The sequence below is a fragment of the Mixophyes fleayi genome, chromosome 2 (assembly GCF_038048845.1).
Source record: "Mixophyes fleayi isolate aMixFle1 chromosome 2, aMixFle1.hap1, whole genome shotgun sequence".
In the NCBI taxonomy this organism is placed as follows: Eukaryota; Metazoa; Chordata; class Amphibia; order Anura; family Limnodynastidae; genus Mixophyes; species Mixophyes fleayi.
The window spans coordinates 149,965,863-150,029,266 of NC_134403.1; the positions used below are offsets into that span (position 1 = coordinate 149,965,863).

Genomic DNA, 63,404 nt, shown 5'->3' on the forward strand with positions numbered 1-63,404 from the left:
AACATTTTTTCCCCAGCACACTGCTATAGCCAGCAACAGATCTGCCATTTCTACTGTAGATAAAAATGCAAAAGTCTTTGTTGCACACATTTGCAAATGTATGTTTAAGCCATCCGCCACGCCAAGGCGCTTTTGCTAATAGGATGGTCCTACTCTAAACAATGAGAGTCCCATATATTTGGGCCATACATATGTGTTTTTAAATTGAGAGCCAACTTACCAAAGAGGTACCCCAGAAGCCTCCAAACAGCAATTCAGTGCCAGTACCCCCTCTCAGCTACTGACACCAACATGCCTCTCAGACAAATACAAAAGTGGAAACTGCTCAAATCAATTTATAGGCCATAACAGGTGCTTGAAAGGGTGGGGTTATCCTGCAAGGAACATACACACAACATTTTTTCCCCCAGCACACTGCTATAGCCAGCAACAGATCTGCCATTTCTACTGTAGATAAAAATGCAAAAGTCTTTGTTGCACACATTTGCAAATGTATGTTTAAGCCATCCGCCACGCCAAGGCGCTTTTGCTAATAGGATGGTCCTACTCTAAACAATGAGAGTCCCATATATTTGGGCCATACATATGTGTTTTTAAATTGAGAGCCAACTTACCAAAGAGGTACCCCAGAAGCCTCCAAACAGCAATTCAGTGCCAGTACCCCCTCTCAGCTACTGAAACCAACATGCCTCTCAGACAAATACAAAAGTGGAAGCTGCTCAAATCAATTTATAGGCCATAACAGGTGCTTGAAAGGGTGGGGTTATCCTGCAAGGAACATACACATAACATTTTTTCCCCCAGCACACTGCTATAGCCAGCAACAGATCTGCCATTTCTACTGTAGATAAAAATGCAAAAGTCTTTGTTGCACACATTTGCAAATGTATGTTTAAGCCATCCGCCACGCCAAGGCGCTTTTGCTAATAGGATGGTCCTACTCTAAACAATGAGAGTCCCATATATTTGTGCCATACATATGTGTTTTTAAATTGAGAGCCAACTTACCAAAGAGGTACCCCAGAAGCCTCCAAACAGCAATTCAGTGCCAGTACCCCCTCTCAGCTACTGACACCAACATGCCTCTCAGACAAATACAAAAGTGGAAGCTGCTCAAATCAATTTATAGGCCATAACAGGTGCTTGAAAAGGGGGTGGGGTTATCCTGCAAGGAACATACACACAACATTTTTCCCCCAGCACACTGCTATAGCCAGCAATAGATCTGCCATTTCTACTGTAGATAAAAATGCAAAAGTCTTTGTTGCACACATTTGCAAATGTATGTTTAAGCCATCCGCCACGCCAAGGTGCTTTTGCTAATAGGATGGTCCTACTCTAAACAATGAGAGTCCCATATATTTGGGCCATACATATGTGTTTTTAAATTGAGAGCCAACTTACCAAAGAGGTACCCCAGAAGCCTCCAAACAGCAATTCAGTGCCAGTACCCCCTCTCAGCTACTGAAACCAACATGCCTCTCAGACAAATACAAAAGTGGAAGCTGCTCAAATCAATTTATAGGCCATAACAGGTGCTTGAAAGGGTGGGGTTATCCTGCAAGGAACATACACACAACATTTTTTCCCCCAGCACACTGCTATAGCCAGCAACAGATCTGCCATTTCTACTGTAGATAAAAATGCAAAAGTCTTCGTTGCACACATTTGCAAATGTATGTTTAAGCCATCCGCCACGCCAAGGCGCTTTTGCTAATAGGATGGTCCTACTCTAAAATGTTGTGTGTATGTTCCTTGCAGGATAACCCCACCCTTTCAAGCACCTGTTATGGCCTATAAATTGATTTGAGCAGCTTCCACTTGTGTATTTGTCTGAGAGGCATGTTGGTGTCAGTAGCTGAGAGGGGGTACTGGCACTGAATTGCTGTTTGGAGGCTTCTGGGGTACTCTCTTTGGTAAGTTGGCTCTCAATTTAAAAACACATATGTATGGCCCAAATATATGGGACTCTCATTGTTTAGAGTAGGACCATCCTATTAGCAAAAGCGCCTTGGCGTGGCGGATGGCTTAAACATACATTTGCAAATGTGTGCAACAAAGACTTTTGCATTTTTATCTACAGTAGAAATGGCAGATCTGTTTCTGGCTATAGCAGTGTGCTGGGGGAAAAAATGTTGTGTGTATGTTCCTTGCAGGATAACCCCACCCTTTTAAGCACCTGTTATGGCCTATAAATTGATTTGAGCAGCTTCCACTTTTGTATTTGTCTGAGAGGCATGTTGGTGTCAGTAGCTGAGAGGGGGTACTGGCACTGAATTGCTGTTTGGAGGCTTCTGGGGTACCTCTTTGGTAAGTTGGCTCTCAATTTAAAAACACATATGTATGGCCCAAATATATGGGACTCTCATTGTTTAGAGTAGGACCATCCTATTAGCAAAAGCGCCTTGGCGTGGCGGATGGCTTAAACATACATTTGCAAATGTGTGCAACAAAGACTTTTGCATTTTTATCTACAGTAGAAATGGCAGATCTGTTGCTGGCTATAGCAGTGTGCTGGGGGAAAAAATGTTGTGTGTATGTTCCTTGCAGGATAACCCCACCCTTTCAAGCACCTGTTATGGCCTATAAATTGATTTGAGCAGCTTCCACTTTTGTATTTGTCTGAGAGGCATGTTGGTGTCAGTAGCTGAGAGGGGGTACTGGCACTGAATTGCTGTTTGGAGGCTTCTGGGGTACCTCTTTGTTAAGTTGGCTCTTAATTTAAAAACACATATGTATGGCCCAAATATATGGGACTCTCATTGTTTAGAGTAGGACCATCCTATTAGCAAAAGCGCCTTGGCGTGGCGGATGGCTTAAACATACATTTGCAAATGTGTGCAACAAAGACTTTTGCATTTTTATCTACAGTAGAAATGGCAGATCTGTTGCTGGCTATAGCAGTGTGCTGGGGAAAAAATGTTGTGTGTATGTTCCTTGCAGGATAACCCCACCCTTTCAAGCAACTGTTATGGCCTATAAATTGATTTGAGCAGCTTCCACTTTTGTATTTGTCTGAGAGGCATGTTGGTGTCAGTAGCTGAGAGGGGGTACTGGCACTGAATTGCTGTTTGGAGGCTTCTGGGGTACCTCTTTGGTAAGTTGGCTCTCAATTTAAAAACACATATGTATGGCCCAAATATATGGGACTCTCATTGTTTAGAGTAGGACCATCCTATTAGCAAAAGCGCCTTGGCGTGGCGGATGGCTTAAACATACATTTGCAAATGTGTGCAACAAAGACTTTAGCATTTTTATCTACAGTAGAAATGGCAGATCTGTTGCTGGCTATAGCAGTGTGCTGGGGAAAAAATGTTGTGTGTATGTTCCTTGCAGGATAACCCCACCCTTTCAAGCACCTGTTATGGCCTATAAATTGATTTGAGCAGCTTCCACTTTTGTACTAGAAACATTATCGTATCATATTAAACAGCAAAAAACAGAAGTTTCTTTTTGGGTGCACTCAATCCTCTAAATTAGAGGATTGAGTGCACCCAAAAAGAAACTTCTGTTTTTGCTGTTTAATATTCTACATTCAGCAAGAACATGAGCAGGAAGATCATCCAGGCTGCTAGTTTCTGTTTCAGTCCTGCTCCAGCTAGTCCCAAGGGTCCCGAATCGGATCAAGAAATTCAGACGACCGTGACACACAAATGGATAATCACAGACGGCAATGTCTTGCAGATATTCACAAGGGTGCATATAACTTCAAACATTTTAAGTGCAGTCACAGCATGAACTGCTGTATACAGGACTGGATTAAAGTTATTTGTACCCTGTCCACCTCTCAGCACACAAAGCTCCTGACAGCAACACCCTTCACCGCTACATCTACCACTTTTCATCTCTATTCACAAAATTAATATTGTACAGTTATTATAAATGATCATGACTTTTGTAAGCTATTGCACATATGAGTCCTATGCGCAACTACCTTCTCAACTAGAAAAGTATATGCATAAGTAAGAAATAATATAAAAAAAGACATTGAGGGCCCGATCATCTTGGAACGCAATGTGAATGCAATTTGCGTTTTTTTAAATTGGACACACATACACCATTATTTAAGTACATGTGGATCTAAGGAAATGTTTCCATTTGAAAATGTGAGTATGCTCTGGCTACACACAGTACTTGTCGTATGCAGACAGACAGAACACTGTAGGATACGCACAATACGTGTGTGCAATATAAAGTCCAATCAGAACGTATGGAAAATGTTTTTTAACAATTGTTAGTACTATAATCATTAACAAAATTACATTTAGAAAAAATATTTAAATATTTATTTTTCTATCATTTTGTTTACATGAAATATAAATATCCTGATGTTATTAATGCCACTGTACATAAAATGCATTTTTCTAGATTCTCTTGCAAACACATGTTCCACCATCACTATCAATTGCCAATTACACCTGCCCTGTAGTTGGTGCAAGTGATATGGCTAAAACTCACGTACCTGAGTGAAGCCCAGAGCTTAAATCGGACAAATGTATGTGCACTCGACCTAGGCACGCCCTTATTGTACATTGCTTACGTCCAACCGCCCATCATATCATAGGTTGTTGGAAGTGTCATTTCGTATTCAACTTGAATTGCATGCACTTGCATTCATTCATTTCTAAGTATGCGCAGAGCAATTTCATGCAAGATATGGCACGCAATTGGACCGAAGTCTGAGCCTAAGAGGCCTTTCCATACATCTATATCTGCTTCTGTATATTTTTGTGTATATTATTTAATTTTTTTTACTTTTTTTTGCTAGATTTATAAACTGTGAAATGCGTAGGTCTTTGAGAGTGCAAGAACTAGAAGACAATAGATAGGCAATCAAATATATTTTAGTAAACTCTAAAAGGGAGATCACGAGCATGGGGTTCACCTGCCACAGTGAAAATGGACTAATGAACCACAGGTTAATTCCTGGAGTGGAATCTTTGTTACACGATCTCAATCTTAGGGGCACATTCAATTGTTGGTGTTATAGCCAAAAATCTTGCAGCACGCGCACTATTACCATAATTACGGTAATAGTGCGCGTAAATACCGTTATTACGGTAGTTTTCTCGCTGGATTTCAGCTCGCTGCGAGCTGAAATCCAGCTTACTATTACCGTAATAACGGTAATAGTTTTAACGCCGCGGGGATTCTAAACAATTGAATATGCCCCTAAATGTCTGACACTATTTGCTGTGCACATGGCACTTACTAAAAGTGTGCTCCTGGCCTAAAAAGCTAAAATATCAGCTATATATGAAGGACTTAACAAACTCAATCGAAGTAAACAAAATAAATAAATAAAACACATAGGCAAAAATATTTTAACTGGATGTCTTTTCTAAATAGTTGTGTTGTACATTAGCAGGAAAACCACCTAAATTTCCATTTGTCCAGTAGATGGCGCTCACAGCCTTCCAGTGACATCTCCCAAGCTTAGCAAGACGAATGTAGATTCCAGCATCATTTGCCAGGCTCAAAATGTCTGTGTGTTGCTTCAGTTGCAAAACAACTGCTCATGCATCCTGCTTATTATGGCTGTTTGGGTGCACTTTGCTGTCATATGCTCAAGGTTATGTGATTTTAAACTCGGTGTCATGGTCAGTTACCAATGAAGTAGAAGAAGAATTGGACAGCTCCTCCACTGAGGATGCTTTGCCAGCACTGCTGGAAGATACAATTAGCATGTGGAAGCAAAGCTATCCAGCTTCAGCTTACAAGGAGGACAGAGAAACAAAATCCAGGACCGGGCCTGACATGTCCAAGCAGATTTCTTCACCATCTAGGATGTTCTCCTACAAAAGAGAAATCAGCACAGTGACTGAGAGCCCCCCTTCTCCTGCAGCTGCCCTTCAGCATAAGCTGGCCACATATGCCCGAATACTGGCCCATAAAAGCAAATGGGGCATTTTGGCAACTATTTCTACCCAGGAAACAGTAAGTGCTCGTTATATTTTATTATGTGTGCACTGTGCATTTGTCACATTGAATATGTATCTGTCAGGCAATGTGTAAACCCTATTATTTGGGTGCTCTAGTTCATATGATATATCTTACTATGGCTGCAGCTGCTATACAGTTGTAGCTTTTGTGTTATTTGCCTAATAGGGGTTTTCTGCTTCAAAGATGCTCCTTTTCTGATATACTGTAAAGTGTAAGGGCTGCATGGACAGCACATGTTTTTTTGTTCATTCTCCCTGTACACAGAGATCCTCAGTTAATATCACACTGCTAATATTGCTATTGTAGAATTGTGTGGGTTTTGTTGGGGGGTTGTAATGTTTTGTCTTATTTATTCATATGTCATCATCAGTAATCTAATACTCCTTTCTGCTTTATAGCTAATGGTAAATATTGGAATGCAAATTTAAAACTGAGAGTTGCTATTCTGATATACCTAAGAGAGGAATAATCAGCACCTTTTATGCTGAAATAAGTCACTGACGCCTATAATATGATCAATGGACATGATGATAATTTAAACTCTGCTGTTCTTTAAGTACTTCACTTCATACATATTATAAATAGCTCATAAATTGTACAAGGAAATAACAGAAGTACTACAGGACTAGAGAATAGTAAAAACTTCTAAGTAACCAATCTGTCCAGAGAAACTAAGCTTGGTTACCATAAGAGAACCACTCTTACTATATGCAAATGTAACGCACCGTGACAATGTCCAATTTAGCAAACTGAGGGTATGTTTTCAAATTCAGATTTTAATTGGATTGTGGGAGGAAACCCACGCAAACACAGGGAGCACAAACAAACTCCACACAGATAAGGCCATGTTCAGGAATCGGACTCATTACATTAGTGCTGTGAGGCAGAAGTGCTAACCACTGAGCCACAGTGCTGCCCACATGACATGCCAACATTACACAAAAGAAATGTAGATAGGGTGCAGATTTAGTGATGTCACAGATAAGGGGCGGGGAGTGTGCGCGATCATAAGTGATGTCATTGGATGTCACCAAAATGTGCCATTTTCAAGTTAATGATGCCTTACCATTTACCAACAAATGTTATGTAATCGAGGGTGAAAGTAAAGTTTTCTAGCTTTAGACAGAAATTTGTGAATGTTACACTTTGGTAGAAATTGATAAATTGGGCAGTTTATTTAATCTAGAGATTACCATTATTTTACCAGCATTATTCATAGATTATACATTATGCAAACTGTGAATTGAAAATAAAGTGAGGAATGGCCTTCTAGGTAATGGTGAACCTGAAGATTGTATGAACAGAACTTCACCCCTCTGTAAAACAGCCTGTTCCTCTAGGAATCATGACTCATGTAAAATGCTGACACAACTTCTCTCATCTTAATGTAATCCAGAAATCATGTATTGTGGTTAGGCTTCACTTTGCCAGAAGATACAAAGCTACATGACTATAATGAGATATAGTTCTCATTGTAAATCAACATAGCACAAAGGAAGCAACAGACCTGCTAACATTTAGAAATATATTGTGAGATATGTATAGCATATCAATTAAAGTACATACTTGGCATGTGTGTTATGGTGCAAATGGATACTTTTGCTGGAAACATGAATAATTAACGTGCATTCTAAGGATTTGTTATGTCTGTAGTATGGCACAGTTGTAAACTATGTACTTATCAGGCGCACTACAGTATAGTGTATATATCACATCAAAAAGTCCACCCACCTACAATTTTAGTACCACCCTTTTTCTAAATAAACTTTTCTGATTTTTTTGTAAAATACTATTTGATTTAACTTTATTTATGGCTTAAATGAATCATGATTAAAGTGACATCCAGATGATCTTTAGTACAAGTGGCACTTTGTTGTGTTTGAAGCCTTTACTTACATTGGGCTAAGAGAATAAAAAAGGCATCACATTAAACACAAATACAGCTGGACTTCTAGTTTGCAGCGGAGGCCGGAGTGTAGTTCATACATGCCAACTCTCCCGGAAAGTCCGGGAGACTCCCGAAATTCGGGTCAGTCTCCCGGGCTCTCGGGCAAGCTGGCATTTCTCCTGCATCCCAATCTCACCAAGAATCGCGTCATTTGACGCGATTCTCGGTGAATCACGCCATTTTGGGGGGCGGGACGAGGCCAATCGCGTCATTTTGGCCCCGCCCTTCAGCGGCGCAAATTTTGTTTTCGGGGGGGAGGGGGATAAAATGACGCGATTGGCCTCGTCCCGCCCCCTCCCGCCCTCCAGTCACGCCCCCTCTCCCGGAAACTTGGTAAGTATGGTGTAGCTGTGCATCTTGCTATGCGCTGGGGGAATCATCTAGACGCAGTGGTGGAAGGAATACATTACATGTATTACATATGGTCCAAAGTCTTCATGATAGTATTGTCTTTACATGTTTCTTTCAACAACAAAAACATTTCTATCAAATAATGTATAAACTTCAATGCATTGAAATGATTACACTATAAATGATTGTTACATTCCTGTGTCTTTTTGTTTAGCAGATCCAAGAAGTACCATTTGGACAGGTTCTGTTAACCAGTGATGGCCCTATGGGTAACAGTACTGGCATTCCGTTCTTTTATGTTACTCCGAAGTCCAGCTTCATCACAGATTTGATAAAGAATCCAGTTGCATCTTTCACATTTGCAGATTCAGATGGTGACATCTGCAGGTAATACAGAGATACTGACATTCTGTAAAGGAAGGGTGCTTATTGAAACATAAAATTGGGATACAATTGTGGTTTGAGTTCTCAGGTTAAATAAGCCATTCCATACTTTTTTTTTAAGTCCCCAATAAAGGAAGATACACCAACACAATATTGAGAAGAAATTGGCGCTAGTGATTTCAAACAAAATAGGTTTCACTAATTAATACAAAACATATAAAAACAACTAATTATTAAATTCAATATAGAGTCTCTTTTTTCCCTCTCACAGATGTGAAAAGACTTGTATAAATGTATTTCAAGTGTTGATTCCTTATTTTGCTGTCTTTTTCTTGATGATGTAAAATCTTCCTCACAATATCTCCCATCATCATCATCATCACCACCAGTTATTTATATAGCGCCACCAATTCCGCAGTGTTGTACAGAGGATATTTGTCATTCACATCAGTCATAGAACGTGTACATAAAAAAACAACAAAAAAACATTTCATAGTGCAATTTGATTTATTTTTTTTGTCATTAAAGTGAGATAGTCATAAGAATCCAGGCAGCCTTATTCAGAAAATGTAGTGTATCAGAAGTCCACTTTACAATTGATTTCCACCAGAAACTGCCCTGGGAAAACAGTGCAGATGAGAATACTGTGCTTATTGGGCCTGATTCATCAAGAGAAATAAAAAGAATGCAATGTGCGTTCCAGCGTTTGCAGGTAATACGTTCCTTGATGAATACGGGGGCAACTCACTTACGTGATGTAAATTTGATCGTAATGTAGTGGTGCGTTTTTTATTTGCTTGTCCATTTGATTCACTGGCAGACGTATCTTTGTGCAAGACCTGCATATGTGTTACCAATTGACAGAGGAGAGCACAGGCGTGCAATTCCTTCCTTATCCTCATTCACCATATTATACACACGGATTTCATGACATATTTGTCATACTAAGCCTGCATATTAACCCTTTGTATCATGCAATATCATCACATCAAACTGTGCACATTAAGATGTAATTTCATGATATTAAAAACCCACATAGAACATAACTCTTTCTCCATCACATTAAAAAAACATTTGCTTAGAAGAAAAATAAAATGACCTTTAGTAAAAAACAACAACAAAACATTATAATCATTTTTTTTAATTCTTCGATATACTTGAAGATTATTTTTTTTTTTCTATTTCTTTTAGAATATTTGGGCAGGGGAATGTAGACCACCTGCAAGAAAATTAAATAAAAAAAAGCCGAAGGCACAAGTAAAGAGAAGATATCTTAAGCCTACATGTTTATGTTGCAAAACAAAAAAAAATGAAAAAACAATACTTACATTCTTATGCAGGGGCCTGGGATGTCCCTGCCTCCTCCGTCTCCTCCACTTGGCCCTCCTCCAGGGAAACCTTTGTTGTGATCAGTGGGCCCTCCCATGATGGTGCCACTGAATCCTTCCAATCCCTTTCCCCACCGTGGGGTGGGGAAAGGGATTGGACAGTGAGTGGGGAAAGGGATTGGTGGGAGGTTGGGGAAAGGGCTTCTCCCTGGCCCTCATAATGGCTCTCATCATGGCCTCAGATCTTGGGCCTCCTGTTGGCGTCAAAGGCTGAGGAGACATTCTGTTAAAAGAAATATGACACATTAAATAATTACCATTTTTTAATCTCACTCTCTCCTACATACGTACATACCCTGATATAATGTTAGTTTTAAACATTAATTATCAAATGGCACACATGAACCCACCCCATCATTGGCCAAATAAATACATCTCTACACCACTTGCATATGGACTTGACCTTTGAGGTATTTGTAAACTTCAGTATCCTAAAGTGAATGTTATTTTTTATTAACACATTAACATACTGAAACATCGCTATTACATATCAGGCCTTATCCACTGAAGCTCATTTCAAGGCACATTACTTTCTCTTCTACACTGGGATAGATAAAACTGTAATCAATTTATTAAAATTGTTTTTTTAATTGTGAATTTATTCCTTCCAATTTCTCCCCTTAATTCTGAGAGGAGCTAGAGTTGCCTCCTCCCTACCCTGGTGGAACTAGCGAGTTGTGGGCCCAGTTGCAGGGAGGATGGAACCGGAGTCCCTGATTCTCTCCATCTATTATGCAGTGGGCCCTATTATCTCCATGGGCCCTGGAGCACGGCACCTGCCGAACCAATGGCAGTTCCGCAACTGCCTCCTAAGGTCACTCCAGTGGCACTGGAGCTGCACTGTGCTACGTCGCTGCAGACACAGCTTTACAGCCCTATATGCAGCATTCTTCTCCTCTTAGCTCATATACCGAGTTGTGAGACCCTGTCATTTTGTGATTCCACATATTGGGATTGTTGGATTGTTGGATTTTTGGATTTCCATTATGCCTTCTGAAGAGGGGACACCTGATACAAGCCAATTCTCCACAACACAGCGTAGGCAGCCTAAATTCAGTCAAAGTCAGGTGGAAGTGCTAGTTGAGCTGCTGGTGGATAGACTGAATACCAGCCGGCAGCTATCCGCCCCAGCAAGTCCAGGCATTTGGGATGACATCACGGTGCAGATCAATGCCATGGCTCCAACTAGGAGGTCTGTGACTGACATCAAGAAACAGTAAGTGATGCATTTATTATCTTTTTTCTTGGAAATTATTGAGTTGTGGTCTGCTTAACTAGTACAATTCTTCTTATATTTGCAAACAAACAAAACATTGTCATAGGCATGGGAAGACCAAGACCAACACCTTTCATAAATAAAGAAATATTAACATTTTCAAGCTTACATTTCAACCTTTTTTAACTCTTAAAAAATTATTATGGCTGTGTAGCATTCTGTGAATATTATGTGACCTTTAAGCCAAATGCGTTTATATTTATATGTATGTCTGCACAAGCATTTTAGACTTGTTTTTGATAGTATACATTGACTGTTTCACACAGGTGGCCTAAAGGATAAGACCTGTAAACACTACAGACATGCTAGGGTCATTGGCGATGGGCATATGGCTTCCACTATGTTAGTTGAAGATACAGAGAGTGAGCAGGAAGAGGAGGCCACTCGTGAGGGGACAGATGCAGAACAGTAGCCCCAGGATGAGGAAGCAGGAGGCAGTGCGCAGAGTTCAAGTCTGAATATTTTTTACAACAAAATGTACGAAAGCAATAAAATATTGGAGCACAATACGGTGCAAATGAATACAACGCAGTCACTTATCCATTCTGCATTTAAACATATCCATTCTACCTTGAAGCGCTTAACCAACCTCTTTGCCCTGTACATCAATCATCCACCTGCTGCCTCGATGCCACATTTTTCCCCTCCGCCCTCTAAACTACATTTCTCCCTTCCAGCTCCTATGTCACCGGGTTTCCCTTATTTTCCTCCCTAAGGTTTTCCTCATTATCTTCTCCAAGGTCCAAGGTTTCGCTTAGTATCCTCCCCAAGGTTTCCCTCATTTTAACCCCCAGTTTACCCTTATATTCAGCACCAAGGTTTCCATCCTACCCCACTGCCTTCTACTGCACCACTGCCATCTGCAGGCCCTCTTGCCCCTCAGCCAGTATCTGCTCCTCCACAACCTCTGGAATCAAGAGGATGGATGACCAGCGGCAAGTCAAGATCGACCAGCACAACAAATGTTGGGTCAAAGGAGGGCGCAAATAGAAATAGTTACTTTTCTTTTCAGTCTGATTTGGTGTGTCACTTTTTGTTGATGTATGTTTCTTATACTACACAAACTTTAAAAAAAGTTTCCTTGGTTATTCGTCCATTTACTGTAAGCGTTACATTTTAAGCCACGACTAAAAGATGTAAAGATACGTCTGTTATTGAATCTGGGTCTAGGTGCACTCTGCTCTAACAGACAATGCACTGCGATAGGCAATAGATATGTGAAATATAAAGTCCCAAAAGAAAACAAAAAATATATATATAGTATATATATATATATATATATATATATATATATATATATATATGTATATATACAAATATATATACATATACATATATATACATATACATGCATATATATATATATATATATATACATACATATATATATATATATAGATATAGATATATATATATATATCACCTAGTAATAATATGGTCATTGATGACAAAATATATTTTTTTTACATTTTCTCCATAAAATACATTAATTAGGATGTTATGAATATCTACGGAACCGTCGTCATTAGTAATCGACACTTACACCGTAGTTGGTGCAAGTGATGCGACAGAAAAATGAGATGCCCAAAGCTTGAATTGGATGCTGCTGCTGTACATTGTCTACGTGCATATGCACATTCCCCTCCCTGTTCCGCCCATGAAATCGCATGCTGTCATAAGTCTCTTTTGTGCTTGAAAACTAATTGGACATTACTGAGTTCACTGACATATAGTCAGTTTCCAGGCATACGCGATTTTACAAAGAAAATAAGGCCTATTATGTCTTTCATGGGGCACCTGAAGAAGCCAGATAGCAGGATAGGACACTGTGTTTTCCTGGATTTGGCACTGGAAATGTTTAAAATGGAACTCTATTTTTTTATTTAAAACTCATTGAGCTGGAGTAGTTAAAATAGATTTAGGTCATTTTGTTGCCACATTCGGTACCCAAAGGAGGTGAACCTGCACTGGAGAAATTCTGAGTAAATGTGACATAGAGTCAGGGCCATATTAACAGCATTAGAGGCCCCCAGACAAAGCAGTGCACTGGGGCCCTACCTACACAACCACTTACAGGAATAAAAATGTAAACTATCGACATTTTTGTGTCAAAGGGTGCAGAACAGAGTGAAAGAAAACCGAAACAAAGCCACTGTCGCGTCATAGCCTTCAAACCTCATTGTGCTCCATTCCATTTCTTTCATTATTTACGTTTAGTAGGTAGCATGGGCGGCAACAATTAATACGTGTACGTTGTTTTCGTCAAGGTCAAGATATGTATTCCCAACAGCAAGATCGCATGTATAGATAACAGCTGATACTGAGGTGATTAGTAAATCTGAACATTTTAAAAAAGACGGTTTGAAGGTTTTGAATAAATCTCCCAAAATAATGTACTTAAAGTTGGCATGCTATGGGGCCCCTGTGCTTGTGGGCAACTGCCCAGCGTACCCATGCGTTAAGATGGCACGGCACAGAGTGCACTTTGGACACTTGTTTAAAAGATTTTTACAGACATAGCAAAGGATGCAGCTAATTAACAAGGTAAAACTAAAGCTGGGTACACACCTATACAATTTTACTTCAGATGTGAGTTCTGTAACAATTTTACCAACAACTGAAAGTCCAGATGAGCATGCGATTCATATGTACACACTTCTGATTTACCATCAGATCTGAGATCTGCATTTCTCATAACCATGTGCTGAAAAGATTGTGACTCTGTACACACTATACACATATCTGTTGTCCCTGCAACAATATGTAAACCTATTTTAAATAATGGGCTGAACCTTACCGCATACATACATACATACAAACACACACACAAACATCTAGGAAGAGGAAATGGCATCATTACCAGTAATTGTTCGGTTCACTCCCTGCAGAACTGTACACTAGGTAGGTTTTATTGTTATAATGAGTCTGCCCTATAAAAGAAAATTGTGTGCTTGTTTGCTATTCGACATGGTGACAACGCTGCATACAATAAACAGCAGAAAAAGGAGAAGCAAACATCGCAATTGTTTGACCAAGGACTGGTTCCTGAGGAGAGAGTCCTTTTCATATATGCCACTGCTGCAGGAGATATGATCCTGATAACTTCAGGAATTTCCTGCGGATGAATGATCCTACTTTCCAGGAGCTGCTGCAAGTGGTCACCTCACTCATACAAAGGAGGACAGATATTTAAGGAGACCAATATCTGCAGAGCAGAGACTGGTTGCTCCCATGAGATTTTTAGCTACTGGAAGAACACTGGCTGATCTCAAGTACAGCACAGCTGTTTCAACTCAAGTTCTGGGTATTATCAAACCTAAGATCTGTGAGGCCAGGAGGGGTACTGGAGTGTCTTTCCATGTATTGATGTTGCCTGTGGGGAGGTAGTGGAAAATGAAGGAATGGGGCATGCCTATAGAACTCTTGGGCATGGCTCAGGGGGACTTCTGTCAGCTCTGTGTACTGGGTGAGTTCCCCTCTGTTGGCCCTATAAAGGACCTCCATAATTAAGTGTTTGGGCTCGGCCCTGTTTTCTGCACACATCAGGTCACAATCATTGTCTTCTTTTTCCATCAGCCTTTTAGTGCAGTATCGAGTCATGACCTCTGTGTCCGCCTCTGATGGCCTTTTCATGCACCTTCTGCCAGGTTGTTGACAGTATTGAAGAGTGGGTTGCTGAGCGGCTTCTGAACTTAGCTTGGTTGGAGCAGATGTCTCAACAATATCCTATACCGCATTAAAATCACTAAAGTAAAATAGTATGATAATATTAGATGCTTGTATTTATATAACATTAAAGCAATCTTTCTTTTTTAGTTCATAAAAGGTTGAAGAATGGTAAGTTATCGCAGAAGAATTTGAAGAAATGCGGAATTTCCAAAACTGTGGTGAAGCCACAGATGGGAAACAAGTCAGAATTATGCCACCCTCTAAAACAGGTTCCTATTTCTACAATTACAAGTGATTCTTTAGTGCTATCCTGAATGGCCATAGTGGATAAAAATTAGGAATTTATCTTTGCCATTGGAAAAAAATGGCAAAGTGTCTGATGGAGGGGCATTGGAACAGACACCCTTCCATAAAATGCTTAAAAACAATGGACTTAATTTTCACACAAATACTCAATCAAAATTAGGACTTAATTTTTTATTTGTAGCTGATGAAGCATTTAGTATTTTAAAACCTTTTCCCCAAAAAGCACTCACACCAGAAAGGAGGAAGTTCAGTTACAGATCAAGAGTAGGGCTATTAGTAGTGGAGAATGCATTTTGTATATTAATTATGGGTGGAGAATTTTTCATACCACCATTAAACTTTACCTTGACAAAATAGGGAAGGTGGTGGTGGCATGTTGTGTCCTACACAACTATCTTCAGCACAAAACCCCACTGTGTGCATCACAAGTTCAAGTACAGATTATGTTGAGGAAATGGTAGGGTTGACACCACTGGAGTCCTCTCAAATGAAAAATGACAGCAAAAAGGCCAAGTTAATCAGGGTGGAGTATTTACAATATTTTAATGGTGAAGGATCGTGTCATGGCAGAACGTGTTATAATATATGTACACTGACATTCTGTGTTATATTAAAGTACTCATTTTGACTCATGATTGTGTGTTTAATTACTATGCCACTTACTGGTATGTCTTCAGTTTCTTGAGAGACAGATGAATAGGTTAACTCCCATGGGTCAAGTTTCCAGTAGATGATCTGACAATCTCCTGATCTGCCGTGAGCCTCAGGAGATCGAAGTGCCATAACTTCAGCTGCTGCCCCAGAGCTTTTAGAAGTCTTCATCTTATTTAATTATTTGCGGAACTTCCCTCTGACCCAATCTGCTGTTACAGCTGGATAGTGAGGAAGACTGACTCTCACCATTTTCTCATAAGCCTTCATCCTCTTCTGCCTGTTGGAGTAGTCCTTGGACTTGCTTTGCCACAAGCAGGGATGTGATCTATAAGCCTCAATAAAATCCTTCATGTGCTGTACATTCTTATCAGATGTCATGATGAAATTTCTAAAAATACATATAACATGTATTGTAATTTGCCCATCCACACAAAAGGCATATATAAACAAAGTCATATATAATAAAGTACTTACCTTTGTATAATAGCGATGAAATTAGATATCCATTCAGAAAGTACTAAAACTGGAATCACGAATTGCAATGCCCTGCTCTTTGTTAAATTATTATATTGCGATGGCAAATAACTGTATTTGGATGCTGTATAGCTTTCATTATTGATTTGTTTATTGTTCATTTTAAAGTTTATTTATGTGTATCTTGTTTTGTATCAGTCATTACATTATATATTGTGAAAAGGTAATTAATGAAAATTAAAAAATGTTCTTTGTTGGAAAATGAAAGCATTTAAAAAGAAAATTCTGGTTTATTTGGTCGCATTCCTTGATAAGCCTGCAATAAAGGCCCATACATTTGTTGCTGTTGGGGTCTATAGCTCACATGCTTCTTGCCTGGATCCTGGAATGTTGGAGTCCTGTTTGGAAAAAAGAGAGCTAATATTCACCTCCTGGAAAGCTGAAGTAGTGTGTAGTGAGAACAATCTGAGACTCCCTCCCCATAAACCAGCCAGACATTAAATCTTTATTTTTTTTTTGTTTAACAAACAGGCCTCCTTCCACCCAATCAGCCTCAGAATTAATTCTTTTAGCATTTACACTTAATAAATATGCCTATCCCCCCATACAGTCCCAACATTAAATTAAAAGTTCCCACTTTTAATAATTAGGCCTCCTCCCTACCAACCAGCCCCAACATTAAATTAATAGCATTCTCATTTATTATGTAGATCTAACACAGTAAATTAATAACATTTCCATTTAATACAAATTCCTATTTCCACCACCAGCCCAAAAACCATATTAATGTGTTCTCTGTAGACACTCTCCCCCCCCCCCCTCCGTTCTCTCAAGTCACTTCCCCTGCCCCCCTTCTCTGAAGCTCTAATTACCATTTCTTCTTTTCTCTTCCTGTCCGCTTCTCTGCTTCTGCCTCTTCTTTATCTTCTTCTGGCTCTGCTCGACTCCTATGCACTGACAGTGTTGTGATATCAGCCGGAGAGATGCCAAAATGCGATGCTCTGCTTTGATAGCATTGCATTTCTATAGACCTGGGACAAATAGCGGGCGTTCCACCCCCTCCTGCTTGCGATCTCACAATCCCCACCGCCCTCCTTATGGCCCTGATAGATAGATAGATAGAACTTTATCATGGAAAAATAACAAAACACATAGCACATCGGTAAATAATTAAGGGCCTGATTTTTCCTCATCGTAAGTTGCGATGAGTATTTTAAGAGGAAACGGGGAAGATAAGAAATTTGCAATTCAATTAGAAATGAAAAGTTGAAAAACACACCCACCATCAGTCCTTTACACAACGGAATATAAGATGCAACAGATCTTAAGCAATTAGCTCATCTTAAAGATCCATACCTTAACTTCCGCTTCTTATTTCAAGATAAGAAAGTGTGTTACGTAATGGCAAATGTGGGAGGTGCGAGGAGTTTGTTTACAAATGTTAAAACACAATCAGAGTGTATTTATGCTGGAAAGTTGTAACCTCATTATTTGTTTCAACACTTACATATTTATAGAGCCTGGGACAAATGACTTTGAATTGTTTTTAATGAGCTAAATAAACACACCCTCTTATTCATCTACACGAATGATCTTGTAATGGGTATGTTTGTGTTTGAGTTGAACTGAGCGCATGTGGATGCAAATGCATGTAATTCGCTAGCAAATAAATTAAGATGTAGTGCAAAGGGACCAATGTAAATATTAAGGTATGTTCTAAATGTCCAGCCATTATTGGCTAAAATAACCTCGACACATTTCTTGTAATTATATAACAAAAGACACACACAACTTTTTTTTTTTTTTCAAAACAATTTTATAAATAATAATTTTAAACAAAAACAACAGTAGAAATATTTTAATTAACTATAAATTTTGACTCAAAAGATAAACATTTTTTTTAACAATTTAGAATATTGTTTTATTTTTCTTCTATATTTTAAAATATCATGGATGATAGCCTTGTTTGATTTTCATCCACAGCCTGGGTGTCTTCTTGAGCTGTTGATAAAAAAGGAAAAAACATGCTTAGCTAATTGTTCAAACATATATTACTTCAAAAGGGTGTACTTTGTTTGTCTCTTTTGCCGGGATCACCAGAGGCATGAAGTGTTTAATATCTTTACATTGTTGGAAAAGGTTAATGGTATGCTAAACACAGTACTAGGCAGAGGATTACTACTTTTGGGTGGCAGATGTACTTATAGATACACATTTGTGTGGTGGCTTGGGTTTACTTGAAACCTCAAAAATTATTCTTATGGCCATCATGGATGAAAACTGTTTAATGGCTAACTAGCTATTTGGAAAAGGGCATGTGGTTATTAATGATTTTTGCTCAACTACAATGTGACTCAAAAGGAATACATTTCTGAAAAGTTGCATCACCCCTCGCCCCCTCCAACACTGTCTGTGTGGCAGGAACCTCCCCCTCCAGGTCCACCCCCGCCACCTCCAACACTCCTGACTCCGCCACCTCCTCTGCCTCCACCACTGCCGCAACCTCCTCCTCCTCTTCTGCCTCCACCACTGCCACAACCTCCTACTCCTCCTCTGCCTCCACCACTGCCGCAACCTCCTCCTCCTCTGCCTCCACCACTGCCGCAACCTCCTCCTCCTCCACCACTGGTGCACCCTCCTCCTCCTCCTCCTCTGCCTCCACCACTGCCGCAACGTCCTCTTCTGCCTCCACCACTGGCGCAAACTCCTTCTCCTCTGCCTCCATCACTGGCGCAACCTCATCCTCTGCCTCCACCCGTCTGGAACAATGTCTACGGTCTGCTAGAATAAATATAACATATAAGTGTATTGTTGAAAAATCAACCTGGTTAACAATTATATAGATGTAGTCAGATAATAATGTGATCAGACATTGTGAATCATTTATTTTGCAACACAGATAAAGATAATCTTTACAAAAAGGATATAAACATGACAGACACACACCACTTTCACATGGCCTTTAACAATGTTTGCTTTAGGCTTAAGAGATGTGGACTGTCTAAGTTTTAGTCTGTAATTGTCAAATAGTCATTTTTTTGGGGGCCCATCATAATTCAATCAACCAGATAATTACTGACTGATAAGGGACATATAATACAGGAGGTATTTGTGTTTGGCGTGCTAATATGTGAAAACCATCTAAGGGCAACTGTGAGCGTGGACATTGTTTACAAGTATGGCGTTCAAATCTTTCTGCAATATAACACATCTGCCACTGTTATATTATAAATGTCTGGAAGGTAATGTCAGAAAGGTGCATTAGTGGGTAGCACTTTGGCCTCACAACACTGGGGTCATGAGCTTGGTCCTCAATCAGTAGGGATAGTAAATTTAATTTAAAAACACAATTTCATGTGTCCCAAAACATGTGGCATTGAAGGGGGAGTGACATTTCTAATCTTGATCCAGATATATATTTTCAGTCTACATTGTCTTGTGTAAACTTTGAAATATTTTAAAAAGTAAAGCAAATATGTGTATTACAGTTTTGTAACCAAATAATAGAGAACTCACATCTTAAAATCTCATCACTCAGCTCGGCCAAAAACTGGGGCTGGCGGCGCCTCAGGTCTCTCCAGCGACGCTGGAGCTGCACAATAGATCTGCGGCTGTGAAACCGCAGGCAAATGTGCCTGTGCACCCTCTGGTACGCCTGCAGTTTCATCTCATACTCTCCATTAACTCAGCCAACACCCTTGGCTCCATGTGTGCGAATACACTCGCCCTCATCTTGGAACTAAGCTACTCTCCAATATTCTGCTCTCTGATTGGTTCTCTGAGCACATGTGGGTGAGCTCACATCACTCACGGATCTTTTCTACACCTGTGTGCAACATGTCTGCCTGTCATTCATTCACTCATCGTATCCTAACAAAGAGGTGACGGATACTCCGCTATTCGCAGTAACTGGCACTTTATAACAGGAAGCTGTAATTGTAGGCACCTGATAACAGGCACTAGATTTATAAGTGTGATAGTTTTTGTCCTAGCTGTGTTGTAAATGTAAAAAAAAAGTTTAAAATTTTGAGGTAACTACCACAAAAAGCAGACAGTAATTTACTTATGGTTTAAAATATGGGTCTAATTTAAAACTTAACTTTTGAATATGGTTTTGATAAAGTTCAAAGTAATACATTTTTGGGACCCTAATTTCTTCCAATCCTCTTCACAAACTTACTGAGGAACTAAATTTTAGACAATACAGAGGGTATAGTGGTGTTATTGACAGTGATTGAGATTGGAGGCCAATTGGTGACTCTGGCATGAGGGACAATAATAAGGTCAGTTTAGAACATGATTTGCTTTAGCTATCGTTGTGACATCCATGAGGTGATTGCAGAAAGACAATGGTTTTCAACAAATAGTGAAAGAAATAGGTCAGGGAAAGCAATGTACATTTAGGTATCTTTTGCGTAGAGATGGTATTGGAGGCCAAATTACCAAATTAGTACCCCAACACTAGAGATGTACAATATTAAAGTATAACATTTTGCCACAAAAGGAGCCTTGTGAGACCTTAATAGAGAGTGAGAGTGGAAGGGAGAATGTGCCAGAGGTGGGTACACTACAGGAACGGTTAGTGAGGTAGCAAGTGACCCAGGAGAGAACTGTGTCTAGATGGACAATGGAGTTAAGGATGTGTAGGAGAAGAGGGTGTTAAACAGTATCCAAAGCAGCAGCAGAGAGTTACAGGTGAATGAGTATTGCAAAAATAAATTTTTAATATTTATTTATAGACACAATTACAGTAAGCAAATGAAACATGAAAACAAACTGAAAATACCAACTCGTTTGTAAACTAAAAATTATAAACACATGCATGTTGGCTTCATCCCATTGGTTAGAGGAGTTGCAATGTAGGTCATGCTGGAACCCATAATGCCTGTCTTCTTTCAATGTTTAAAATAGAGAAAAATAAATCAAACTTGGGCCATTTTTAATTTAAAAATTAGTTGACTGTGTACTTTGTACACACCTGTACTTTCAAACAGTAAAATCTACAATTTGTTACCACAATAACCTAAAAGGAATAACATAACTAGATACTTACAAGCCGCAAAAGGCAACTACTCCATGTCTTGATCCTTCTGCATGAAATGAAACTTGTCAATCCTCCTTGATTACTGAATATTTTTCAGGTGAAGCAAACATGTCCCAGCTAAGGCCTGGTAGTACATAAAGGAAAGCCTTTATTTTGGTCTATTTTAAAGAAAACTCTACCAATCAAGCTCCATCATTATTTTTGAAAGTGCTATGGCTCTAAAAGTCACATCTGATAATCTCAGCAGGGGCAGAGGCAGCCCTTAAACTGTGCATGTACCAAGGATTGAAGGCTCCAATATTTCATTCTAGAATTGATAATAATAATATAAGTGATTGATTATTACATTAATGCGAGACTCATCTTCCTTTCACACCACTCCTCTTCTGCCTCCCCTCTCTGCCTTGCCCTTCACTGGCTCCCCTTCCCCTACAGAATCCTTTTCAAACTATCCTGACCTACAAGGCCCTATCCCACTCCACTGCCCCATACATCTCCAACCCTCTCTCCATTCACTCTCCATCCCGTTCCCTGCGTTCAGCCAATGACCGTCGCCTCTCCTCCACTCTGATTACCTCATCCCACTCCAGCATCCAAGATTTCTTACGTGCTGCCCCCCTCCACTGGAATGACCTCTCACGCTCCATCCGACTGTCCCCTAATTTGTGCACCTTCAAAGGGGCACTCAAAACTCACATGTTCCTCAAAGCATACCACCCTCACTCCTGATCTCCTGCCCTCTCAGCCCCTGTTCTGCTACTCGCTCCTCTTTCCTCTGACTCCCCATTGTGCCTCCCGTCTGTTTCCCTACCTTTAGGATGTAAGCTCTTATGAGCAGGGCCCTCTTCCCTCCTGTCTCTCTACCTTTATCTTCTCCTCCAACTGCACTGCTAGCTATGTTTGGAGCTTTTGAAGTACCGGTATTTTTTGTTCACTGTTCTGTATTGTACTACCCTGTATTGTCCACTGTCTGTTTTCTGTACATCGCTGCGGAAATTTTGTGGCGCCCTATAAAAAAAGTCTAATAATAATAATAGTTAAAATTATTAAAACTGTTTGTTATGAGAGACGTTGATACTCAGCTTCTCCTTCTAGTCTATTACATGCACATACTGTTTCCACCTGCACATTGGCGTAGTAGTAAAACAATCCACTTTTCATCAGTGGGTTCATGAGTTTGATTCCTGCTATATTTTGTGGAATATGGCTAAATGGCATGTTGAAAATTGTGTGCAGCTACAACACAAAGAAGCAGCTGTTCAAAATTACTTGATTGCAAAGACAAAGGAAATATCGACAGATGAAAGCTAAAAAGTGCCCCCCCTTCCCATATTTGTGTGGATGTCCAAAGTGTCCCTGATGTAAGAGTATGCTTGGTTTATGTTCGCACAAATTACCCGTAAAATTTTCATACATTAAGCTGTTATACTTTATATTATTACTAGCGTGTTCTTAGCTGTCTTTTTACAAACACTAGCAACGAACTGTTGACACATGAGCCACTTTACATTGCAATTTATTACAATTGTGGTTGTAATTAAAAAGAGGTTGCTTTGAAAAAAATATACACAATGTTTAATGTTTGAGCTAAATATAGAAAAAAAAGTGTGAAGTGTATTAAGATGTATGTTGTGCATATTTAGTTGTGAGTGTTTTAAACGAACAATGCTTTTAGAACAGTTTATTGTTGTTACTCAGCACTGCTGCTGTAGCTGCTGTGGATTCAAACATGACCCTGAACTTCCTTAAGTTTAAGAAAGAGTTAAGTTAAAACTCACAGCTTTACTTTTTAACTATCCGACGGATACGGAGGTAACGCCTACTCTTCTTAAGTCAGTACAAATAACACCTACTATTAACTTATTTCGGATCTCCGCCCATTCTCCTCCTATTCCCAACCCTTTTTTCTTAAGTGGTCAAAAAAATTTGTCAAGTGCAGTTGAGAAGGATATTCATCTTAACTTAAGAAAATCTTCACTTACGCAACGGATTATCCTTCTTATCTCTCTTTTCTTGGCATGCACAGAGAAGATTTTCGTAAGATCCGCAAAAAACGGCAGATCCGTTCGCTAATGAATCAGGCCCTAAGACTTTATTGAGAATATGTATTTGTACGTGTTTACAATTTATGTTGTATCGACTTGGGTACAGGAACAAATATATGACATATAGAGCATGCAAAGAACGTTTACTATTGGTTCTCTTTGAAAACAGCACTATATTTCCATCTGCTTATGTTGTATGTTTACACAACACAGCAGGTAGGATACGTTATAGATTTAAATATGCACGCCCAGAAAGGCTGCGCTGTTGAACAGTACGTCGTGAGGGCATACAAACTTTCAAATTTGCCCAACATGGTTCCATTGTTGACTGTGATTTTATAAAGTTTATAAAACCAAGTCAAACAATGCAATGTTTTTTTTTTTGCATGATAAAACACGATTGTGGGAGTGTGCACACTCTTGCAATATCTGACCAAACGGTCGTTTATTGTGTGATCTGCTTGATAATTGCATAAGTGTGTATCCTGTATTAGAATTAAGCATACAAAAGTGAAGAATTGTGAGGAATACCAAATGAAAGTTAAGCTGCTAAGGGAGTTAAAAAGGCCTTAAAATTCTTAAATGCATAAATCAATATCCCCGGAGATTATATAATTTATTCAGATACTATAAGTTGATTAGAAATCAATAAGAATTTAGTAACATACTAAACAAATCGGTACCAAAATATAAATTTTATTATAGTTATATATTTTTCAATTGCAGAGTCTCACACAATGATTCATATCTAAAATAATCTTGCACCTGTTGAAATATCACACAGTAGGAAATTTGGTGTTAGTTAATCCAAAATTGCTTTATTTCTTAAGAACGTTTGTCAGACATAGCCTCCTCTGCTGGTTCCCTGATCTAATAACTTATCAAATAATCAAACAGTCACACCATAATATCACCTCTATTTTGTCTGCAAACCACTCCTGACAACATTTACCTGTTAACAACTGAACTCTGCACACTCGTGACTTGGAAGTTTATCATAAGGGAATAAACAGGATTCCAGTCTCAATTTGACTCTCACCTATCCCTTAGGCTACACATCTAAATGGTCCCTTCCCAACAGAGGCACACACATCCACACCTCTCCCCAATTGACTCCATCTACGTATGCATGTAGAACACCTATGACTTAATTAACCAATTAGGTACACTCTGCGCTCTATTAACAAAAATAGTTAACATTTCCCATACTGGTATTTATAGGGTTAACACAGCCAAGCAATCAACTTATTCTAAACAGGCAGTGATTTTGTTTAGAGCAATTAGGACAGCACTTATTACATTTTCAATTTAATATACAAAATGTACAATGCTTACAGGTTATAAAAACAATTTATAAAAGATGACATAACACACACAGCAAAACATGTAAAATAGAAGTATAAATATTCAGAATATAAACTTACATATGAGTTGTATAATCTACGCCAAGGGAAATTGGCTTGGAAGATGAACAGTTTATCAATATTGACTGCTTAAAAAGCTGACCATTTCTTGTAAATTGTTTCATCTTTTAAAGACACTTTGGGCTAAATTTACTAAGCTGCGGGTTTGAAAAAGTGGGGATGTTGCCTATAGCAACCAATCAGATTCTAGGTTTCATTTATTTAGTACCTTCTACAAAATGACAGCTAGAATCTGATTGGTTGCTATAGGCAACATCCCCACTTTTTCAAACCCGCAGCTTAGTAAATCTAGCCCTTTGTCACCTTCCCCCTCCTATTGGGGTTGGTATTCATGGGAGGCCTGTGACACATTTTACCACTACAATTTACATCTTCCCTGTTTAATACCCAATGCTAAAATGTAACATATCTTTCCTGAGGAGTGTCACATAGACCCAGTTTTATTATTAATAAATCCAATACAAATTTACCAATTTATAGATACCAAACATGCATATGTCCAGTGGATTAGTTGAGCTGATACTGATTTCCTCTAAATCTCTGCATGACACACAGTTTTATTCGACGTATGGGATGCCATTCCTTATCCTATTCATGAATATGTGTTTGATCACTAATTATATTGATTATAAGTGGTATTTTTGACATCAAATTATTTTTGCCTATATAAAATATAGCAAGCCATGGTCACAAAGCCCATGTCACTTTGTGCAAGACTCCTCTGCTGGCAGACAATTTACTAAAGTCTCCTTAGCTGTCAAAAAACACTCCTATGCCAGGATGTAGATCACCCCAGGGGGCCTTTGAAGCTGCAGAGTTCCCTAAAAGTGTCAATATTATCTGCATTACACCCTAACTTACAGAGCAACACAAAATATAAATGGATTCATTTGACAACAGTATTTACAATGCAGTCCCTTATGATTATGCTTTATTCACCACAGTTATGTTAATTGTTAATCCTTACAACTGTAGTTCCTCCCTGTTCACTATAATGTTCCATCAGTGAGAGAGCACCCTGTCATATAGCAATGCACAATGCTAGTAGAGAGGTTGCCATCTCCCATTGCAATATAGAAAGAGAAGTTACAAATCCATATATGGTAGTGCACATAGATATGTAAAATGAAAAGAATAATTTGACAGCAAAGCTGTGCTTGAAGAAATCATATAGGATACAGAACTACCAGCTAAGCATTTTCTAAAACATCTTACACAAACAAAAGTAGCCCTTTATTGTTAGACATGTGCCTGTTGGTTTCCATCCATCTTTTATACCACATTTCACCCCTTTTATATTCTCTAAATGCAACAATTATCAGTTATTCTCTGTATTCATCATCTGGTACACTTCATATTCCCTTTCTTGTTGTTTCTTTTGAAATCCAACATAAAACTGTCCTACACACCCCCTTTCTCTATGTACATCACCATTCTCTAACTGGTTTTGCTTATCTTGGCATTACAGCATTTGATGAACATTACAAGCACATACAAATACACAAAAATACAATTTGTTAAACAATTTTGGCTCCAAACATGGAAAGTAAACTGCCATTGTCAGAATTTGACATCTAAATGTTCTTGGATTCCTTTTTAATATATAGAATTCAGGAATCATAACACACTGAATTATTTGTATATGTTGTGCTGGGATCTGTGGTGGTGGTTTGTCTTGAACCAGCATCAGAGAAATCCTGTAAGTAAATGTGATGTGGTGTGATCCCATGGTGTAACCATGAACCATGCAAAGAAGGAAATAGTATTTTGTGTGTACCGTTTATATGATGCTTATAATTCCTCAATATGTATTCAGTCATTACTGGGGTCATGAGTTCAATTCCCGACCATGGCCTTATCTGTGTGGAGTTTGTATATTCTCCTCGTGTTTGCGTGGGTTTCCTCCGGGTGCTCTGGTTTCCTCCCACACTCCAAAAACATACTGGTAGGTGTTACGAGCCGCGGCGGTGCCCAGCCGCCGCGACTCACTCACCTGCGTCCCGGCCATCGCTATGGCGACCGGGACGTCACTTCCGGCCCTGACCCGGCCGTTGCCGGGGCAACGAGAAGACGCTTCAGCGCTGCGTCCCGGCAATGAGAGGAAGCCGGGCGCAGCGCTCACCATATGTTCTAGCCTGTGGGCTAATTAATGCAGCCTATTAATTATGCTGGGGGCTGTGTCTAATTCAGAGCTAGGCTCTGATTGGTGGCCACTGGTATTTAAGGCAATGAGGTCTGCTGCCTCATTGCCGGTTATAGCTCCTGTGTTCCAGTCTGCTAACCTGCTAGTTCCTGTCCTGTATCCTGATATCTCTATTTGACTCCCCGTGTATGACCCTTGGCTTTGATTTGGACCTTGCTCGTGTTTCCTGTGACCCTGATCTTTGGCCTGTTTACCCGTTCTGCTATTTGCCTGTGACCCCTGACCTCAGCTTGTTCATCGATACTGTTGTCTGCTGCCGGCCCTTGACCTCTGCGTGGACCTGACTCCTCTTGCCTGGGTTCTCCCCAGCTGGTACGCACTTCACGACCCTCTGTCAGTCTGCGGCCCAGTCTGTCCCCACCATCAGGGGCTCCAGTGAACACCTGACTGGCAGAGTAGATTCCGGGTTGTGTTGTGCCGGCTGGAGGGGTTCCTAACATTATAACCGGCCCACTCACGGAGACGAGGTTGGAATGGATGCAAGTGGATCCTCACCGTCTCCGGCACAAGCACTAGCAGCCCATGTTGAGTCCTTATATCAGATGATCCAGGGATTGGCTGAGCGTCTGTCTGTTCAAGAAGAAGCCGCAAAAGTGTCACAACCCACTCCAAGTTCCGTCTGTGAACCTAAGATGAACTTGCCGGATCGCTTCTCTGGAAATAGGTCCCTGTTTCGGAATTTCAGGGAGAGCTGCAAGCTCTATTTCCGATTGAGACCCCGCTCCTCCAGGTCAGAGCATCAAAGAGTCGGGATTATCATTTCCCTTCTACAGGGTGACCCCCAGTCCTGGGCATTTTCCTTGCCGCAGACCAGTCCTGCCATGCAGTCAGTAGACGCTTTCTTCGAGGCGTTAGGTCTACTATATGACGACCCGGACCGTACTGCCTCCGCTGAAACTCATCTACGGGCCTTGAAACAAGGCCGGCGCTCGGCAGAGGAATACTGCGCTGAATTCCGTAGATGGTCACCTGATAGTGGATGGAATGATCCTGCCTTGCGGAGTCAGTTCCGTCTTGGCCTGTCGGAACAGGTCAAAGACTCTTTGGTGCAGTACCCATCTCCTACCTCTCTGGAGGATCTGATGCACCTCTCCATTAAAATCGACAGGAGATTTAAAGAGCGGAAAATCGAAAAGGAGACATCATCACCTCTATCCGGCTTCATTCCTGTTCCCACGGATGGTGAGGAACCCATGCAATTGGGGGCGTATCGTCTCTCCCCTGAGGAAAGAGACAAGAGAAGATCACAGGGCCTATGTCTCTATTGCGGCACAAAAGGCCACTTCTCCCGTTCCTGCCCGAATAAGCCGGGAAAAGAGCATGCCTAGGGAACGAGGGGAAAGTTCACCTAGGTCTGCAGATTGTCTCCCCGAAAAACGCCGTATTGATCCCTGCACAGCTCATGTTTAGTGCTCGTTCAATGGACCTGTCCACCTTCGTTGATAGTGGAGCTGCAGGCAACTTCCTGGACATCGGGTTCGCCCGCGCTGCTAAAATTCCGATGGTAAAACTCAAGTCCGCTATTACTGTCTGTGGATTAGATGGAGGTCCGTTGCCTGGTGGCAAGATTTCCTGGGAGACCTCGCCACTACAATTAAAAATCGGAGCTCTCCATTCAGAGTCAATAATCTTCCTTCTTATCGATTGTTCATCAGTTCCCTTGATCTTGGGCCACCCATGGCTTTCCCGTCATAACCCTGTCATGGACTGGGTAAAAGGAGAAATTGTCCAGTGGAGCTCTTACTGTACACAGTCCTGCTTGTCACTGCCCCTGCGGGTGATTCAGTCTATTCCGGAGCAGCTTCCCTCACAATATCATGAGTTCTGGGATGTGTTCTCCAAGAAAGCTGCTGACACCTTACCACCTCACCGTGACTTTGACTGTGCCATCGAGCTTATTCCTGGTTCCAAGTTGCCTAAGGGTCGCCTGTACTCTCTCTCTGGTCCGGAGACCAAGTCCATGCAGGAATACATTGAAGAAAATCTGGAGAAGGGCTTCATCAGGCCATCTAAATCTCCCGTAGGAGCAGGATGCTTCTTTGTATCCAAAAAGGACGGAGGACTAAGACCCTGTATTGATTACCGGGGATGGAATCTTATTACAATCAAGAATACCTATCCCCTTCCGCTCATCTTCATATTATTTGATCAGCTGAGAGGTGCTACTGTCTTCTCAAAAATCGATCTTCGTGGAGCGTATAACCTCATCCGTATCAAGGAGGGAGACGAGTGGTAGACGGCATTCAATACGCACTCTGGCCATTATGAATACTTGGTTATGCCGTTCGGTCTTAGCAATGCACCTGCAGTATTCCAGGACTTAATCAATGAGGTTCTTCGGGACTTTCTTGGTAGTTTCGTAGTCGTCTATTTAGATGATATCCTTATCTATTCCAGATCTCTGTCTGTACATCAGAATCACGTTAAACAAGTTCTACGAAGACTGCGAGAGAACCACCTTTACGCCAAACTAGAAAAGTGTGAGTTCGAGGTGCAGAAAGTATCCTTTTTAGGTTACATAATCTCTTCTGAGGGATTCTCCATGGATCCAACTAAGGTTCAGGCTATTCTAGATTGGGTGCAACCAAACAACCTTAAGGCGGTGCAGAGGTTTCTGGGCTTCTCCAATTATTATAGAAGGTTCATTCCAGGTTTTGCGGACATCGTGGCTCCCATTGTCGCCCTAACCCGTAAAGGAATGGATCCAACTAATTGGTCGCCTCAAGCAGTAGCCTCATTCGAAAGCCTGAAAAAAGCCTTTGTCTCCGCTCAGGTCCTTAGACACCCGGATCCAGCTAAATTATTTGTTCTTGAGGTCGACGCCTCTGACGTCGGTGCTGGGGCTATACTATCACAGAAGGACCCTCATACTAATCGTCTACACCCGTGTGCCTATTTCTCCCGCCAGTTCTCTTCAGCAGAAGCCAACTATGATGTCGGGAATAGGGAACTGTTGGCAATCAAATGGGCCTTCGAGGAGTGGCGACATTGGCTGGAGGGTGCTCCACATCAGATCTCTGTCATTACCGACCACAAGAACTTGCAATATATACAATTGGCCAAACGTCTAAATCCCAGACAGGCCCGTTGGTCGTTATTCTTTACCCGGTTCAATTTCCTGATCACCTATCGACCGGGTTCCAAAAATGTCCGGGCAGATGCTCTGTCCAGAAGTTTCTTGGCACACCACGTTCCAGTTTCGAACCCAGAGCCTATTATTCCTCCTTCCATAATCCATGTTGGATTAACCCAAGATCTGAGTATCACACTTCAGAGATTCCAGAAATTAGCCCCTGATACTACTCCGGAACAATGTCTTTTTGTGCCAGTCCATCTAAGGAAGGCCGTTCTTGCAGAGGCGCATAATAGTAGGTCTGCTGGACACCCTGGAGTTTATAAGACGCTGGAGATCCTTTCCCGTACGGTCTGGTGGCCATCCTTGTCCGCTGACGTCAAGAGTCATGTCCTCTCGTGTGAAATTTGTGCCAGGAACAAAGTCCCCAGGACTCGCCCGGTGGGTCAATTGCTTCCATTGCCCATTCCTGCAAAACCTTGGACACATTTGTCCATGGATTTTATTGTTGATTTGCCACCTTCTGCAGGACATAATACTATTTGGGTTGTGGTGGACCGTTTCAGTAAAATGGCACATTTCATCCCATTAACCAGGCTTCCTACAGCTCGAGATCTGGCCACTCTCTTCATACATGTTTTCCGGCTCCATGGACTTCCTTCCGATATTGTTTCTGATCGTGGTTCACAATTTATAGCACAATTCTGGAAATCCTTCTGCACCCTCCTCGGAATCCGGATCAGTCTGTCATCTGCATACCACCCTCAGTCTAACGGGCAAACTGAAAGGGTTAACCAAGCACTTGAACAGTTCCTCCGATGTTATTCCTCAGAATTCCATGACAACTGGTCATCTTTGCTGCCTTGGGCAGAGTTTGCCTACAATAACTCATCTCACTCATCTACTCAAACTTCCCCGTTCTACTGTAACTTCAGTTTCCATCCCAGGTCTAATTCTCTGTACTCTCTCAAATCTGCTGGTATTCCGGAGATTCATTCCACAGCTGCTGATCTGAAAGTAATTTAGGGGAAAGTTCAGTCCTCCTTGAAAAAATCCTCATTGTCGGCCAAAAAAATTTCGGATCGCCACCGTACCACCTGCCCATTCAAAGTGGGCCAGAAAGTATGGCTATCAACTAGAAATCTTAGGCTCAGACAGCCTTGTAAAAAACTAGGGCCTAAATTTATTGGGCCGTTCATGATTACCAAACAGATCAATCCGGTAGCTTTTAGATTGAAGATTTCTAGTTCACTAAAAATTCCGAACACATTTCATTGTTCATTGTTGAAGTCGGTATTGTATCCTAGCCAATCCTCAACTGTGCCTGGGGGAAGTTCGAGTAAGCCACTAAGATATGTGGTTCAAAGGATTTTAGATTCCAAAAAAGTGCAAGGACAGGTGCACTTCCTGGTGCAGTGGAGGAACCGCCGGTTAGAAGAGCGATCTTGGGTTCCGCGAAGACAACTCCATGCCCCTAAACAATTGAAGGAATTCTTCAGGAGGTTCCCAAGAAAACCTGGATGTCGGGGTCCCTCGACCCCTCCTCAAGGGGGGGGTACTGTTACGAGCCGCGGCAGTGCCCAGCCGCCGCGACTCACTCACCTGCGTCCCGGCCGTCGCTATGGCGACCGGGACGTCACTTCCGGCCCTGACCCGGCCGTTGCCGGGGCAACGAGAAGACGCTTCAGCGCTGCGTCCCGGCAATGAGAGGAAGCCGGGCGCAGCGCTCACCATATGTTCTAGCCTGTGGGCTAATTAATGCAGCCTATTAATTATGCTGGGGGCTGTGTCTAATTCAGAGCTAGGCTCTGATTGGTGGCCACTGGTATTTAAGGCAATGAGGTCTGCTGCCTCATTGCCGGTTATAGCTCCTGTGTTCCAGTCTGCTAACCTGCTAGTTCCTGTCCTGTATCCTGATATCTCTATTTTACTCCCCGTGTATGACCCTTGGCTTTGATTTGGACCTTGCTCGTGTTTCCTGTGACCCTGATCTTTGGCCTGTTTACCCGTTCTGCTATTTGCCTGTGACCCCTGACCTCAGCTTGTTCATCGATACTGTTGTCTGCTGCCGGCCCTTGACCTCTGCGTGGACCTGACTCCTCTTGCCTGGGTTCTCCCCAGCTGGTACGCACTTCACGACCCTCTGTCAGTCTGCGGCCCAGTCTGTCCCCACCATCAGGGGCTCCAGTGAACACCTGACTGGCAGAGTAGATTCCGGGTTGTGTTGTGCCGGCTGGAGGGGTTCCTAACAGTAGGTTAACTGGCTGCTAACAAATTGACTCTAGTCTGTGTGTGTGTGTGTGTGTGTATGTGCAATGGGGCAGGGACTGATGTGAGTGAGTTCTCTGTACAGCGCTGTGGAATTAGTGGCGCTATATAAATAAATGGTGATGATGGTGATGATGACGATTCACCTATTTCAGTTGTAATTCAGATCTTATAGATAGGTGGTGTCACCCTCTCTATAGGAGATCATGAAAAGGCAGGTGCACCATGGTGCAGTACCTATATTCAAAGTATTAACCCCTTCAACTCTTTTCTCACCCCTGTGCTGAGCCCATTTTGGCACTTTTTTTGGCTGTTCACATTCCAACATCAATATCAGTAATTTGGTTATGTAGTACTCACACAAACTATACGTTGTTTTTATTCAGTATACCTTGCATTTTCAGATAATAGCTTTAGTTTGTTTATATCTCCTTACACCTCAGAGACAATCTACTAAAGTGACCAAAAAAGTGGGGTGGTTTATTGAAATTGCAAGAAACTGAACTAAAAGCAAATTTGTGTATTGTTCTTTATACTACCACCCAGAAATACTGTTGGTTCTTACTTTTTTTACCAATCCACCTTTCCAAAATAGCAAAAAGCTGTATCCTACACAGGTTTTCATAATAAATATTGCACTTGAAAATAATAATGCATTTATTTATTTATTTATTTTGCAAGTTTGCACCATCTTTAATGTGTAGGCATAATATGGTAGCCTAACAAGGCATACCATTTTAAAAACTAGACAACCTACCACATCAACTGAAAGGACGCCTGAGTTTATTTAAGCCAAATGAGGGAGGTCTGGGCATTATAACCTTGCCTCCACCCTGCAATCTCTGGACTTCTTCGCTCTTTCTGTAGTGTAGGGTGTTATTAATATCTACTAAGGGGGCACATAATTTGAAAGAGGTATAGTTTCTTGGAGTCAGGATGGGGGATATCTGGGCATTACTCATCCATCCTGTACTAGGGAGTTATTGTCTCGTGATCACATGTGATCACTAAATAATAGCTATTAAGGGGCCATATCATTTGAAAGAGGCATCTCCTGAGATTATTGAAGCCAGAATAGGGGAGATCCTCCCCACCCCTGGACTTCTTAATGATCTCTGCGGTGTAGGGGTTATTCTTTGATTATCCTACATCAGATTTAATTATAGACATAGCCCAGTCACTGGTTGCAATAACCAGTCAAAAGGAACATATTAAAGAGTTTATAGTTGCCCTGGGAATTTTGAGTATTGACTCATATCCTGAGAGAGGTATATATGTCCATGTGTCATGATCTAATTAGTGGACTTTAAAGATAAACATAATTGCAATTTTTCCTTGGAGGCTTTTTGACCATTTAAAGCAAGATTTTTGAGAAAGGCACTGTATATTCCTCAGTTATAGGAAAAATGACTTATGGGCTGGTTAGATACATACACAGCTGTGTCTGTGTGGCTAGAAAGATTAAGAGACAAAAAAAAAAACACTAGTGTTTAAAACAGACTTAGAAACTCGTGTCTACAGGTTTACCTGAAAATGTGCAAGTAATCAATGGATGTGTCTGAACTCTATATATCAAATATATCTATATAGATCAAATATCTTTGCTTCCAGATGTTGTCAATATTGTGAGTGTGACAGTGGGGATAGGAAAGGGTGAAGAGACTGCTGCTGGGTTTGGTGATAAGGACATTGTGATTTTCAATGACCTATTTTATTACAGTAAAACAAGCTCCAGCTGCATGTTCCCTTGTTTGTCTGCCTGTCTGAACCTCTACCCCTTAATCTACTCTAAGCAGCTGCGTTCTGCAATATGAAAACCAAAATCTGCATTTTCATAGCCTTCTTATATTCTTGTGTATTCATGTAGTGGATAACATTTATAATTTCATTAACTTGTGTTTCATGCCATCCTGCTAATGTTTTTTTTTTAAGTTGGGTTAGTAAAGGACCATTGACAAAGGCTGTGACTACAGCCTGCTGAGCTTAGATAATGGTTTCTATGAACCTTGCATCTCTGAAACATACATCACATGTGTCTGTTGTTGTTATGTTTTATCCCCTGTTATCAGATGAAGGAGAAATTCATGTATAGAGTAGGACCTCTCAGACAGACTGACATTTGGTAGAAAAAAACCGTTTAGTTTTCAAATTTTTAGTCAATCCTGATTCAGTATATGTTCCATATGGGAAACATAAATGGCCATAGGAATACATCCTATAATCAGGACCCTCTTAAGACCATCTTGGGCCCCCGGGCACAGCAGTGCACCGGGGCCCCTATATATCCCCAAAAAAAAAAATGATTATATATATTGGCCCGTCGGAGGAAGCCAAAAAAAAAAAGAAAAGAAGAAAATACTTACCGTGCTGTCAGCTGGCGATCCGGCTCCCTCCATGGTCTCCTCCTCCGTCGCGCTCCGCAATGGATGTCGGGCGGGTGTGATGATGTCACGCCCGACATGCACTGCGAGCGCGACGGAGGAGGAGACCATGGAGGGAGCCGGATCACCAGCTGACAGCACGATAAGTATTTACTTCTTTTCTTTTTCCATGTTTTTTTTTTTTTTGGCTTCCTCCGACGGGCCCACCTGGGCTGCAGGGCCCCCGGGCACCTGCCCATTGTGCCCTAAGGGAAAGATGGCCCTGCCCATAATAAATGTTTGTGAAGACACGAGTATAAATGTGTAACTTCTGAAAGTAACAAAATAACATGTAAATGATATATACATTCTTCTTAATGAATCTATAGGGATGATGTATCTCTCCTAGAAATCAATATGATCAAATCATGTTTCCTGTCTATAAGTGCAAGAAATTATAGCATGTCAGTTAGTGTATATTTTTGTGAACCAGAAACCCTTGTTAACCATTTTATTAAATATAAGATAAAAACAGTTTCTACATTCTTGATCCATTCTAGTACACATGGGAAATAAAATATTGTCCACCCTCTAGCTACAAAGAAAGTGAAAATGATAAAAGCCAGGAGTTTCTGATGCTTCCTTTTACAGCCAACCACTAACAAGCGGCCAGTGGTTGTCGGTTGGGTTGCTTTATTGGAATTTTTCAAGTAATTTTTTACCCATCTGGATTGCACCACATCAAAACAGTAGATCAGATTATTTTATTTTAAATTAAATGGTATGGTAAGTAGTGAATGATTGCTTTTGGAAGTCTTTGTTCAATTAAAGTTTTCATGTATAGTGTATATAGAGTTTTTCTACTCTTTTGGCATAATGAGCCTGAGTCTTAGGACTCATTATACTGGGACCACTGGGGTGGCAAATGTTGACACTCAAAGGTTCCAGTCTTGTTAATTGTCTAGAGCAATTGATTTTTGCCCTCTTCCATATAGGCACCAGTCCTGTGCCGAACAACCTATAGCAGTAAAACCCCACTCTTGTGATCTCCCTATTATAGTATAAACCAACCAATGTCTAACACTGGAACCGGTTGAGGATTTGGGGAGGATACCCTGCATGTTTTTATTGATATTTTCTTTTTACATAGTGCACTGTACATGGTTAGTATCTTTATTATATATGGCAAATGCACTCGCAGATGCACTTCTCCACTGAATGGATCCCATTATAATTATAGGCCGTTAGAACAGAAATGTCTTTCTATGAGCACTCTGTGCAATGTTATGAAAAACTTTGCACACAAAGTGCCACATATAGTAAAGACCCAGGGACTGATTCAACTTCTGACAAAAGTCCCGTTGCATGTCGTGTCTTGAGTAAAACTGTTCTGCCCATGCTCAGAAACGGACTTTATGCCAGTGAACACAATTGCATCCAATTCATGTCCAAATGCAAATGACACTTCTGAATGCCTAAAACTTGAAGGAGAGAACGGTGGTGGGAATGGGTGGATGCACATAGGCGATGTACAGTAAGGGCATGCTGAGGTCATATGCACGCACATTAATTTAATTCAAGCTCTTTTTTTAGTCGTATCACTTGCACCAGCTACAGGGCACATGTAAGTGCCAACTGATGACTGACACATATGCATGCCAGAATATGTGTTTGCAAGTAAGTGAAGCTATAAAAAATTTACATATATTTTTATTAATGATTATAGTATTAATAGTTGTAAATTAATTGTATAAAAATAATATTTGTGCATACGTTCTGATGGGACATTATATTGCACAGCTTGTGCATATCTTGCAGTTTGTAATGTATATGTGCAGAGTGTATTTATACCCATATTCAAATGGAAACGTTTCTTGACATCCACTTTTAAATCCAAGCTACATTCAGTGATGAATCAGGTCCCCAATGTCCCCTCAATTTCATGATGTATTTAAGCCACAGATAATGCTAGTATTTAAGGATTAAACATTAAACTTTATTCAATGAGAGGAGTAGTACTAGAGGGGAACAAGGTTGGACTTTAATGAGATGTTTACAATGTACACTTGAAAAAATTTTGCCTGGATAAAGCAATCTACAGCGAAATGCGCGTTAGCGTTTTGCTGTATGCTTCTTTTCAATAACATATGGTTTAATCTAATATTTTGGTTCAATAATTAGAATATGTCCAGTTATTCTTAACTAGGATATAGCCCAATCCCAAGTATTAGAACACTATATGCAGTTAGCAATTCAGTCCCATCATTTAGCAAATACAGGAAACCGTGAAGACAACCCGGCTACAATCCCTGATTACAATATTATTGAATCCAAGATTAAGGGATACCAATACTACATGAGAATTAGAGAATGCACACAGCAATTTTAACTCCCTAATTCACCTCATCACATATTTTACTGGTTTTAATAAAGTTAGACAATTTTATTATACGCAAAATTAAATTTAAGTTTTATTTAACAATTGGGGTATGTATATATTATTCATTAATTCATTTTGTTAAAGACTGTTGTGCACCATTTACAAAACCAGTTTCTTTCATTTCTTCTCTTTCTGTTTGTAATGTTTACAATGCACTAAAGAATTTTCTGCTTCTCCACACAGTGGCTAGTTATGGCTAGCAGCTATTGTCATAAGCTTGTAGAACTAGGAATAGAGGTATTTGCCTATAGCAGGCGCCTTTCCTGTAGAGCTAGTCGTGCTCAAAGGTACTCAGATGCCCCCAGGTCTTAAACTATAGCATAGTGTAAGCTTATGAGCAATACCGCAGCGAGGGAAATAGGAGGCAGTAAACCGAGGGTTAGCGGGTAGTCTGAAGCAGGCAGAGGTCAAGAGTTCATAGCAGATAGCGTGGTCAGAGGAGGCAAAGGGTCAGGGCTAGCAGCGAGCAGGAATGTCCAAATAACAAGCCAGAGGTCAGGTCAATCAGCATACAATCAGAATCCAAGTCAAGCCAAGGGTCAGTAACAATAAAACAATCAGTAGTCAGAGGACTAAACAGAAGCAGGTCGGCAATTCAAGGTAATGACCGCTATAACGGCATGGAGGCCAAACCCTCTCTGCCTTAAATACACACACTGGCCAATGAGGAGCTAAGCTCCAGCATACACAAATACCTTTCAGAAGTTTATTAATTTCCTTAACCGTGCACACATCCGACTGCCCATAATTACCAAGACACGACGCAGATTAGACAGGCGTCCTGGCTCAAGCACTGCCGCAAATCCTAAGACATACATTCAGTTTGCTGAGGGTGCTCAAGAGTGGAGGAATAGTACTTTATTTACATCGGGTGGACCATAGAGGCACACTAGTGCAAAACCAATGTATTTTGTGGTGCGCATCTGGTGTGCTTTATACATGGTCCTCTCTGCTAAAACCTGCTGTTTTCCTAAAAAATGCCCCATAAAACAGTTTGGATTAACTGTCAACAAGAGTGTGAAGTAAAACAAATTTTGGACTCCCAAATTTCTCAGTGAAGACTGTTTCAAGTGCTAAGATTCAGGATAGAGATCCTAGGTAAGTGCCACTGATGTTCATGCTAAACTTGCTAAGAATTCTAGTCCTTAAGAGAATTCTAGTACTCCTGCTGTTAGCTACTGCCTAATAGGACCATTACCTGTGGGTGTTCCACCACAAATCCCATAACTTACTTGCGAGGGTCCCTGGTGAAAACAGGAAATCCACTAAATTGCATGCCTCAGGTGAGCCTGTGCTAACTGCTAGCACACTGGGCCTTATTCATTAAGGAAAGTAAGGCAAACAAATGAGTAAGTTTTCTCCTGGACAAAACCATGTTACAATGCAAGGGTGTAAATTATTCTATTATTTTGCACATAACATAATTACTGGCTGTTTTTTCATATAGCAAACAAATACGTGATAGCTTTATTTGTACACTGAAACTTAAGGTTAATCTAGAACATGCCTTACCCTAACTATAAATATGCCATCACATTTTAAATTTAAATACAACATGGTTTTGCTAAGGTGCAAAGTTACTCATTTTTTTTGCTTTACTTTCCTTGATGAATCAGGCCCACTGAGTTCACATGCTCAACCTGTGACATTTCTCACATCTTATGATACATGCTATACAAGGGATCAGGGCAATTTACTCCAATTGATATTTGCTAATAACAATACAGTACATATAGTAAATAAGGAGCTTTTCATTGACACAATCTAATGACCTTTAAATAGGTGTGTGAATTTAACTCGCTATGAACTGATATTAATTATGTAGAGTTAAACAATTGACATATAATATCTGAAAATAAAATTAATATAAAACTACAAAATGTTATAGAAGGCAACAATTACCTTCTGTCTGAAAATATACAGAGACAGAGATTTAACTGGTAAAGAAAGACCACTTAAAGGGTTTCTGTTCTGTCTATGAGAGTATTTTTCTGCAGTAAGATGTATATTTTTCTGCCAGTACAGTACTGTGAAATATGTTGGCTACACAAAAAGGTAACTGTATTGTCTGCGATGTTCCTAAGAACATCATGGACGCGCTTTTTTACCAATATAATGGTAAAAAGTAAAGCGCAAGGTGTTTTGCGGTTGTTCCGGAGGCATCTCGCGTGAATTTTTGATTAATTGAATCTGCCTTATAGAGTGAACTAATGCTGTGTAAATGATGTGAAAAGTTAATTTAATGAAAATTTTTTAGCAAAGTTAATTATGTTTACAAGTTATAGGAATTAATAACAGAAATGCAGAAAGCTTCACTTTATCAAGCAGTAACATATCATAAAAACCTCCTAGACTACTACTGAAAGATGAGTACAACAAAATGTTTCCAATTATTAAAATAAATAATGTTTAAATTGGATTTCTGTAAGAAGAAACATCACTTTGAAAGAAACATCCTTCTTGGAAAAGAAACAGTGAGAAAAGCGATATTAGTATGATCCAACCCTGGTTCTTGTGAGTAAACATGGGAAACTATTATATTCTTATATTACATATTCCTGAAGTTAAAGGGAGATATAGATTTAATACCTGCATCAGTATTAATGTTTATTTCAGAGACTATGATATTCAGAGTTTGAATTATATAACAATTTATCATATCATCTGCATCATTAGTTATATGGAATTCAAATACATATCAGGATAAAAAAAAATGTACATATAACTAAGTGAGAAGTAACTACCAATGGTATTATAAGTGCATCAAGGTCTGACCTGGAAGTGAGGGATATTGCAAGAATCAGTACTGTGAACTGTGAAGATTTATGTGGGTTATAATATTATTTAGTTAATATTTATTCTAAGTATGAGTCTAATTTAGTATTACTTTCAGGCTATTATAAAGTAATTTAGTGTGATATGATCTACATATAGGTGTTAGACATTTAGACATAGTGATATTTTATAGTGAGTTCAGATTAGTTTATAAAGGGATTTTTTTTTTGTTTATTAGAAATAGTTAGCATAATATGAAAATTACACAGATACTATAACATCCAAATTTATTAATATATCTATAGTGAGTCTAATACTGATTGTACATCTTTTTAAAATATATATTTTCAAAGTAATTATTTTTATATAAAAGAACAATCTTATTGTGTGTCAGAGTTGTGCCAAGTGTGTGTGGTTACAGGGGGTCTCCAAGTCACCCATGGTGGTCATTACATCCACTTCCATACATAGCCAGACTAAGTAGACTTGGTGGAGGCACTGCGCATGGAGAAGTAAGTGATACACAAACACACAAACAACAATTTTACATGTACTCCCCTTAAAAGGAGTAAGGGGTGTTACATTTGGAGGCACTGCAAACTAAACTTAGTGAACAATTACAGCAGTCATGACTACTCAGCCACAAGGAACATCCTTAACTTGCATCTGCGTGACCTTACTATACAGCACAGTGTACACCTCAGATCCAACTCTCAAAGTGCAAGGAACGCAAGTGTCAGATACATGCGGCTCAAAATACTGGTGTATTGTGAGACAAATTCATGATGAGCAAAACTACAATGCACAAATGGCATTGTGTACAACACTAAATCACCACCTACTGTATTAAAAGAAATGTAGCCAAAGATGATTTAAAACAATAAATCTGTATTTGCTTGCTTACAGAAAAAGTATAACAAACCCACAAGATCCACAGTGCGCAGCTTTAACCTTGGCAGGTCAGATGGTAAATGTGCCACCAGATGGAGCAGATTTTGCCAAGAAAGCCCTGTTTTCCAGGTAGTATAATTTATCTTGAAATAAAATAATATGTGATAAGCAACCAATATTCTGGATCCTTTATGTGCATCAGATAGATAAAGCTATTTGTACTAAATTACTTTAGTTCCCAGCAGCCTCTATTATTCATTAAAGTGTTGTAGTATTAAGAAATACTGTGGTTTTGCGATGCCATTTACATATCAAGTCAAGATGGCAGCAAGTTCAGGGGTGCAATATTTTGGGGGTATCCAGGTTGCAGCGCAGGAATTCACCTGCATACAAAAATAAGATGTCATGTTGTGGGATGAGATATGTAAATCAGCTACAAGGGGTGGAGATTGCACAAATATAAAGTGATTGTAGCAGGGTTTGGAAGTGACAAGTTTAGCCTTGGATATCATCCCTAACCAAAATGTTCAGCTTTTGCTTGTGTCTTTCACAGGCATCCTGGTATGAGGAAGTGGTCTCAGAATTACAACTGCCTGCTAATGAAAATGAAGATAGAGCAGATCTATGTTACAGACTGCTATGGGGGAGTATACAGCCTCTCACTGGAAGATTATTACAGAGTAAACCCAAACTAAACTGGCAAATACATGTCTTCTTCACACAGCATGGAAAACATCCAAAATCCATTTCTACTATGAAACTCTCTGTAAAGCATCTTATTGATCAGCAGAATACTGAGGGGTTTGTTGTTACAGAGAAGCAATTACTGTGTCTACAAATAAAGTAACCTCTGCTAACACCATGTTAACTTCTGCTAACTACCTAAGTGGGGTAAATACACAAGTATTTTTCTACGTGTCGCTGTACAATTTAAAATGTGTTAATGTGTTAATGCTAAATTACAGTATTCAGAGATTGAGATCAGAGTTGGATTTCTCATTAGGCAAATATGACACAAGCCTACACAAGTGCCGGTAAGACAAAGGAGACTGAGATTTGCTCGATATGCCTGCTTCATGGCCATTTACAGATGTCCTATAACTTAGGGATCATTTCATTGAAGCCCATCCCTGTTCCTCTTACTCTTTTAGTAATAGCGATATGCCACAGTCTGGGCAATGCCCAAGAGAACCAATGATAAGTGCCACTAATGCGTCATTCAGTTGGTTGCAAAAATGCAGGTCGGCAGCACAAATGCTATGTATGATAATGCACCAATTTTTGCACAGTTGTGGTGCTTTATGTGGGTAAGTGTATTGGATTTGTGTGAGAGAAAATGAACTGCAGGGGTGCAAAATGTTGATCCTTTTAATGTGTAATATTTCTAATCTCACTATTTAACAAATGCGTGATACTCCAACAAATGTGTTAAAATTAAAGGCATGGTTCAAAAGTGATAGTAAGCAGGACTTTGAAGGACAGGTATTACTCTCTCCGTTACGCACACTTTCCTTTATGACCACAAGCCCTCCATTCAAATGATTTGCACAACCATATCAGATGGTTTGGTCACCCAAAGCGTTTGCATGGAGGACATTCCCAAATGTGGAAATCCAGCCTCTAGAGTGCAACATTTTGCATTGTTGGTGAGCCAACAATAATTTTTTAATGATGGAAATAAATAAAAATGAATCTTGTAGCATCTTAAAATTTACCATGTTTTCCTGCTTTGCTTCTGTTCTACAGCATGTTCTACTTGGAGAAGAAAGTGTTGAAAATGTTTCAGTATTCACCTAATTACCTCTTTTGTACATTGGCATACAATACATGGGGCACTAATCTAATTCTTTTGTGGCCACTTAGTACATCATATCTGTCATTGAGAAACGATTATCACATTTCTGGCTGCCAATTTGGAAGTTGCAAGCTTTGTGGCTTCTTAGCACTGTTGTTACTTAACAACAAAATATCCCCGTTTTATATTGTCAAATAAAACGCAGGGACAATAGGGACTGGCAATTTCAGCATACCAATTATTTAGCAGTTTAAGGCTTTACTACAAGAAAGTTTTTTATCACCAGAAAACACATCTGAATGCTAACAGTGTATCTTCCTGTACATTACCATTGATTCTACAGCCCGTGCTGCAACTTGGACAGTCCTGTAGACCTAATTGGCTGCAAATCATAAAAAAGACCACTATTTCCAGTCTTTGGGGTCTATTTATTAATATTGGGCGATTAACTGAAGTTTTTGGCTGGCAGCAGTTAAGAGGACTGTTGCCACTTCACTTGCCAGTCCGGGGTCAATTTGCACTTCCCGTTTCATATTCATGAATAAATAATAATAATAATAATAATAATATAAAGTCTAAAAAAGTCTCAAAGATTGAAAGAAATATAATACCTTTAATATAAAAATTAATGGTACTTATAACAACACCGTCCTTTTTAAATAGTCTTCCCCATGGAGAAGCTTTGACATAGGCCCCTGGTGAAGACTTTTGATGGCTTTAGTCTTGGAGGGTATTTTTACTAAACTGCAGGTTTTAAAAGTGGAGATGTTGCCTATAGCAACCAGATTCTAGTTGTCATTTTGTAGAATGTACTAAATAAATGATAACTAGAATCTGATTGGTTGCAATAGGCAACATCTCAACTTTTTCAAACCACAGTTTAGTAAATATACCCCTTAATCTTCCCGGGGCTTTGTATAATAAGGAGAAGCCCTAAATCCTGCAAAAACTCCAATTTTCGGCAGATCTATCGCTTTTCTCCCTAGAATAAATAAACCCCTATAAGCGATGAGGAGCCCTTAGCTGTCAAACAGGACAGGTGGTAGATGTTGTCAAACGTTAATGTTAACTGCATCTCACTGTGTATGAGGTCATCGTCCAACCATGCTAATGTAGCTTCCTTAGATCCTCCATATGTATCTGTGTATGGCCTAAGCTGATAGGCATCCAAAACTGGCCTGATCAACCTGTTTATGGTCAGCTTAACTCTAGTATGATTGTTTCATGTGGTGTTTTAAATGTGAGTATAAATGATAATATACATATTAATGATATCATTTGCATCTCTGCGGATATTGCAGTAACGTTTGTGATCAGTAACTACTACACCATGTGTTCTTCTCTTTGCTCAAAAGTAGCTGTAAGTATTTCTGTATATAAAGTTTTATTGCCACCAAAGGAACATTTATGACATGTATTGTAAACATGAATGAATGTAACCTAAACATATGAATGTAATATGTTTGCAAATGTATATATTAAACAATGATCTTCCTTGTTTTGTTTGTTGATAAGTGATTTTGTAAGAAATGCAGACGTTTTGAAGACGTTTGGAAGCAACAGCTGAACTTTATTCAAATTATAACAATAATAATAATAATTAATAAAAAAAATAATCTTTCCCAGATTAGCACACTAGTCCAATCAATTTATTACATTTATTACATTATTACATTCCTACTTGCTTGGATTCAAATTCTTTCAGGCACTGTGGCCTGAAGATTGCACAATAGTTAATGCCAAGGTAGGGATTGGAGTTATGTGATTACCCTGCAGTTTTACTTGTTGGGGAACTTTATATTAAAATATTGGGACTTGAGTTCTCCTTTAAACCGTTACATTAGTATTATGATGATTATCATTATTATGCTATGTAAATACTTTTACTGTGTTTTTACTTTGATTTTTACACAAGAAAGACGACTATACCTGCTATTTTACAGAGGGTTTTTAATAAAAAAAAATAGTGAATACAATTTTTTGCTATCAAAACCAATGCTAAAAAAACTTTTCTCGTGTCTTAAAGACCTGGGTGAAAAATACCTGGCGCATATGCTACTGATGCAGAGCTGGGCGCAGTTTGAGATACCACCACCTCAGTATATGGGCGAAAACATACTATTCTTCTGTGCGTTTGTTTGAGCATGTTTTCTAAAGCATGTGCGTCCAACACAGGGGTCGGCAACCCTTTTCTATCAGTTTGCCAGCAAATATCTTTTGAAGCCCAGGTTACAATATTTTTTTCTTATGTATGCCTCTCATCAAAAAATAAATAACGAAATCACAGCTTATTTTTAACTGCTGGTAGAATATATAAACAAACTGAGCCAAGCCGAAAAGTGTCTTTGCCACCCCCACCCCAAAAGAAAGTCCTCAATTCATACAGTGACATCAAAATGTAATCAGCCGGTTATAAAATTGTAACTAGACCTAGATAAAAAAGTATGATGAAGTGCACGTGTTTTCCAATATGAACATATATAACATATAGAATAGAATATACATAAAAATTAATATATAAATTAAATAAAGGATATTTTTATTAATTCATGTTAGGCTAATGAACAGTGGAATACAACAGATGAAATATCTGCCATATGGTTATTACATTAAATTACTAACAACTCCGCCCTTTCCATGTAAAAAGGGGGTCATATATCCATTGTAGAATTTATTCCACTAAAGTTGCTTAATCTAGTAAATCCTGTTTGTGCCCTTCTTGAATGTAGTCTGAGTGTGGTCTGTCCTATTCGGATCAGAAAGTATGAGAATGAATAGTGTTAGAAACAATACAAATGTTTGGATAACATGATAATATCCACTTACATTGTTGTACAGGTGGTCTAATGTGGATAAACAAGCTGCCTGATTTAGCTCCACCCACCATGAAGGCACGGCGTGTAACGTGGTGAAGGTTTTCATCAGGGACCCCCAATCAGGTTGCGGATATATGGATGGGTACCAAGCGAGACTGACAGGTGTAATGGGTGTTCACAAGCAATAAAGATACCAGGATATGCAGAGAAGTGCCAGATACTTGATACCTGGACTAGCTGAGAAGCACAGGATGCTGGATATCAGGATTATCTGAGAAGCACAGCACGCTAGATACCAGGATTAGCTGAGAAGTACAGGACACTGGATATTAGAATTATCTGAGAAGCACAAGATGCTGGATATCAGGATTAGCTGAGAAGCACAAGAAGCTGGATATCAGGATTAGCTGAGAAGCACAGGATGCTGGATATCAGGACTATCTGAGAAGCACAAGAGGCTGGATATCAGGATTAGCTGAGAAGCACAGGATGCTGGATATCAGGATTATCTGAGAAGCACAAGAGGCTGGATATCAGGATTATCTGAGAAGCACAGGACGCTAGATATCAGGATTATCTGAGAAGCACAGGACAGTGGATACCAGGATTATCTGAGAAGCACCAGACAGTGGATATCAGGAATACCTGAGAAGCACAGGACAGTGGATACCAGGATTAGCTGAAAAGCACAGGACACTGGATATCTGGATTATCTGAAAAGCACAGGACGCTAGATATCAGGATTAGCTGAGAAGCACAGGACGCTGGATATCAGAATTAGCTGAGAAGCACAGGACGCTGAATATCAGGATTAGCTGAGAAGCACAGGATGCTGAATATCAGGATTATCTGAGAAGCACAGGACGCTGGATATCAGGATTAGCTGAGAAGCACAGGACGCTGGATATCAAGATTAGCTGAGAAGCACAAGACAGTGGATACCAGGATTAGCTGAGAAGCACAAGACAGTGGATACCAGGATTAGCTGTGGATAGCAGGATTAGCTGAGAAGCACAGGTCAGTAGATACCAGGATTAGCTGAGAAGCACAAGACACTGGATACCAGAATACACTTGGAAGCACAGGGAAACAGGAGTCAAACAATCCATCAGCCGCAGGCTAACTGGACATGAAGATCTGGCACTATATTGCCAAACGGGGTTTATATAGGTTGGAGGATAAGGAGGGAGTGGAAGGCAATCAGCCAATGCAGGGAGAGAGAAGATTATAAAAGATGGGAGTGAGTATGCGCACTCCCACAATCCAAGATGGCGCCCACCATCGGAAGACGGCAAGGCTGCAGTCACCGAGGAGAAGCCCAATGGAGGAGGCCAGCCTGGCGTACCACACCCCGATAAGCAAGGTGAAGGGTCCGGCACGTGACAGTATGCCACAACCCCGCTCATTCCTTTTTAGAATACCATCTAATTAATGTCTTGTACAAAAAAGAAAACACTAGCGTGAAAGTTTTTTTTAACAAGGAGGTGTAACTCAGTGAGAACCTTATGCTGGTTGACAAACAATCAACAAACGACACCAGTTACTTAAGTTTTGATATAGAAAATATAACCTTCAAAACACATTTTTTCTTCAAATTTCATTGTATAGGGAAATCTAGGTGCCAATTTAAGTTCAGGGATAAAAATTGCATAAGGTGTGCACATTATAAATAGCTGATGTATAGAGAAGATACAGTGATCACTTCTTCCTATCTATCACCTGTGCTACTGGTAGTTCAACCTGGACCTGGAGCAGAGTGCTGTGTCTGTTTATTTTAAATTGATCTACTGTTGTGACCTGGACCCTGTATCAGACTTTGATGCTTCCACTGGCCCATGACCTGTGCTTGTTTTTGGATTTGTTGTTAACCTCTTGCTATTTGATTGACCCCTGCCTGACCTCGACCTGATTACCGGACTTGCTGTTGATCTGTACCTGCCCTGACCTTGGCCTGTGTATTTGACCTTGGCCTTGATCCCTTTTTATTATCCTAATATTTCACATTAAGCTTCACACATTTATTTTGGACTTATAACTTACTATTTTAAATACTCCTTTTAAAAGTTATGTTTTAACATTAATAGATTAGTATCTATTTTCTGTCTCAGACTGTGGGGGTTTACAAAGCAGCAGTGTTTCATGCAGTTTTAAAACCACCATATATAGAATGCGGTTTCTGAACACAATGCTCAGTATTTATTAAGCTGAGGTGTGTATGAAATCACATGTGTGGTTGTTCCCAAACTACATGCAATTTAGAGCAAACCACTGGATTTCACACCAGGCATTATGCAAAAATGTTAGTTTTTAAAACATGCTTTTTTAATACGCAAACTTAAATTGGCTCACAAAACACGTAACATTGTGGCCTCAGATAAATACATATAAATAGCTTGCACTTCCTCATTATAGTTGACACATGTGGGAACAGGAAAGAAGAGTTACAGTAAGTGCTGGGTAATAAATAGTCTTTAATTAGCAATTTCTGAATGTTCCCTTTTTAGTTGTCTTGTTAATTATTTGTTTTCTTATTGTTGTTTCTTGTTTGGTTTGATTTTTACTTTAAGCACCGTCTGAAGAGGGAACATAGCCGAGCATAAATTGGGGCAGGGGAGATGATGCAGTCCATCCGCCCTCATCCACCGATCTGCTTTTGAGGATGTATGTGCATGCATAGTAAAGCCCGGTTTGGACTGTGCAATCTCTGTGCTGATAGTGGGTGCAGACAATGGTGGTGGTTCCTCCGCTCCCTTTCTGTGTTAAATGTGTGTGAGTGGTGCTGTGCTTAGTTCACTGTTTGGTGTTGTTTTTACAATCTGTGTTTTGTATTGAGGTTTTCTTGGAGAGAGGAAGAAGAGGGGGTGGTAGGAGTACACAGAGTGCTGCCAATGAGAGTATGGAGGAGGAAAGGGAAAGTAGGAGAGGAAGTGGTAGAGGTTGTGCCAGTGGTGCAGGAGGGTGTAGAGCAGTGACAGGAACCTGATATAAATCAGGAGCCACAGGAGCCATCTAACCTTCAAAAGGGTCGCACATTAACCTTAATCTCAGTATGAAGTTAAAATAATACATTTATTGAAAAAAAGAGACACCCATCTGTAACAAAATATCAGCAGGCATTTTTACCAACTGTTACAAGCTACAACAAACAACTCTGACAATAAAGCATGAAGGAGCTGGGTGCTGCAGGTGACAGCTCAGAGGGCCACATGCAGCTCTAGGGCCACCGGCTGCCTCTTACTGGTTAGAGCAGGCCTGTCCAACCTGCGGCCCTCCAGGTGTTGTGAAACTACAAGCTCCAGCATGCTTTGCTGGTAGACAACCAGTTGATAGCTGGAAGGGCATGCTGGGACTTGTAGTTTCACAACATCTGGAGGGCCTGGGTTGGACAGGCCTGGGTTAGAGTGTGTAGAGGATATAGAGGGTGATAATAACGAGCAGGTGTCCAAATAAAGTATTGCCACAATAATCATTTCTCCCATTTTTAGAACTGTATTCTCATTAAAAGAACAACAGATACTAGAGAATCGAGCAGCAAAGATGCCACTGAGCCACAAATGGCAGTAGTGAAATGGCATTTACAATTTTGTCAATGCTGTAGGTCCATTAAAGCTCTATTCTGATAAAATGGGCAGCGCAGTGGCTCAGTGGTTATCGGTTCTGCCTCACAGTGCTGGGGTCATAAGTATGATTGCCAAGCATGTCCTTATCTGTGTGGTGTTTGTATGTTCTCTCCATGTTTGCATGGATTTCCCCCAGGTGCTCAAGTTCCCTCCCAGACAAACTCCACACACATACTAGCAGGTTAATTGTCTGCTGATAAAATTAACCCTAGTCTGTGTGTGTTAGGGAATGTAGACTGTGAGCTCCAATGGGGCAGGGATTGATGTGAATTACAATTTTTTTCTGTACAGCGCTGTGGAAATGGTGGTAATGATAAATATATAGATGATGGTGATGATAAAGACGTGTCTAAGAAAAGGAAATCTGTTGGAGTGACACAAGGTGACACAAGGTGCCCCCCCCCCCCCAACTCCTGATTGTGGAATTCCTCTCCTATAAGGAGCGACAGGCTGGAGAATATAGCTATGAATTTAGCCATTAACATATAAGTGTTGTAATGTAATTTTTCTAATTAATAGTAATAATACATGCTAGATGTATACAAATAAATGCAAACAGGTTATCACCCTTAACTTCAGGAAATTTCCATGTCTATTTCACAGTGTATACAGTACAGTATTCCCTCACATGGAGAACCCTAGCAAACTTAAGCAGATCCAACCACAGATGACAAGGAAGTAGGTGATTCCAACTATAAGAAAAAAGGCAATGACAGCAACAGTGGCAAAAAAAACATTCCTTCAGCCAGGGCCGTAACTAGGGCTGTGCGACAGGGGCGACCGCCCAGGGCGCAACGCTGAAGGGGGGCGCAATTTAGGAATATTTTAGGTTAATTTGGTTAAAATTGAGGGCTAGGGGGGCGGCATTTGTCTTTCTCGCCCAGGGCACTAGAATTCTAAGTTACGGCTCTGCCTTCAGCACCACCTGCTGCTGATGAAAGTCACACAACAAGTTACCAGTCTCAGCATGAACCATGTTCAGCCTGTTATTCCAATCCAAGAGACTTTATGCATGCAGAAAATTACTAGATTAATGCTCATTTCAAAGTAGGTTACAATACAACAGAGTACAATCAAATTGTCAAAATCTTATTGCCAATCCATTGAGTGAATAGATACACATTTTGTGTGTTAGTTTAACAGGGTATGTGATGGAACTAATTGTTTAGCAGCTTTTTTAGAGTTACAGTGTAAAGGGGTGTGGATGGAGAATAAATACTTACTTGATGCAACACACAGATATCTGATCATCCTCAGAAGGCAGCTTCACTCTCTTCAATCTCGCCCATGCCAAGATGGGGGGGGAGGGAGGGGTCTGAGCACCCGAACACACAGCGGAGGGAGACCCGTGTCTTGTATGCTGGACACTCATTTTGCTGTTGGGAGCACGACAGAGGGAGGACAGTTCCGCAGGGTGAGCTCACCACCATGAATGGCCCTCTCCGGACTATATTTACGACATGTTGGTCTACCACGGCAAATCCTTCTGTCGCGGCTAACTTCAGGTGAGTTATCTCATCACTGGGGTCTTCCAAAGCCCATGTCTACCAACCACTGCCTGCAAATAAAGAACAATCTCCTTTCCTAAGCTGTCCCTACCCTAACTGCAACCACATTCCTATAATCGATTGTGCACCAACCCTGACAGCTATCCTACGCACACAACTCACTAATAAAAGGTACACCATACAGCATTAATGGGACAATCCTAGAATGGAGAGGTACAGCAGTAATACAATAATAGAACAATCATAGATGGGAGAGGTACAGTACATAATCACGATATAGGGCACAAACACTAAGCAATACAACATGACACAATATAGCACTAGACTAAGGGTGGCCTACTCAGGTGCTTATGGGGAAAGGGGTACAGGCCGGGGACCTAGTGACGCTGGGGCCCAACTGATCTGAGGCTGTGGGACTGGCACTCAGGGAAGGCTGGGGCACACAAACCAACAGAAACTACTTACCTAGTCCAAGTCACTGTGAGCTACGTCACTGCTGCTCCCACACATGATCAGGCCTTATACTCATCTTTGCTGCTCCAAGCTTTTTTGCCCTCTTCCTCATCTGTTCTATTTCTTGTTCCTATGTCGCATTTTTGAATTCCCCACCCAAAACGGCATTACATATAGCTGTACACGGGGGCGGGGTTATCCCCAGGAATAATGGATGCAAAATGTAGAGTTGGATTTGTTAAAATAGAGTACTGTATATTTTTGTTTTAATTTAATGCTGTGATGATGTAAACAAATTACATTAACACTTACATATGAAGTATTGTTGAAAGGTACCAATCAGGAGATGGGTATTAAAGAATTTCAAAGGCATTACATGTAACATAGAATACTGTGGAGACAATCATCAAGAAGTGGAGAAAATGCAGCTCAACAAGGATGGTGCCAAGATCAGACCCTCCCTTCAATTCTGATGACAAGTCAAGGAGAAAACTCATCAGGGAGGCTTACAGCAACTTTAAAGGAGCTGCAGGAATTTCTGGCAGGAACTGGTCACACCCTGCATACGATAATAGTCTCATGTATTCTGCACTTATCTTGACTATGGGGTTGGGTGGCAAGGAGGAAGTCATTTCTTAACACGCAGACCCGTATAAATTTAGCAAAAAAATAAATCACCCTAAATCGTGTGAGGAAATATCTTGTGGTCTGATGAGACCAATTTTGAACTTTGTGTCCTGAATTCTAAAAGATATCAATTCACAGCTCATCATCCAAGACCACCATACCACACTGTGAAGCATAGTGCTGTTGCTTCCCTTCAGTTGGAACATTGGTTCTAGTCAGCAAAGAGAGCAAAACGAATAGTTCCAAATATCAAGCTATTTTGGCAGGAAACCTGCTGGCCTCTGTCATAAAGCTGAAGATGAAGAGGAATTTCACCTTCCAACATGATAACGATTCAAAGCACACATCCATGTCAACAAAGGAAGGGCTTCAGAAAAGGAAGATCAAAGGTTTGGAATTGACCCAGCTGGAGCCCAGACCTCAATCCCATTGAAAACCTGTGGAATGACCTAAGAAGGGCTGTGAACTTTTTTGCAGAGGAGAGAATTGTTCAGGTGTGTGAAGTTGATTGAGATTTATTCAAAATTATTGCTATACTAAAAAGTAAAAGGTGCTTCCACAAAGTATTATTTTAGGAGTGTGCACAATTATGCAGCCAGGGTATTGGAAGTTTTTTATTTTCACTTTTTTCTATATATTGTCTATTTGTTTTTGAGTTTATTTTTATTCATCACATTAAAGGTGGAAAAATTCTGACATTATTCATCTTGATTTCAGACTTTACACAAACACCTGTAATTTCAATAAATGTGTATAGACTTTTATGTCTACTGTATATAGTTTTTATATAGTTTTTCCGATATATATCTAGTAATCTCATATTATGTTCAAGACTCATATGATTTAGCAAAATCCAAATATATCACAAACACCTGCATTTTTGATTAGGAAGTGCAGACTTTTTATATCCACTGTACTTTTTCCTGTATATCTAGTAATCTCATCTTATGTTCCGTTATGTGGAATAGTATCAAACGATTTAGCAAAATCTAAATATATCACAAACACCTGCATTTTTGATTAGGAAGTGTAGACTTTTTATATCCACTATACTTTTTCCTGTATATCTAGTAATCTCATTTTATGTTCCGTTATGTGGAATAGTATCAAATTATTTAGCAAAATCCAAATATATCACAATTGCACTACTAAGATCCAATTTGAAATTTACCTCCTCTTAAAAACCTAATTATCTATGAATGGTTCTTCATGAAACCATGCTGACACTGATTTATCAAATTATTTTCCACAATATATTTCAGAATGACATCAATCAGTAATAATTTACCTAGGATAGAAGTCAGATTTAAAGGTCTATAATTTCCTGGTTCCGATTTTGCTATCTTTTTAGAGATTGGTACTACATGTTCTTTCTGCCAGTCTTAAGGCATTGAACCAGTTATGGTTATTCAATTAGGGAATCCATAAATATAAGAAATAGTAGTACATCAATTAATGAATGAAGTTACTTTAAAAATGTACTCATCTGAGAACACCAATATTGGACTCTGTGGATCTCATTTAGAGGTGAGCGTACTTTTGCACTGTATGTATGAAGGAAAAGAGGCATGACTACGTGCATATCAGATGCATCTCAAGATACACCTAGCTGAAAAACGGTAGGTAGTATTTGCACCAGACTATGCAGGCGTAACAACTGTTACGTTTGTATACTTGTGTTTTTACAGGGCTTGACAGTGTTAGTAGTAAATGCAATAGACAAAGCAAATACTCCGAATGAAGCCCTCTGTCTTTTGTCCAAGACTCTCCACCAATACCACCTACTGCTCAGAGGCCCCCAGACTCCGATTAGTTAGACAAAGTGCGCTTTATGATTTAGAAAACCTGTGTACAAAAGCAGTGCTTCCCCTCCCCCATATGTGATAAGAAGGAAAGTATGGTGGAAATATGTGATTTATGCCCTCCCCACCCTCCCCTGCTATTCTCCCTTTGTCCCTAAGCCACTTGTCCACAGATTTGTACCAGTGCAGTATCTGGTGGAGGAGGTATATGGTCTTCACAGCAGCTCCCACCTTTATTACTCCATGTACGAAGGAACTCTGTAGAGAGTGATGGTGACTCTCACAAGAACTAAGATGGTCCAAAAAGAAATATTTTGAAAAAGGGGAAAAGATCGATAGTTTACTGGCACACAAGCTTCGGGCTAGGCTAGCTCAGAAAAACATTCCCATGATTAAAGATAGCAGAGGGGTAGTACTACATGATTCTGCAAACATTAAGAAAGAGTTTAAAAAGGTTTATCAAAACTGTACATTATGCAAACTCATGCCAAGCCCCACATTACTTTGGCTAAAACTGTCAACTCCTTATTCTGGGGATGGAGATCATGACCAAGGAGAGAGATCAGGCCACTATGTACCAAAAAGATGGGAAGCACAGATTTAGCCCTCAACTATACAGTCTCTTTAATAAAGTGATTAAAGATAATCCAACCTGTCTGGAAGCTAACATTGCCCTGATCCACAAACTTGATAAAGACCTAAATTCTTGTACAAGCTACTGTCTTTAATAAAAAAACATGCCCAATACCTTTATTTTTAATAAACTATTTAAACAATTACGCTATTTCTTCCCTTATCCAATCAAGCAATGATCATTGCCCTAAAATTCAAATCAAGGCCTCTATTTCAACATTAATATAAGATAACTCTTAGAAGGTTTACACAAGTTTTTATTAAGTACCAAGAAGACTCTACATTTTCATTCACTGATTTATGCTGGCATGGTTGTGGGGATTTCATACCTATGTGGTACCTATGTCCCAAGATTTCTATATTCTGCAGTCCCTAATGTTTATCCCTTTCAAGGTGTCTGTGAGGACACTGAGGTTGAAACCGTAGTTTTCTAGGTACCCGGCCCCCTAGGTTCATGGATCAGACTGATAAGGAAACAAGAAAATAATTACCTCTTTATATAAACAAAGTATACACACAAATTAAAATTAAGAGTGCTTACAAACAGAAATGTGTTCCCCCACCAACTATAATCAAATGTTTTGTAAATTTACCAGTGTCAGTAAAAACCCCAAACAAAGTCCCCAGCAGGTTACCTCGCAGCTCAGTGTCCTAACAGCCACAAACTCCAGCAACAAAGTTCACAGTTGGCTATTCAGGTGGGCCAGGGATTCTGATTCGAGAGTGAGTCTGTGTATCTTGCTGATCCCGGCTTGGCCAAATCTCCACCAGCTTGGTGGCTACCGATGTAGACTCACCAATTCCCCATAATCTGCAAGTGTTTCCCAATGGAGTGATGACAAATCAGTTCTAGATGTTCAGCACCCGATCTGGCTGAGCAGGTTCCTTGCTTAAACAATCTTCTCCATCCCATCAGTTCAAGTCCTCTCTCTCCAAAATTCCCCAACAACAAGCACCTCACCCCTACAGCTTTCCCTTTTTGTTCATCCCCAAAATCCCCCAATCCTTGCTCACTCCCTGGGCCACCCTCTCAGCCATGATACATTTTCATTGGTGGTGGATGGAATCTAGGTGATAACAGGGGTGGGGCCAGAACATGGCATCAGCATCAGCTCCCCTGCTGTTCCCCTGCCATCAAGTCTGGTTTGGGATGTGCTGGGACAATGGTCAGTAAATAGTCAGCTCCCACCTCCTGATCTTAGATATAGTCCCTACTGTTCTTAACCCTTTCCACTCCTTTGTGATGTCACAGGGTCCGCAGCTTTTCCATACTTCCTGTGTGCTGCCTTCCCCTCCCTCTTTGGTCACCAGAACAATGCTGGATTTAGCCACCAGGGGACATATAATAAATATGGTGGGCAAATATAGCACAATTGGTCCACTGATTGACAGACCAGGTTGGCACGATATTTCCCGTCGGTGCCCGGTCTCATCACAGTATCCTTCCAATAGTCCCCATGGTAAACACTTTAATGTTTACATATTCCAAACCTTAATAACAACTCTGATGAACTTATAATGTTGGTTATCTAGATAGCCATGTCTATTTGTTGCTAGTGTGCAAACAATGAAAGAGAACAAGATGGTGGTGATTGGTGCAAAGCAAATATCATGTTAAAGTACATTTACTGCAGGACAAGGCAGAATGACAGCCTCCTTGATTGTTGAGATTGTTTCTATATGTCCAGTTAGAAACTTATAACATTAGGCCCATTTGAAAATCTTTTTTATAATGAGATGGATTTTGTTTTAGGAACTGTACTAGACTATAAAGAAGACAAATCACCATCTTCTGTTTGGGTGTTGAACATTTTGATTTGTTTTATGTATTATGTATATTTATATATATGTTGTATAAATATATATGTATTTATGTACAGTATATTTATTTACTTCTCTTTTACTTGAACAATAAAAAAGAGGATTTTTGTACTTACGTTTAAATCTCTTTTTCCGAGTCCATCTGGGGGACACTGCTACCTTGGGGTTGTCAGAGGGCGTTGGAGTTGGCAATTAAACAGTTAAGAACTAAACTTGCTGCTGACTCCTCCCCTCAGCAAGCCCACAAACTTCAGTAATACTAAGGTCCCAAGAAATGGGCAAAAAAATGTAACTAAACAAACAGCTAAAGGGAGGGAACGCAGTGTCCCCCAGATGGACTTGGAGAAAGAGACTTAACGTAAGTACAACAATCCTCTTTTCTCCATCATCCATTCTGGGGGACACTGCTACCTTGGGGACCTTCTAAATTAATTGGTCTACATGCTTGTAATACAATTTTTGCCAAAATTGGCGCCCGAAGACGCAAAAATGTTGAATTTGTAAAACCGAGTAAAAGTATGGACAGAAGACCAGGTAGCTGCCCTACACAGTTGATCCACAGAAGTCCCATGATGAGCAGCCCAAGATGCCCCCACCGCACGGGTAGAGTGTGCTGTGACAACTCTAGGCACAGGCCGGTTCACACTCATATAGGCATGCCTAATGACAGACTTAATCCAGCGAGCAATTGTCTGTTTGGAAGCTGGCCATCCTCTCCTTGAGGAGTCGTTAAGCACGAAAAGAGAATCAGTTCTTCGATAAACAGAAGTCCTTTCCACGTATATTTTTAAAGCTCTGACCACATCCAGATTTATTGACAAAGTTGGAGAAGAGGACCCAGGAGAGGACTCTTCTTCCTTAAAAGCTGGAACCACTATTTCTTGATTCAGATGGAAACTTGAAACCACCTTTGGCAAAAAAGACTGAATTGTCCTGAGGACCGCTCTGTCCTCATGGAAAATTAAGTAAGGAACTCTACAAGATAAGGCTCCTAATTTAGATACTCTTCTAGCTGAAGCGATGGCTAAGACAAAAACAAATCTGATGTCAGCCGATTCCAGAGGCTCGAAAGGAGGATGTTGTAGAACATTCAGAACTAAATTTAAATCCCATGGGGCCAACGGAGGAGTATGGGGAGGCTGCACATGCAGAACCCCCTGAAGAAAAGTATGAATATCTGACATGGAGGCCAAGCGGCGTTGAAAGAAAATAGACAGTGCAGAGACCTGAACTTTCAGGGAGCTTAATCTAAGACCCTTCTCTAACCCATCCTGGAGAAATGCCAGAAACTGAGTTAGACTAAAAGACACAGGATCATTGTATGTAATCACACCATTGTACGTAAATCTTCCATATTCTATGGTAAATCTTTGCTGATACTGGTTTACGAGCTTTCATCAGTGTATCCACTACGCTAGATGAGAAACCTCTGGAGCTCCAGAGTTTGGCTTCAATAGCCACCCCATTAAAGCCAAACGAGTTAAGTCCAGATAATGAAATGGACCTTGAATTAGCAGATCGGATCTGAGGGGAAGAGCCCAACCCTGACCTTTTGCCATCTTCAAGATGTCTGTAAACCAAACTCGTCTTTGCCAATTTGGTGCTACTAGAATTACTGGATGCACTCCCATTCTTACTTTTCGCAGTACTCGTGAAATCATCGGAATTGGTGGAAAAAGATATCCCAGTTTGAAATCCCAATTCATTGACATTACATTTACTGCTACTGCTAAAGGATCTCTGGTTCTTGCGCAAAATCTTGGAACCTGATGATTGTATCTCGATGCCATCAAATCCAGATCTGGAAGACGCCACCTTTGAACTAGTTGCTGAAACACCTGTGGATGTAGAGACCATTCCCCCGGAAGGATTGCATGCCTGCTCAGATAATCCTCTTCCCAGTGTTCCACTTCTGGAATGGAAGACTGTGGAAATCGCTGAAAACCCAGATCTCTGCCCAAGACAAGATCTGTTCCGCCACATGCATTGCTCATGCACTTTTTGTTCCTCCCTGACGATTTACATATGCCACTGCCATGGCATTGTCCAACTGTAGACGGACCGGTTTTCCTTGAAGGAAGGATTGCGCTCCTTGAAGGCCCAGTAACATGGCTAGTAATTCCAGAATGTTGATTGGAAGAAGAGTCTCCCTGCTGGACCAAAGTCCTTGTAGTCGGAGATGTAGAACTACTGCTCCTCATCCTTGCAGACTTGCATCTGTAGTCACTATGACCCAGTTTAATAGAACAAAGGATCTGCCTATCCTTAGATGATCCCAAACAAGCCACCAACCCAGAGAATCGCAAATCTTTTTGAAAAGATGAATTCTCTGAGATTCCAGATGTAGGTGTGATCCTGACCACTGACCCAAAAGATTCCACTGGAAGGCCCGAGAGTGGAATCGACCGTAGGGAAGAGTTTTGAATGCTGACACCATCAATCCTAGAATCCTCATGCCCAATTTCATTGAAGGGCGAGGATGGTTCAGCAGTAGCTGAACAGAGTTCTGAATTGAGCAAATTTTGAAGAGACGTGGCCATCAAAATCCCGGGAAGATCATTCTCTGAGAGGGCTGTAGATGAGACTTTTGATAATTGATTATCCATCCGTGTCGTTGCAGAAAAGTCAGGGACAAGGTAAGATGTTGAGACAGGAGCTGATACGATGCAGCCTTTATTAGCAAATCGTCCAGATATGGGATTATGTTTATTCCTTGAGCACGTAACCCCGCCGCCATTACTGACATAATTTTTGTGAAAACCCTGGGGGCGGTGGAAAGAACGAAGGGAAGAGCCTGAAATTGAAAATGAGAGCTCTCTATCGAAAAGCGAAGAAGAGACTGATGTCCCTCCCAAATAGGGACATGTAGGTATACGTCTTGAATGTCTATCGATGCAAGAACTCCAGAGGTTCCAAACCATTTATCACCGAGCGGATTGAATCCATACGGAATTTGGTTACCCATAGGTAAAGATTTAGATTTTTGAGGTTCAGAATCGGCCGAAACGTGCCGCCTTGTTTTGGAACCAAGAATAGGTTTGAGTAAAACCCCTTGCCTCATTGACTTTCCAGAAGCTTGCAAATAACGCCGGCGGAAAGAAGAGAAGCGATCGATTGTAACATCGCATTTCTCTTGATGCAATCTTGAGGCGACTGAGTCTGGAAAAAACGTTGGGGGGTAGGGCCAATAATGTCTAGGAAATAACCTCTGGAAATTATTCCCAATATCCAAACATCCTTGGTGGAAGATGTCCACAGATCTTTGAATAACTGAAGTCAACCCCCCCACCCCCGCAGCCACTAGGAGAGGAAGAATCACTTCATGCGGAAGGCTTATCTGATGTCTTGGACGATGGACGCCTCTTAGAGTAAGAACCCCTTCTTTCTGATTGACCTCTAAAAGTGATTGGCTTACCCCTAATGGAGGACTGTCCTCTTGAAATTGAGCTACCACGAAAGGGCTGCCGAAAGGAACTGAACCGTGGAATTCTTGGTTTAGAAGAATTAACTGGTAGGAAAGTACTTTTACCTCTAGTAGTCTGACTGATCATATCATCTAATTCAGAACCGAATAGGACGGACCCTGAAAAAGGTAATGCCTCCAATGATCGTTTAGATTCCAAGTCCACATTCCATGAACGAAGCCAAAGCGTTCTTCTAGCTGCCACTGCTGAAGCAGAGACCGGGGAAGAAATTGAAGCCGCATTCTGGGCTGCCTCATAGAGATAACCAGAAGCTTCTTTTAAAAGAAGGGCTAAAGGAAGGAATTCTGTATCCTGTAAACCTGCTACTAATTGGTCAGCCCAGGACTCCATAGCTCTAGCAACCCATGCGGATGCAAACAAGGGTCTAAAAGAAGAGCCTGCCCCAAGAAAAATATTTTTTAGGAACCCTTCCAATCTACGATCAGTAGAATCCTGGAGAACCGCTGTGCCTGGAACTTGCAAGGTGGTATGACGTGCCAGCCTAGCCACCAGAGTATCTACCTTGGGTAGCTGTTCCCAGCAAGATACATCCTGTTCCTCTAGAGGATAAAGCATAGCATATCTATGAGGGACTGAAAACTTCTTATCTGGATGTTTCCAGGCAGATTCAGCAATTTCCGTAAGTTCAGGGGAAGTAGGAGAGCAAATAGTTTTAGGTCTACTGCGCTTAAATAAACCCTGGACGGGAAGAACTAAATCCTCTTCCATGCGATCAAGGGTCAGACGCACTGCTAACACCAAATCCTGAATCCCCTGGTTTCTGGAAATTTCATCCCAGTCACCTAATTGTACAATATCTGAATCCTCTCCTACCTCGCCTTCCTCTCCAGATGAACCGTCAGAAAGTAACAAAGGATGAGAATGGTGGGGGCGCTTTGCTCTGGAAGCTAAATGTGTATAGAAGAGTCAAAGAAACTATTCAATTGGTCCAAACGCTTCCCCAAGGCGGATGACCATGCAGGTTCAGATTGAGATGTAGAGGACTGTACCTGAGACAAGTCATGCACCAAACCGCCTGAGGTCCCAGTCTTAATAATTTCGCTAGAATTTGCAGAAACAAAGCCAGAATCCACTCCAATTACAGTGGAATTTGTCTCTGCCTGTCTATTGATAAGCTGGGTGAGCATAGAAACAGACTGCGCCAAAGAGGAAACCCATACCGGTTCCTCCACCACTGGGGAAGGGCCAGCCCGGGTCTGCCCGCCTTGTGCTCCCGAATCACACTTTGCACACACACAGCCTCTTTGTCCACTTGTCCTACTGGTAGTTTAGCAGAACATTTAAAACAAGAAAAATATTTAACGCTGACACTCTTTCCTTTGTCAGACATTTTATATATATAACTCCTCTCACAAATTAAATATAAATTTCCTGTACTTTCTTTTTTATTTCTTTTTTTTAGAAAAAAAATAGCTTTTAGCAAATATAATTAACTTGTGCACGCAAAAAAAAAAAAAAAAGGTTACCAGCCCTTCTTTCAATAGTGTAAGGGTGGGAATAGGGGAACAGGTCATGAACTCAGAAAATATACATATATATATATATATATATATATATATATATATCCCCTATGGGGTACTTAGCTTTTTTAACAACAGAGGACTCTGAAGAGGATCCTGAGGGGAGAAGTCAGCAGAGCCCTGACAAGCAGACTGTGTCTGATCGAGTCGCTGCCCAGTCCTGTCAGGTAGAAAAGGGCGGGAAAATCTCCCTCCTCGGGATCTTCCACTGAGCAGCCGGCAGTCTTAAACTACCTCCGGCTGTCTTCTTTGTCATAAATAAAACCTCGGACAGTTCAGTCCTGTGAGCATATATTGTGCCTCTCCTATTGCTCACTCGGGACTCCTTCCGCATCCACAACACCTCCTGCGGCTATAAAGATCCGAGCCCTCCTCCGCCTCAGCGGTGGACTTGGTATCTCCCAACTGTCTGGTCCTCAGACGGAGTGCAACACTCTCTGCCTTATGGCAGTGTCTGACCTGCGGGACAGAGTGATGACAGGCGCTTAGCGCTGTCACCGATCACTAAATACCACACAAATCATGTAGTTTCTTTTTTAAAAAAAAAATAATTTCTTCTTAAAGGAACGGAACTTTGTTCCATTATAAATATCTATGAGGAAAAAAATGTTAATAACATTAAAACCTCACCTACACTCATTTGAAAACTAATAAAAATTAATAAAATCTAACATTAAACAGCAGGTACTGCTAAGCAGTACCAGACGCAGCCCAACTCCTTGGGCCCTTCGACATAACTGGAGTTTGTGGGATTGCTGAGGGGAGGAGTCAGCAGCAAGTTTAGTTCTTAACTGGTTAAGTGCCAACTCCAACGCCCTCAGACAACCCCAAGGTAGCAGTGTCCCCCAGAATGGATGATGGAGAAAATTAATTTTGAAATGGGTTCAGATTTTTTTCTCTTAGCTGTCATTTTATTTTTTATTGTCAACACCACTGATAGAAATCTGATTGTTTTCCTGCAATGAGACACCAGTGTCAACACTTAAATAGATTAGATGTTTCTCCCACAGCGACTTCTGTATGAATTAAGCACGTAACCGGGATGTGGGGGGTCATATTAACAGTGCACCCCATCAAAAATTTCTTCCTCCTGTTATCCAATGATTTCCTACAGCTGTCAGTGGGACAACTCCTCCATGATAGTTTTTTATACTGCAAAATAGGACTGATGCTGACAAGATGCCATATTCCATGGCATCTTGTCTTCACCAACTCACTAACAAGATTATGCCACTGCTAAATATGCCAGGTCTAACTTGTTGCATGTATGCTACAATAGTTGCACCAGGTTGTACATGATCTACTGGGACATCTATAAGGACAGTTATTACTCACTTCTACCATTCCCAGAATTGCCAAACAGTACAGTAAATCTTGATATGCCTAATGTGCTCTATTTATAGGAAATATAACTGTTTATAATAGTGGGCAGATAGGTCAGTTCAGTCAGATAGGTCAGTTTACTGTTAACTGGACACAAGTTTATTAAAAATGGTGTGTTTAAGTTGCATTATGCTGAGAAATATAAAGGTATTATGATGTCTGCAGTCAAGAAACATGGCTTCCAATAATACAAACTTATTCCAAAAATGTTAGGGATTTTGTAGACAGATGGAGTAGTTTTGCAGTAGTGCACACCATAAATAATCGTAACGAGAGAAATCACCTATTTATAATGTATGGGGACTCTATTATGTATGCTTACATTTATTATATAGTCCCACCATATTATGAAACACTGTATAGTGAATATTTTATTTTTTAACATCATACCTGGACTATTGGAGCTTACTAAATTTTCTAACACTAGGATCCATTTTGTCAGTACTGTATTTTAAATCAGTGTTTTGATGTTAAAAGTATATTTTTTCCCTAATATTACAGCTATATATAGTATGGTTATTTTTTTTAATACAAAACAGAAAATATGTCAAAATGCATTTGACAAATATAGTTTTTGACGTGCCCTTACTTTGTTATAAACAGAACTGCCTGTGAACAAAGTGCAAAATACTGAACAAGACAAATGGCAATGGCTCATGGTGTAATGGCAACATTCAAATGTCTTGAGACAGAAACTTTTTACATGTTTCAGATTGCCAGCATGGAATGTGTTAAAATATTTAAGAGTTTGATTGAGAGAGGTTGGAGTTCCTGTTTGGACATCTTCAAAAGGCATTTATCAGTAAACTAGACACATCTTCTCTTACTCGGATGAGGGAACACTTGATTGACAAGCAGCCACCATTCCCACTATCATCATCACCATTTATTTATATAGCGCCACTAATTCCGTAGCGCTGTACAGAGAACTCACTCACATCAGTCCCTGCCCCATTGGGGCTTACAGTCTAAATTCCCTAACATACACAGACAGACAGACTAGGGTCAATTTCTTAGCAGTCAAT

The 63,404-nt window shown here is 40.3% G+C and overlaps 1 protein-coding gene and 1 long non-coding RNA gene across 2 annotated transcripts; both read left to right on the plus strand.

The window, feature by feature from the left end:
• Nucleotides 1-5,449: 5,449 nt before the first annotated feature.
• CREG2 (cellular repressor of E1A stimulated genes 2) lies at nt 5,450-44,209 on the plus strand. Its single transcript, XM_075200228.1, has 4 exons — nt 5,450-5,937; nt 8,460-8,629; nt 40,932-41,045; nt 41,470-44,209. The coding sequence occupies exons 1-4, from the start codon at nt 5,482-5,484 to the stop codon at nt 41,609-41,611; spliced, it is 882 nt and encodes a 293-aa protein (XP_075056329.1). The 5' UTR covers nt 5,450-5,481; the 3' UTR covers nt 41,612-44,209.
• Nucleotides 9,162-12,383, plus strand: LOC142141595 (uncharacterized). Its single transcript, XR_012688690.1, has 3 exons — nt 9,162-11,230; nt 11,557-12,030; nt 12,085-12,383. It is a non-coding gene; the product is annotated as an uncharacterized LOC142141595 (long non-coding RNA).
• Nucleotides 44,210-63,404: the final 19,195 nt, after the last annotated feature.

Coding starts and splice junctions, on each gene's coding strand:
- CREG2 (XM_075200228.1), top strand. CDS start 5,482: ATGTCTGTGTGTTGCTTCAGTTGCAAAACAACTGCTCATGCATCCTGC. Junction 5,938..8,459: donor CTATTTCTACCCAGGAAACA/GTAAGTGCTCGT, acceptor TTTGTTTAGCAG/ATCCAAGAAGTACCATTTGG. Junction 8,630..40,931: donor TCAGATGGTGACATCTGCAG/GTAATACAGAGA, acceptor GCTTGCTTACAG/AAAAAGTATAACAAACCCAC.